Raw genomic sequence first — 72,089 nt, 5'->3', positions numbered from 1 at the left:
AAAAGGAAGAAGAAGATGACGAAAACATAATTTTAACAAATTCTGTTATGTTTGTAAAATTGAATAATTATTCTTTAATAATAAAGCACGTGGACACTTGGAGCTTTGAGTTGTGTTTCCAATAGAGGCCAGAGTCGAGCTTCTGACTCCACTAATTTTGTTCTTCGCAGCAGCTCTATATTCACGTATAGACGGTGTAGCTATCATCACACTTTCAACAATACAGTCTTCAACCTTTGGTTCCTCATCCTTCTTCACTTCCACAAACTCTGTCTCGAGCTCTATTTCAGTATGCTTCTGTTCCTTAACATCCCCCCGCAAATTGGGAAGGGTTAGAGAACCCAAACCCAATTTGGTGCAAAGGGTAAAATGTGCTAATCGAGTCAATGATTTAGTGAAGATATAAGCAATTTGAACAATACTTGGTACATAACAAACAGCTAATGATCCTGATGAAACCCTTTCTCTAACAAAATGAAAGTCCACTTCAATATGTTTGGTGCAAGCATGGAGAATTCGATTTAGAGTAAGAGAAATAGTGGACTTGTTGTCACAAAATAGAGTAGTTGGCGCAGACAAACATATGACAATGTCACGAAGAACAAAACTGATACAGGTAAGATCAGCAATAGCTTAAGCCAAAGCACGATATTCGGCTTCTGTTGAAGAACATATGCCAATGTCACGAAGAACACACTGTAGATTGTCGCTTAGCTAACCAAGAGATAAGATTTGAACCAAGAAAAGTAAAGAAGCCAATGGTTGATCTCCGGTATTAATACAACCGGCCCAATCAACATTAGAAAAACCATATAGATGCATGGGGCTGTTAGAATGGATAAAAGTTCCAAGATTCACAGTGCCCTTAATGTATCAAAGAACCCTCTTGAGCTTATGGAAATCTCCTAATGTTGGGTGCTGCATTTTCTGACATAAGAGATTTGTGGCATAAGCAATATCGGGACCAGGAATAGTAAGGTATTGAAGACCACTAACTAGACTACGATACTCAAATGGATTGGTCAGAAGAATGCTATCAAAGGGCCATGATGACTGATCTCAAAGATAGGGGAGTGGAAACAGGTTTGCAGTCTTTCATGTGAGCTCGAGTAAGTAAATCAAGAGCATACTTTGTTTGAGACAGAAACAGATATTGAGATGTCTGTTTCACTTCAATACCAAGAAAGTAATGAAGAGAGCCACTATCTTTCATGTGAAATTGAAGACTCAAAGACTGGATGAGATTGGAAAGTAACTGAGCTGAGCTACCAGTAAGTAGGATATCATCGACATAGAGCAGTAAAATGATTGTTTCTGGTCCATGATGAAATACAAATAAGGAGTGATCGGCAGCATCTTTGCAAGAGAAGCCATTTTCAAGCAGAAAATTGCTAAATTTATCAAACCAAGCTCGTGGTGCTTGGCAAAGACCGTATAAGGATTTCTTTAAGCGACACGCGTAGTGAGGTTTTTGAGAGTGTGTGAAACTTGGTGGCTGCTCCATATACACTTTGTCTCAATCAATGTGCCATGAAGAAAGGCATTTTTAACATCAAGCTGATGAATTGGCCAATGCTTTCTCATGGCTATAGAGAGAACAATGCGAATAGTAGCATATTTAATGACGGGACTGAATGTTTCGTGAAGTCAACCCCTTCTTCTTGATGAAATCCCTTAGCTACTAATCGAGCTTTGAGTCTGTCAAGACTACCATTAGATGCAAGCTTAGTTTTAAACACCCACTTACACCCTATGACATTCATGTTATTAGTCCGGGGAACTAATTCCCAAGTCCGATTCTTATATAAAGCATCCATTTCATCTAGCATTGCTTGATACCAGCCTTTATTTGCCAATGCTGATTTAACTAACTTTGGTTCAGTCGGAACTTTATATTTAGCCAAGTAGACATATTTGGGATTTGGTTTGACAATCCAGACTTTAGTCGTGTTTGCATAGAATGAGTAGGTAATGTACCTTGTGAATTGGATGAAGGACCAACATGTCACTATCCTGCAGATGTCCTATATATTCATTTGTGTGAGACTTAGCTTGTTCTTTAGGAGGGAAATCTAGAAAAGTAACCTCATTAATCCATCGTTTATACATATTAGTACCCTGATTGTACTCAGTGATCAATTGATTGGTGAAAGGAAAGACTGTTTCATCAAACACCACATGATGACTAACATAGATATGCCTATTAGTAGGCAAAAGGCAACGGTATCCTTTGTGTCTGTCATTGTATCCTAAAAATATATAGGCGAGAGATCGTGGATCAAGTTTTTGTTTTGAATATGGTCTCGAGGTAAGGGTAACAGGCACAACCAAAGACTCTCAAATGTGCATAGCTTGGCTTTTGCTGATAAAGTTTACTATAAGGTGAGAGCATATGTAACTTTGGTGTGGGAAGAAGATTGACAATGTAATTGGCTGTCATGAAAGCATCCACCCAGTACTTTAATGGAACTTTAGCATGATAAAGCATAACTAGTCCTAACTCAACCACATGGCGATGTTTCTTTTATGAAATCCCATTCTACTCCGATGTATATGGACAGGAGACTTTGTTTGATGCCACATTATTGTAGATAATTCTGAAACTTGTTGCTAGTAAATTCTCCACCTCCATCACATCGGAATACCTTGATCTTTCAATCAAATTGATTCTCTACTTGTTTTTTAAACATAACAAAGATCTCATGTAATTCATATTTCAGTTTCATTGGATACAACCAACTATTTCGAGAAAAATTGTCAACAAAGATGACATAGTACTTGAACTTCTGAAATGAATCTACTGGTGAAGGTCCCCAAACATCACAATGTATTCTTTCTAAGGGACCAGTAGCTGCATAGTCTAACAAAAGAAAAGGTAAAGTAGAACTCTTGGCAATCTGATGGCTCCTACATATGTTTTGAGTTCTTGTGTTACATTGAATTAGATGTTGATTCTGTAGGTACTTCAGTGTTTTGAAATTAGTATGTGCTAATCGCTGATGCCACACGTCTTCTCCCACAACTTTCTATATTTGGGTGAAGAAGGCTTCTGTTATTTTTGGATCAACTCGATAAAGTCCCTTGACTTTCCTTCCTAGCCTCACTGTTGTATTGGTGCAGTTGTCCTTCATAGACACCCTATATTTGTCAAAAACAAATGAACATGGATAATCATATGTTAATTTCAAGATAGAGAGTAGATTTTTCTTGATCTCAGGAACTATTAACACATCATTTAGGGATAAGGAGCTGGTTCCTGTATGTAATAAAGTATTTCCAACACACGAAATTGACAGACATGAACCATCTCCTATCAAAATAGTATCAGTTCCATTATAAGAGAAAGAGTGTCGAAGAATACCAGGATTTGCTGTAATATGGGTTGTGGCACTAGTGTCTGGATACCATTCAGTGCCCTGAGAATCCTTGATGTGCATAGCTGCTAATGCAATTGGAATTTCTTCAGCTTGGTATGAGTTATCAAAACGATACCAACATCGAAGAGCTGTATGTCCTAGTCTTTTACAGATTTGACATTCCAAAGGAGTGCCATTTGATATTTTCTCATCCTGTACACTCTTGTTAGATACTAAATTTTGGGGTGGATATGACTTGATAGCCTGATATTTTTTAGGAGGATTTACATATGGTCGAAAGCCCGTCCATAGCTAGACCAATTGTATAACTGCTTGTTATATTGATCCTCTTGATTTAGGTTCAAAGTACTCATTTTGTAATTCTGACTTCTTCTTGTTCCAGCATAACCATATCCCCGACCCATGTTGTTTGTTGCACGTCCTCTACCATAGTTGTATCCCCCACGATTATTATCTCTTTGATTTCTGAAGTTAGAATTTTGCAAACCTTTATATTTTCTTTGTCCATAGTAGGCCAAATTAGGACTATACTAACTTGAAGAATAGGTTTGTAATCCTGTTTCGAATCTTTCAAGTTGAGAGATTACCTCATCATAGTCCGGTTGAGGTTTTAGACAAGAGTACATTGTTGTTCGAAGCTTTCATATTCGATCCTAAACTCTCGAGAACACCAAACATCTTGGTTATCTCATCAACATGTTTCCCAATTGCATTGAGTTGATCACAAATGGATTTAAACTCCCTAAGATACACAGACAATGTTCAATCTCTTTTCTGGCAAGCTTGTAACTTTCCTCTTAGCTCAAACTCCTTGGCTACTGATTTTTGCGTAAAACGATTAAGGAGGGTTTGCCATACCTCATATGAAGCTTCCAGTCCGATGATCAAGCTCAAAATATTCTCAGATATAGCTCCACTTATCTAAGATGATATTAGCTGGTCTGTTTTTACCCAATATGTATGATCGGGATTTACTATTTCAGATTCTTGACCTTCAATCTCAACTTGCAACATTTGAGCTGGTGATGGTGTTTCTCCATTGATGAATCCAAACAGATCTTGACTTCGCAAGAATCTATGTAACTGTGCTTGCCAGAGCAAGAAATTATCTTCAGCTAACTTGATTGTAACAAAGTTGGATATATTGACATAAATCGAAAAAGGATATTTCTGTGTTCTTGCTGTCATTTTGTAATCACAGAAATTTCAACGATGTATTTCCAGAATCACAATCACCTGTTGATCCTCCTCAACTTAAGATCAAAGAACTTCACCTGATGAACTTTCACAACTCACGATCACCTATATTCAATCGAGAGAACTTCGGGGGTTACTTTTAGACTGCTGTGACATCATTTGGATTTTGATGAACTTTGTATTGTAGAGATGACTCGAGCTCTCGGGACAGCTCGATACCATGTGAAGAATATGAATTGAATAGAGAATGCAGAAGAAGAAGAATTGAGCAGAGAATGCAGAAGAAGAAGAAGACTGAAAGAATCGAGTAATTCTCTGTATTTCATGAACAAAACAAGCAATACATTTCTCTAAGAGCTCAATCTCATGTCTTTTCTTTTCTATCTTCATTTTATACATCATATCAAGAATAAAAGGAAGAAGAAGATGACGAAAATAGAATTTTAATAGATTCTGTTATGTTTGTAAAATCGAATAAAGCACGTGGACACTTGGAGCTCTGAGTTGTGTTTCCAATAGAGGCCAGAGTCGAGCTTCGACTCCACTAATTATGTTCTTCGCAACAGCTCCATATTCACGTATAGACAGCGTAGCTATCATCACACTTGCAACAATACAGTCTTCAACCTTTGGTTCCTCATCCTTCTTCACTTCCACAAACTCTGTCTCGAGCTCTATTTCCTTATGCAGCTCTATTTCATTATGCAACTCTGTTTCAGTATGCTTATGTTCATTAACAATGGAAATATTTTACTAATATAGACCGGGCAGGGTATAGGTAATTAAATTTGTATTATATATAAATGGGTTAAAGCGGGGTTAAATAAATCAATTTAGATCGAACCATTTTCGACTCGATCTACTCATTTGACAATCGTACCTATTGGTTATGTGTACTTGTCATGACCTCATATGAGTTATTTACTTCTTTACTTTTGGGCTTGATGTCAAGAGGTGTCGACGGTAACTTTATTGTAAATGGAGCAAGAAATAAATAATTGATTAATCCATATTATTAAATCTTTTTATTCTTTTTGTTAGACACTAGAATTTGTGGCTTAATCAAACAAGAGAGAGATTTTTTATTGTCTCTAGAACTTTCTACTAACTACAAGTTTAGTTATTGTCATTGTATACGTTTCTATTGCGTAACAATGTGAAGATTAAAAATTCTATGATGATCGAATATATGATATATTGCCATATAGAAATAAATGTGTCGAGGGAAATTCCTCGTTACCGCTCCACCCGGCCTTAAGCAGATAATTTCGTCATAAATCAATTTGTATATACTTATTTCTAGTTTATGAAGGGTCATGGCCAGCATTGTAAGGAAAAATAATTAAAATTTACTCTTAGCCATGCATTTGGCCTCTTTTAACACTTCAATTTGCAAAAATAATCGCACCATTGACTCCTGATATTCTCTGAAGTTAGTTTCCATCAGGAGGACCGTATGTTTTTGTCTTTTCATCAAAATCAGGAGGACCACATGTTAATTACATAACTATCGTATCAGTACTTATTACCCTTGTAGTAGGTTGTGTTTTTTCCCTAAGTCAATGTTAGTAGAAAATTAATTATAATGACCGCTATTATCAGCGTTGAAGAGAGCTACGAGCGGGCATGTATGACGTGCGGTGGTACATTCATGTTTATCCAATCCAAATCCCATGAAGAAATCCCTATTTCTTAAATATGGGTCTAAATACCTAGTTTCACTGATTCACTGAACCTAGTCATATCATGAATTCATTATCTTAGATTTTTTTTCTTCCTAGACAAGAAACCCCTCGATTTCCAAAAGGCAGCTTTAGATTTTCCTTCTTATATTTCCCTAAATGGCGTGAATAGCAAAGATGCCTCATCCCAATGCAGAGCCAATTTCCAATTCAAACAAAAAAGCAATCCTTTGTTCTTTTTTTCCTTGTTTGGTCAGAAATCCTTTGATCTTTGACTAAGCACTTAGATACCTTTCCCTCTTCGCCTCAACGCAACGCCCAAATAAGTGACCCGGGACACCTTATATATATATGCTCACAACCAGACTTTAGACTCGCACAACACAAACACTGAAAATAACAAACACCCAAAGCTTAGGCCATGGCATTCACCAACTTCATGGCCACCACCTCGATGGCTCTCTTCTACCTCCTCCTCCTCCTCATCCCAAGCTCGAACCGCGCGGACCTCGACTCCCATCACGATCACGAAGTCCCGAAGAGCGATGTGGACCTACCGGAGTTTCCGCTGAATTTGGAGTACTTTGAGGCAGAGCTCTTCTTGTATGCCTCGTTGGGGTATGGATTGGACAAGGTGGCCCGAACTTGACGGGAGGTCCATCCCGGTTGGAGCTAGGGCTGCCAACTTGGGTCCTCTCATCAAGGATATCATCTTGCAATTTGCTTACCAAGAAGTCGGTCATTTGAAGTGAGTTTCTTTAGAGATGTCATATGGTTTGATTTTGGAGTGCAAAATCAAACCTTTTTTGTTATTTATTTTGCGAACTTTGATAGTCATTCTCATTTGTTTTATGTTAGAGAGGAACACTGATGCTAACTCTCATTTGCCGACCTAGACTTTCCTTTGCTGATGACCAAATCACAGAGTCCTTTTTCTTTTTCTTTTTTTTTGAATCAATGTAGGGCCATCAAGAAGACAGTGAAGGGGTTTCCAAGGCCGCTGCTGAATTTGTCTGCGGATTCATTTGCCCAAGTGGTAGACAAAGCATTTGGGTATGCTTTGAAGCCTCCATTCGACCCATATGCCAATGAACTTAACTTCTTGCTTGCCTCCTATCTGGTCCCTTATGTTGGCCTCACAGCTATGTTGGAGCAAACTCCAAGCTCCAAGGCTCGTCTCCAAAAGGGTATAGCGAACAATCTCTACATGTTAATCTTCTTTGTCAAATTCTAGTGAGCTACCTATGAATCCTTGCGCCCGTCTTGTGAATGCTTTTCAGCTTGTCGCGGGCCTTCTCGGCGTCGAATCAGGTCAGGATGCAGTGATCCGAGCCCTTCTATACGAGCGGGCGCACAAGAAAGTCGAGCCATATGAGATAATCGTGGCGGAGTTCACAAATAGGTTTTCGGCGCTGAGGGACAGACTTGGGCATGACGGGCTTAAGGACGAGGGCCTCGTCGTACCCCGTCACCTAGGTGCCGAGGGGAAGATCGAGGGGAACGTGCTCGCAGGCGATGTATACTCGGTCGCGTACGACCGAACGCCGGAGGAGATACTGAGGATCGTCTATGGGAGCGGCGATGCGAGAGTCCCGGGAGGATTCTATCCCAAAGGAGGGGATGGTGGCATTGCTAGGTCTTATCTCCGGTCGGTGTAGATGATTGTGATAATCGATGAAAAATTTGTGACTTTTGATTGTTCTCCCGATCTTTCAAATGGACTTAAATGACGATCATGCCGGGAGCCTTCAGCAAATTAAAATAATGAATATTATGTTTCTAAATTCCTCCTCGCTGATTCCCTTCTCAAATCCCGTCTTACCTAGGTTGATGTGATAAGTGAGGACAACTTCGATTTTAATTTCAATGATTGCACCCAGTTCATCAATTTTGCCCTGATTAGTTGTACGAGGATCATCAGAATTTTCCAGGGATCGAAAGTAGGGATTACATGAAATGTTACCGAAAGAAAAATTATGAAAAGATATAAAAAATTTATATAGATTTCTTCATCTATCCTATACATTATATTTAGGAGAATTACCAAAAAAGTCATAAACTTACTGCAATTATGTCAATTGAGTCTTAAACTTTTTTTTTTTTGCTAATTTAGTCCTAAACATTTTACAATCATGCCAATTCAGTCCATTCAGCCAAAATTGGCCGGCCGATGCCGACGTGGACACCGGCCGGGGACAGCTGGTCATCGAACGCCGATGTGACAATTTTTAATTTTTTAATTTTTATTTCGAATTTTTAAACTTTTTTGAATTTTTGTATTTTTTTTCTCACTTTCTCCTTCCTCTGGCCGGTTGGTGCCAGCTGGAGGCAAGGGTCAACGAGGTCAACCTCGCGGCCACCGGCGAGGCTCGCCCCCGCTGGCCACTAGCGAAGGTGAGCCTCACCCAACAACAATGAGGCCACCATCGCCACATCTAGCATGGTCGAGCCTTGCTATCCCTAGGCGAGGAGCCTCGCCAACTACTAGCAAGGTTGACCCTTGCCTTGGTTGGGCAAGTCTCCGCCGTGATCTAGCGAGGCTCGGCCTTGCCCGGCGAAGGCGAGGTTTGGCCTCGCCCGGCCCAAGGATAGGGTCGACCTCACCCATCCAAGGCGAGAGTCGACCTCGTTGGTGGCCGTGAGGCTCGCTTGATGTGGCGACACGGCCTTGTTGTCGCCGGGCGAGGCTCGCCTTCACCGTGGCCGACGGGGGGCAAGCTCACCGGTGGGCCGGTGGGGCCACGGCCTTGCTAGTGGTTGGTGAGGCTGACCTCGCTGGCAGGAGGAAGGAGAATGTGGAAAAAATAAATAAATAAAAAGTTCAAAAAAATATTAAAAATTCGAAAAAAAAAATATTAAAAAAAAATTGCCACATCAGCGTTCACCGGCTAGCCGTGCTCAACTGCATTCCACGTCGCGTCGGCCGGCCAATTTTGATCGATGGACTAAATTGGCACAATTATAAACGGTTTAGGACTAAATTGGCCAAAAAAAAAGTTTATGACTGAATTGGCACAATTACAATAGGTTTATGATTTTTTTGATAATTCTCCCATTATATATAGCACCAGGATATTGTCACAATTTGACCCTGATAGAGGTGGGGATGGATGTGTCAAGTCCTAATGGACTCAGGGCCAACACAAGGAACTAGGTCAGGACCTTATCTCTTGGGAGGTCTCTCATCATCTACATCACCGTCCCCGTAATCCTCCTCCTCCACATCTCTAATCGCCCTCTTCCTCTTTGTGGGCGGATCCTCAGCCTTCCCACGGCCATCTTCATCTACCTCCCCCTCTCTGCCACTCCATCTTCTTCATCATCCACCTCATCATCTGCCTCAATGTTTTCTTCCAGCTCCAACCCATTCTCATGTTGCTCCAGGTAATCGCTGTTGTCTTCATGCTCGTCCTCGGCGCAATTGAGAGGCCAAACCACATACCTGTGCTCCACTATCCTCCCTGCAGTTCCATTCCCAACATTATTAAGATATCTTTAGGACTTACAAAGATGCCGTTCAATGAGATCACAGGCCAAAGAAACAGGAGCTTTCAGATTGATCTTGAGACAAGAAAACATAACTGGATCAGGTGATATAGAATCAACAACAAAAGTAACTGTGTCGGGGTTCTTTTAGGGGCCCCTTTACTCTAAATGCCTAAAGCAATAATCTCCTTAAGTGGGTTCATAGTTAAAAATAAAGATAGGGAAAATGACATAAATAATCATTGAAGTTTAACTCGATTTGACATTCATTTCTTAACCTGTATAAGTCGAGTCATTTTATGGGTTATTTGTTATTGTGATTTTCTTAATTCGCTATCATATACTAACTTTCTTATTTTTTACTGTGAATCAATACAGAAATTGAACATTATATGCAATTCTTTAAGATCTTATAATTGAAACAATAATTTTATCCAAATAACATATACACATAAAGAATTTAAAGCGAGTTAGATGGATATGGAATTCCTTTGGTTAGATTAAATATGGAAATGTTTTACTAATATAGACCGAGTAGGGTATAGGTAATTAAATTTATATTATATATAAATGGGTTAAAACGGGTTAAATAAATCAATTTAGATCGAATCCTTTTCGACTCGATCTACTCATTTGACAATCGTACCTATCGGTTATGTGTACATGTCATGACCTCATATGAGTTATTTACTTCTTTATTTTTGGCCTTGATGTCAAGAGGGGTCGACGGTAACTTTATTGTAAATGGAGAAATAAATAAATAATTGATAAGAAGGAAAAGAGATTAAACACTAACAAGAGAAGAGCCACTTCAAGTAGAAAAATGGAAAAAAAGTCACAAAAAACCCCAGCACATTTATCCTAACTTTTTTTAGTGACATAAAAGACTCAAACTTGTACTTATGTAACACATTTACCCACCATTAAGATTCCATTAGATGAATTTTCAGCCATAATAACATTGTCTTAACTTTGCTTAAGTCACGTGGGTGCCGTGTCAACACTATCTATTTTGGGATTTCAAGTATCCATATAGACAGATTTTACGATTCTCATTGACTAAACTTTGATGAACAGTAAATGTGTCGTACGGATACACTTTTGAGATTTTTAGTGTCACACAAAAATGTTCAGGGTAAATTTGTCATAGTTGGCATAATTTAGGGGTTTTTGTTAGCTTTTACACTAGAAAAAATAAATGGACGAAAGGTCTAAAATATGTGAACATAGCGTAATCGAGTATTAAAATAAAACTTTCAAAAAGTGCTATTAAATCTAAAAACTTGTCCTATGGTGCATCGAGTACTTTGATAATTCCTTCCAATTTGAGTGACGTGAAATGTTGATGAAGATTCATAATAGTACAAACTTGACGAGTTTTAGAATTTGATTGTACTTTTGAAAAATATTTTATAACTTCTAATGCACTCATTTCAAAAGAAAAATTGATATGTGGAGAAAACATGATGAAAAGTGGTTTGTTTTTTTGGTTTGGCCCTATGTTATGTCTATTTTACAAGCCATTGTAAAATGCGCATGGTAACTCTGCTTCCTCACTCAAGTTTTCAAGGCTACCCTTGAGAAGGTGGGAAATTAAACTCCTCACCTCTCCCTTCCCAAGTGGGAAGAGTGGCCATTAGGGCAACTCTAGTAGCTAAGGAAATGCAGTTATATAGAATTTAATATATATATATATATGGATGGATGGACTTTTCTAGGTCCGGTTTTATAAATTTATTTTAATAAATGTTTTTACTCTTTGTTAGACACTGGAATTTGTGGCTTAATCATATAAGAGAGAGGCTTCTCTCTGTCTCCGGAACTTTATGCTAACTACGAGTTTAGTTATTGTCATTGTTTAAGTTACCTGTATGAAGATTAAAAAATTCTAAGATGGTCAAAGATATGATATATTGCCAAACAGAAATAAAATGTACAAAGGGAAATTCCTCGTTGCCGACTCCATTTGGCCTCAAGAAGATAATTTCGTCATAAATCAATTTGTATATAATTATTTCTAATTTATGAAGGGTCATGGCCTGCATTGCAAGAACAAAATATTTTAAAATTTACTCGTAGCCATGCATTTGGCATCTTTTAACGCTTCAATTATTAAATTCAAGCCCACCCATGACTCATGATACTCTATGAAGATAATTTGCATCATAAGGACCATATGTTAATCCCATAATTGTCCTATCATTAGTTATTACCCTCGTAGTAGGTTGTGTTTTCTTTTTCTAAGTCAATGTTAGTGGAAGATTGTATAATGACTGCAATTATTCATGTTAATTAGAGTTTCGAACGGGCATACATGACATGCCGGTGTTACATACATGTTTGCCCAATCCAAATATCATGAGGAAATCTCTATTTCCTAAATGAGTGACTAAGAGACGAGTTCGGCCGAGTCACCAAACCGAATGAATTCATAATTCTTGGATTTTTCTTGCCAAAAAGAAATAACCCTCGATAGAAAACCTTAGGATTTATTTCGCCCTTCTTATTATGGGCCGAAAAGAAATTATCCTAAATAGCAAAAAGCCACATCTCCATGCCGAGACGATTTCCAATTCAAACCAAAAACAAGGAAAAAGCAGGACAACTTCCTAAATTCCCTCCCATAACCCCAACTGTTCATGTGATCTCCCACGTAGCAATCCTTTGTTCTTTGACTAGGCACTTATCCACCTTTTCCTCCCCTTAAACGCAACGACACACATGCATGACCCGGCACACTTTATATATATGCACACTACCCAATTTGAGACTCGCACAACACAAACACAGAACAGACATCCAAAGCTTAGGTCATGGCATTCACCAACTTTATCGCCACCGCCTCCATGGCTCTCTTCTTCCTCCTCCTCCTCCTCCTCGTCCCGAGCTCAAACTGCATGGACCTCGAGTCCCATTATCGTCACAAAGTCCCGAGAAGCGATGTGGATCTACTGGAGTTTCCCCTGAATCTGGAGTACTTTGAGGCAGAGCTCTTCCTGTATGCCTCATTGGGGTATGGATTGGACAAGGTGGCCCCAAACTTGACCATGGGAGGTCCGTCCCCAATTGGAGCAAGGGCTGCCAACTTGGGTCCTCTCATCAAGGATATCATCTTGCAATTTGCTCTCCAAGAAGTTGGTCACTTAAAGTGAGTCCTTTCATCAGAGAAATCATGCCCATATCTTTCTTTTCCGTTAATTATTTTCCCTTACTTTGATGCTCATTCTCTTTTTTTCTTTTTTTTCTTTTTAAATGTTAGAGACGAACTTTGGTGCTAATTCTCATTGGCCAACCTAGATTTTGGGGATTCTTTTATGCCTAAGGCTAATTGTTCTCCACACATTTAACACATCTAGAACAAGTTCCTATCATCATGGGGAAATTTTTAGTTGCTGATGACCAAATCACACTGTTCATTTTTTATTTAAATCAATGCAGGGCCATCAAGACGACAGTGAAGGGGTTTCCAAGGCCACTGCTGAATTTGTCTGCGGCTTCATTTGCCAAAGTGATGGACAACGCATTTGGGCATGCTTTAAAGCCTCCATTTGATCCATATGCCAATGAAATTAACTTCTTGCTTGCCTCCTACTTGGTCCCTTATGTTGGCCTCACAGGCTACGTTGGAGCAAACCCCAAGCTTCAGGGCTCTGTCTCCAAAAGGGTACAGCAAACAATCTCTACAAGTTATCTACTTTATAAAAATTTTAATGAGCAACCTATGAATCCTTGCGCCCGTCTTGTGAATGCTTTTCAGCTTGTCGCGGGCCTACTCGGCGTGGAATCGGGTCAGGATGCAGTGATCCGAGCCCTTCTATATGAGCGGGCTGCCTGGGAAGTCAAGCCATACGGGATAAACGTGGCGGAGTTCTCGGACCGGATGTCGGAGCTGAGAAACAAGCTGGGGCACGACGGGCTTAAGGATGAGGGCCTCGTCGTGCCCCTCCACCTAGGCGCCGAGGGGAAGATCAAGGGGAACGTGCTTGCGGGTGACAAGTACTCGATCTCGTACGACCGGACGCCGGAGGAGATACTGAGGATCGTGTATGGGAGCAGCGACGAGAGCGTTCGGGAGGATTCTATCCCAAGGAGGGAATGGTCACATTGCAAGGTCTCATCTACGGTCGATGTAGAAGATTGTGACGATAAATGAAAATTCTGTGATTTTTGATTAGTCTACCTGATCTTCAAGTAGAGTTTTGCACGGATCATGCCGTGAGCCTTCAGCAAATTAAAGTAATGAAATCCATGTTTCTACTTTCCTCCTTAGTTAATTCCCCTTCTCAAATCCCGCCTTACGTAGGTTAATGCGATAATTAGGGACAGTCCGATTTTGAATTTCAATTATCGTATCTAATTCGTAAATTTCGACCCGTTATTTGTACGTGCATCATCAGAATTTGCATAGCATCGACATGAGAGTTGTGTGAAATATTGCTCATCGAAATTACAATAACATCTTTTACGTTATACTTGTATTACACATTTGTGCGTCCACGTATAAAACAAGCACAGCTCGAAAAAATCATGATGAAGAAAGATACGCGATTGAAGAATGATATTACGTCAATATTGCTGCGGGATATAAACATTATGTGATAAGATTCATCATAACCAGTTTATCCTCGGTGTCTGAACATGGAGTCATGTTCGGGAATAATAAAGAACTGATACAAAGCCTGTCAACTGTAGTGCCATCCAAAAGTTAAAATGCGAGCATGAGGATGCTAACAAGAGCTCCTACGACAGCAGTTGATTATTATTACAATCTCCAGGGGACAGTGGCGCCGCGACTGGTCTAGGATGAGCAAGAGGTGTCAAGCTTTTATTAAACTGTTCAAGGATCTTATTAAACATTAAAAAAAAAATAAGGGATCACACATATCATTGCCTCCCGAAAAATGTACATTAAATTTATGCACTAATCTTAGTATCTAGTAAGCAATGTACGTGCAATATACCTACAATCTTAAAAGATACGGATAATTAATAGAATTATCAATACATCTTTACCATAGAAAATTATTGTTGAGAAATTCATAATTATCTCTAACGTCCCGTCAACATGTGGCAACAATGGAATGTAACAACATTCAATTCCATTCCACTTACAAAAGAACTCAGACAGAGTAAAAAAACCCTATCAACTATAGAGCCATCCAAAAGACAAAATCCGAGCATGAGATGTTAACAAGAGCTGCTACCAACAGCGGTTGATTATTATTACAATTTCCGCCGGATGGTAGCGCCTCAATGGGTCTTGGCGGAGCGAGAGGTGTCAAACTCCACACGTGTTATTTGTAAATTGTATGCGCCTAGTTGGAATTCACAGGATTAACATAGTGAATATAAGAAAATGGGCAAGTCTTCATAGAGAAATTAAGCGAATGATGTTAAATCATCAAAATTGAGGGACTAAAATGAAAATTAGACAGAAAAAAGTGGGGAAATCTTTAGTTTTCCCCGCGATAGCTACTCGCTCAATGACAGGCTGATTCATGCTCTAGGGGTGCTCGAGAGTCTCGATCATGATTGTCCGAGTCCTGTCGTTGAAGGCGAAGAGACGAGTGTTGTCGACCACCGCGAGAGTCGGGTACACCCTAGATGTGGTGCACATCTTGCCTCCGACCCCGAAGCTCAACACCACGGAATGATCGATCTAGCCAATTCATATCCAACGTCACAATTTCACATACAATCCCTCCAACTGGAACAAGAAATGAGTTAAAAAAAATTGATGATGGATCATATCACAAGTTTGCAGATTTTTTAATTTAGAGATGAGCTGCATTTAACCCTCCCAAAAAAAGGGAATTAATCCAAGAAGCCTATTACGAACAAGAGAAATCACTCGAATTAAATTGCTCGGCCCTGTCCAGGCTCGAGAATTAGAATATTACGTCCCCATCAGCCTGCGAACGTTCATAATGACAGGACTGAACTTGTAGGAGCTTCCCGTTAGACGCAAATTGCGTAACCCCAAAATCTCCATAACTAGAACAAGAACATGCATAATTGAGTAGAAAGATTAACGCACCTGTTTTGGGATCCATTGTTCTTGAAGCGGAAGCGGAAACACAATGTTCTTCGCGCAAGTCTTTCTCCTCTATTGCCCTCCATATCACTGGCTCAATGAGGCGGCCCCCCTCACGTGTAGCGTTAGATAAACGCCCCTTAGGTGAGGATACGGGTGAGAATTAGGGTTAGATGAGAGACTTGAGCACTATTTATAGAGTTTCCAGTCAGTCCCTCTCATTACGGGCCAAGCTCAACTCAGCCCACACTAACCAACCCATATTAAACTAATTAAGAAACATTCTATCTCACCTTAGACTAAACCCCGTAAAACGATAAACGTTAAACGATAAATTACAATATCAATTAATATAGTCCACAATTAGAAAAACTCTTACATTCTCCCACTTGGACCATATTAATTGAAATCATATTGTACGTGTGCACATTGGTCTAGAGATAATTCTTAATTGTTAATCGTATCCCATAAAGTCTTAAACACCGAATCATGGCAATAACTACATGTATATACACATTGGTCTAGAGATAATTCTTAATAATCGATCATATCTCATAAAGTCTTAAACACCGAATCATGGCGATAACTGCATGTATACACACAGAGCCTTCCATAGTCACGAATGTTCTCAACTTTATTGATATGGATTCAATATGGTAGTGTGGCAAATGGATAACATCTCTCATAGAGAGACCCCATATGGTAGTGTGGCAAATGGATAACATCTCTTACATTCTCCCACTTGGACCATATTAATTGAAATCGTACTGTATGTGCGCACATTGGTCCAAAGATAATTCTTAATAGTCAATCCTATCCCATAAAGTCTTAAACACCGAATCATGGCGATAACTGCATATATACACACAGAGCCTTCCATGGTCACGAATGTTCTCAACTTTATTGATATGGATTCAATATGGTAGTGTGGCAAATGGATAACATCTCTCATAGAGAGACCCCATTTGTTAGTCATCATTCTCTTAACTTTAGGCGTCACAAAAACTTGTGCCACTAGAGAATACTTTATGGTTCCAATGAACACACATATGTCTTGTCCTTATGGTTAACTTTTCTTTATGTATCACAAGACATATGCACAAGGCTAATAACCGGATGCCCGAATGCCCCGAGCCTTTACTCAAGTTTTAAGCAATACCTTTGAGACTTTCAACAATATATATATATATATATATTCAACATAATAACAATCCATTCAAAAATATTTTATTGAATGCAAAAGTTGACATATATATATATATATATATATATATATATATATATATATATATATATCAAAGTGTTACTAAATTGTAATAAAATAGATGTAAACTTTATTCAAGGAAAAATCAAACGTAGCTCCCACTAAATAACAGCATCCTAAGATGCTCCTAGGCCCATACTAATAACATGTCGATCAAAAACACACGGGCATTGGCCTTTAGTTAGTGGATCTGCAATCATATCATCTGTAGGAATATAATTTACTGCAACGTCACCATTCTACACTGATTCCTTTATAGTTAAAAACTTAACCTCTATGTGTTTAGACCCCTTGAGACTTCTATTGTTATTAATAAACAACACTGCAGAATTATTGTCACAATATAGCTGTATGGGTCTATCCACAAAATCAAAAACTGATAACTCCCTAATGAGGTTACGGAGCCAAATAGCTTGAGTAGCAGTTGAAAAACATGCTACAAACTCCGCTTGCATGGTAGAAGAAGATATGGATTTCTATTTTTCGCTCTTCCATGATACTGCACCTCTTGCCAACATAAATATGTATCCTGTCATTGACTTCTTATCATCTTGACAACCAGCAAAATCTGCATCTGAATAGCCTGCTAGTTGCAAGTCTGGAACATGTCTATACATCAGCATATAATCTTCTTGTTCTCTTTAAGTACCTTAAAACCTTCTTGGCAGCAACCCAGTAATCGTGTCCTGGATTTAACTGATATCTGTCTAGAAGCCCTATTGCAAAAGCAATATCCGGCCTAGTGCAAACTTGAGCATACATGATACTACCAAGCACACTAGCATAAGGTACATCATTCATTTGAGTTTTCTCAAAATCTGAATTAGGGCATTGTGAAAGACTCAATTTATCACCCTTAACAACATGAGCAATTCCTGGTTTGCAATCTTACATATTGAATCTTTCTAAAACTCGATCAATATATGCCCTCTGAGACAAACCCAATGAACGACATGAGCGATTCCTATGGATCTCAATGCCAAGAACAAAAGACGCCTCACCAAGGTCTTTCATATCAAAAAATTTCGATAACATCCGCTTTGTCTCATGTAGTAAACCAATGTCACTACTAGCAAGCAAAATATCATCTACATAAAGTATGAGAAAAATATATTTCCTCCCACTGACCTTGGTGTATATACATTGATCTACTTTGTTCTCAATAAATCCAAATGAAGTAACAACACTATGAAACTTGAAATACCACTGTCTAGAAGCTTGCTTAAGGTCATAAATAGATTTTTTCAATCTACAAACAAGCTTACTTGAGTCATCTGCTACAAAACCTTCAGGCTGCACCATATAAACCTCCTCATCAAGGTTTCCATTTAGAAAAGCAGTTTTAACATCCATCTTGTGTAACTCCATATCGTAATAAGCTACTAATGCTAAGATCACTCTAAAAGAATCTTTAGAAGAAACTGGAGAAAATGTTGCTTCATAATCTATTCCTTCTCTTTGAGTGAAACCCTTAGCTACCAGTCTGGCTTTAAAATTTTCAATATTTCCTTTGGAATCCATTTTAGTCTTGAATACCCATTTGCAACCAGTAGGTTTACAACCTTCAGGCAATTCAACAAGCTCCCAAACACCATTATGTTTCATAGATTGCATCTCATCTTTCATCGCATCTAACCACAAATCGATTGAGGATATGAGATGGCATCGAGTATAAGTCACGGGATCAACAACACAGCCTATATCATAATCATGCTCTCCCAGGTAGACTAGATAGTCTGGTTGTATAGCTAAACGTCTTTCTCTAGTTGATCTTCTGAGTGGAGCTACTTCAACCTCATTCTGAATTTGAGGGTCTTGAGGAATTTCATCAGGAACAGTCTCAACAAGCTCATGTGCCACAACAGGCTCAGTTTGTGGCGCAAGAGGCTCCATAATTGTTTGCACAGGATGTGACAGGGATCCAGTAATCCCCACCATATCATCTTCGATAGTATGTGAGCAACTACCCTTTTCAGTTACATCAAATTCTAGAAATTTTGCAGTCTAAGATTCCACAATTCTTGTACCTCCATTAGGGTTATAAAACCGATACCCCTTTAAATGATCTGAGTAAGACACGAAATAACACCGAGTAGTTTTGGAATCCAGCTTACTCAATGTTGGATTATATAACTTCACTTCTGCTGGACATTCCCAAACTTTAAAATGATTCAAGCTGGGTTTACGTCCAGTCCACAACTCAAAAGGAGTCAATGAAACCCCTTTAGTAGGAACACGATTTAGAATATAAAGAGTTGTTTTCAAAACTTCTCCCCCCACAAAAAATTAGGTAAATTGGTCCTACTAATCACACTTCTCATCATGTCCATAAGAGTACGATTCCGCCTTTCAGCTACACCATTTTGTTCAGGACTTCCGGGCATAGTAAACTGACCTATTATCCCAGAATCCTCTAAGTATTTAGCAAACCGCCCTTTAAGTTGGCCAACCCCGTGCCTACCAAAATACTCACCACCACGATCAGATCTGACAATCTTAATAACTTTTCCCAACTGTTTCTCCACTTCAGTCCGAAAAATCTTGAATTTATCAAGAGACTTGGACTTTTCTTTAATCAAGTATAAGTATCCATATCGGGAATAGTCGTCAATGAATGTGATGAAATAAAAATTTCTGCACAAAGTAGCCGTGTATGGTCCACTAGTATCAATGTGAATAACCTCCAACAAGTATGAACTTCGTATAGCAGATTTCTTCTTTATCTTAGTCATCTTACCTCTGCAACAGTCTACACAAGTCTCTTGATCATCTTTAAGAGTAGGCAAGATATCAGCCTTTATAAGCCTTTCTACTCTATCTTTAGAGATGTGACCAAGACGTTTATGCCACAATGCATAAGATTGTTCCTTAGGTAGAGGTCTTTTGGAAACAACCTTTTTCAGCGGAATAAGCAACGTATATGTCGTTGGGAGATAAGTTCAATCGATATAATCCATCGGATAAATTGCAACACCTAATCTTATTCGAATCATAAAACATGGAAATAGTATTACTCTTTATTTCAAAAGAGTATCCACACATGTCCAAACAAGACACATAAACTAAATTCCACCTAAAAGAATGTATGTAAAAAGTGTTTCTTAACACCATCCGAAAACCAGAATCTAAAATCAAAATAACATCTCCCACGAACTCAACATCAACCCCAACGCTATTTCCAATAGTGAGCTTTGATTCATCCTGATTTGGCGTCCTTCGGTTTATGAACCCCTAAATGGTAAATGCAACATGATTAGTTGCACCACTATCTAGCCACCGGGAATTGGTCGGAACTTCGGATAAATTGGATTCATAAACAAATGCCAAAGAATCATTACCTTTAGGCTCTCTCTTATTTCTCTTAGACAACCAAGCCTTAAACTTGCTGCAACGTTTCTTCACGTGTCCTCTTTCCCTACAAAAGTAGCAAAGAACACCATCCTTCTTGGTGAATGCTTTTTTAGGACCCAGAGTGTTAGAATGACCTGCACCTTCAGAATTTCCATTGTTGTTGGAAGGACCAGCAATTTCTAAATTGCCTTTGTGGGTATAGTTCTTCAACTTCTTACCCTTGTCACTAGCAGAACTAGAAGCATAAAGAGCAATATGTTCTTTATCTTTCTTCAATTTCTCTTCCTCTGCCACCAATCTTGCAATCAGGTCACTAATAGACCAGGTTTCATCTTGGGAACTAAAATTGATCTTGATAATTCCAAAATCAGGAGGAAGAGTATTTAGAGCTTGATAGATAATGCAAGCAGTAGGAATTTCAACATTGAGAGCCTGAAACTTTGTCTGTAAATCAACCATCCTCAGAACGTAATCTCTAACTCCACCAGAACCATCATACGTCATAGTAAAAAGTGTTTGCATGTGTGTTCCTATCTCAGCATTAGGTGAGACACTGTTTCTAGTCATCAAAGCTTCCATCATCTAGCTAGCATTGCAGTCTGCAAGCAAACCACTTTTCAAGTGTTCCTGAATGGAACGCTTCATAGACAGTAAGCAAATTCTATTGCTCTTTTCCCATGCAGCAAAATTTTCTTTTTGAGCTTCTGTACTCTCGATAGTCAAATCTGCTAGCCGATCAGTAGTAAGAGCTATATGAACATCTGCCATCTCCATAGCAAACAGAAAATCCTCTCTCCATCTCTTAAAATTCAAACCAGCAAAAACCTCAATGGTGACGGAGTTACCATTTACAGATAAGGTGATTGAAAACAAGTAGTATATATATAATTAGCATCATGTAAGCATTGTGTAACATGAAGTACAAGTACACATCCAGAGAGTTACATGCAAAATCACATAATCACCTTTGGGCATAATATATGACATGCAATTGTACACTCCCCACATGATAAGGGTTATGAGAATATATTCCAATCTTCATGAATTCATCACCTTTGGGCATATGAACCATTAGGATCGGTCATTCCTCCACCACACTATCATGTATCCCTCCATGAACTAATACACAATCACCTCTTTTGGAAGTATAACTATGCATTAAACCAGGAGACATCCCAATCAATATACGAGATCGAAATTTCTCAAACCCAATCAAGTGTGCCACTTTGGCGGTCACAACTCAATTGAATCCTTGAAATTCTCTCATACCAAGGATATAATATTTACATCTCACACACACCATATACATGTGATTTAACTTTAGTGATAGAGGCATCATATCACTCAAATCACATGTTATGCTAATTACACTGCCTTATTCATTAATAAAATACAATAAAGTTTAATTCTTTTTATTAATGAATCACACTTTTATAATGTTTATGTGATAACATATCAGTAACCCAACACATGTATTTCCAAAAATACAGAGAATACAAGAAAAATACGCAAAAATACACTAAAAATTCACGTATTTAGGGCTTTGAATGTATTTTCACATCCATAAAATCATCAAACATGTCAAATAAATTCACCACAAGATAGAGGACGGCCATACGAATCCAGCGCCGCCAGCCACGCACCGAACGGAGGCTCCACGCGCCCACACGTGCCGCATGAGTGTGCGGCGCATGGAGCTCACACGCGCGAGCATTTGACGCCCAGGCGGCGCGTGGCCGCGCGTGGGGGCGCATGCAGCCTCCTCCAGTGACGCATCGCCGACCTTTATGCTCGTCTCGTCAAGCCCAATCCAAATATATAATTTAATTTAATTTTTATTAAACGAAAAATCTCGAAAATCTCAAATTAGGGCAAGATCCACACTAATTAGGGCTAATCCATACAAATTAGGGCAAAATCAATTGCGTTCGTGTTCTAAGGTTATGGAGGCTCTGATACCACATGTTATATGCAAATTGCGTAACTCCAAGATCTCCATAACTAGAATAAGAACATGCATAATTGAGTAAAAGATTAATGCACCTGTTTTGGGATCCATTGTTCTTGAAGCGGAAGCGGAAACACAATGTTCCACGCGCAAGTCATTCTCCTCTATTGTCCTCCGTATCACTAGCTCAATGAGGTGGCCCCCTCACATGTAGCGTTAGGTAAACGCCTCTTAGGTGAGGATATAGGTGAGAATTAGGGTTAGATGAGAGACTTGAGCACTATTTATAGAGTTTCCAGCCAATCCCTCTCATTACGGGCCAGGCTCAACTCAGTCCACACTAGCCAACAGAGTGGAAGGGAACGGCCCTTGGGCGAGGAGGGGCCAAAGTGGCGTGGGAAGATGTGTGTCAACCGAAAGTTGAAGGTGGCCTCGGCATTCGGAATCTAAAAGATTGCAATAGAGCTTCTATGCTCAAATTCATATGGATCCTCAGACAAAGAATCGATGTGGTGCCGGGGTGGATTCACTCTGTTTTCTTGTCTAAGAAGAACTGGATTATTTCTCAACCTAGGACTTATTCTTGGGCATGGAAGAAAATACTCCAGCTTAGAAATTACTTCCGAACTTCGTTCATGTGGAAAATTGGAAATGGGTTGTCGGTGTCTTTATGGCATGATTACTGGCTTCCATGTGGCCCTCCTGATGGCTTTGTTCCTCCCTCTTTCAGGGACAGTATGCGACTCCCAGATTATGCGGTGGCTGTTGATTTATACACTCCTTTGGGCCATTCGTTCAGGGAGTTGTTGATTAGATGGGGCGTCTCTCTACCGTTGCGGGCGTCGGACAATGATAGGTTTATTTGGTGTGGTGATCCTTCGGGCTCCTTCTCGGTTGCATCTGCATGGAACGCCTTAAGAGCAAAGAAAGATCGGGTGGAGTGGGCTTCTCTTATCTGGGATAATGATGTAGCCCCTCGTTACCAATTTATTCTTTGGCTTATATCTCGAAACCGGCTTCCCACGCAGGTGATGCTTTTAAACTATGGCCGCATTGATTTTAATGTGTGCGCCTTTTGTAGTGAAGTCCCAGACTCAATCGATCATCTATTCTTCCGGTGCCGCATTCGGCTTCGCTGGCCTTCTTCTAGGCCGCCAGGTTTAATTTGCCGTGGAGGAATAGATGTTGGAAAGAAGTTCTCACCTGGGCCAAGAGATTCCTTACTGGGAAGGACTTCTACCACAGGATAGCTCGATTCTCCTTCGGTGCTTTGTGTCATCTCATCTGGAATAAGAGGAATGTGATCATCTTTAGGGGTGAATCCTTGGAGGTTTCGGCCCTTAAAAATCATCTCATCAAGGTGGTAAGAGACAAAGCCCTCACATTCACGGATGTTCGCCCTTCTCCGAGGATTAGAAGACTGCAGAGGGGGTGGGGTTTCGATCCGCTCATCTTCTCTACCGTAGCTGAACCTCTTTAGTTGCTTCTGTTGTTCTTAGGCTTCTCCGTTCTTTTCCTTCGATAGAAGGGTCTGAGGTTCGGTCCGCCTAGTTGCCTTCGGGTTGGGTTGGTTATTGTTCTCTTTGAGTTCGTTCTTTTGCCTTTTGGCCTTTTGTCGGATCCCATTCACTCTTAAGTCTTTGAGAGTGTATGTTTTGGATCCAATCTTTGTATATTTGTCCTAGCTCTATATATCTTACCTTTACCAAAAAAAAAAAAAAAAACCTTCTATCTCACCTTAGATCAAAATCCGTAAAACGGTAAATGTTAAACGGTAAATTACAATATCAATTAATATAGTCCACAATTAGAAAAACTCTTACACTTCCCTCACTGAAGCATGTGTTAATATGTAGAAATCTTCAAATTCCTAATTTGTCCTAAGTAAACGAATCAACATAGGAAACAAGCACGTAGACGCGGTCAGGAAAGAATCATCAATCAAATTTGGGTGCACAGGACTAAGAGCAAATATGCGAACCTGAGCAGTTGTCATTCCCTTAATCTTGATTGTGAATGCCGTTACATTCTATTGCTTTGATGTAGGCGATTCCAAGGAAAATATGGCCTGATAGCAATAGGAAACAACTGTTGCAATGGCCTGTCAAAGAGCAAATGTCAGGATTTTTAACGGAAGGACTACAATGAGTGGATTTGAAAAGCTTGAGGATTAGATGGAACAAAAATAAAATAAAATAAAACAGTTCAAGGATCATATTAAACATTAAAAAATAATTAAGAGACCACACATGTCATTGTCTCCTAAAAAATGTATGTGAAATTTACGCACTAATCTTATTATTTAGTAAGCAACATACGTGCAATTTACAAGCAAGGTACATGCAACATACGTGGAATGTACTTATAATAAATTTACAATCTTGAAAGATATGAATAATCAAAATAATTATTAAAATATCTTTACCATAAAAAATTTCTAGAGAAAACCCTAATTATCTCTAACAGTCCCTCAACAAGTGGCAAAAATTGAGGCAATTCAATCTAATTGGTCCAGCTCAATTCAATCATTTGATTTTACTTATGTAGAGGCAAAATATGATTAATGTAGCTTGGAATGGTGGCAAAATTCAATTAGGTAAAAATTAGGAAGAAAGGAAAAATGGGAACGTGATGGATTCAAGTTAACAGTTGGATAAGAACTTTTCACATCCTATAAGATTATATCACATCAATGTGTACATTAAATTTATGGAGTAATCGTAGTGTCTAGAAAGCAATCTCATTCAAAGAGATGTATGCAACAATAGTCAGATGAGTAAATTATTATTTGGTCCTGCCGGATCATTACACTAGAGGTGGAGATTCGGAGCAGACCGTATGAAAGTTCAACAAACAAACAAAAATAAGTCGCGTTTAGTTGAAGCAAGTTGATGCATGATCAAAAATTCAAAATCGGAACCCTTGGAACATGGATCATAGCATCAGGCAGATAAACCGAGAAATGGGGTTCTCATCAACGACCCCTTTTTCACAATAACAGGTACGAGAATTACTTCATAAATTCATCCATGAAAAGTGTCAAAGGGTCCTAAACCTTTTGTTTTTATGCCAATTTAGTTCTAAACATTTTATCGATGCCAATTCAATCCTAAACCTTTTGACCTTGTAACAATTTAGTCTAAAACATTGTATTTGTGCCGATCTAATCCTAAAACTTTTGATTTTGTGCTAATTTAGTCATAAATCTTTGACTTAGTGCCAATTCAGCCCTTTTAACTAATTTTGGCTAGATATTACTAACGTGAACACCGGTTAGCTAACGTGGACAACTTAAAATAATATTTCAATATTTTTTCTAATTATTTATTGATTTATTTCTTTTCTTTTCTTTTCTTTCCCTCCTCTTTCCTCTAGCCAATCACTAGCTGGGTGACTAGCTAGAGCTAAGGGCCACAAGGTCAAGGTCGACCTTTCTAGCCTTTGGCAAGCCTCGCCGACTACTTGTGAGGCTCAAGCCCTCACCACCAGCGGTGAGGGTGGCATGGCATTGGGCGGGCGAGGCAACGCGAGGCCCAACCTTGCCAAGTCCAGTGAGGCTCGAACCTCCCCGAATCTGGCAAGATCGAGCCCTGCCCATGGCCAGCAAGACTTGACCCTTACCAAATCCAATGAAGGCAAGCCTTGCCTGCCTAGCGCGAGGCCGCCCTCATCGCTGCTAGCGAGAGCTCAAGCTTCACCAGTGGCCAATCGACCTTGCCAGCCCTTGCCTCTAGCCGATCGCCCAATCGCCTTGCCTGCCTAGCGCGAGGCCGCCCTCATCGCTGCTAGCGAGAGCTCAAGCTTCACCAGTGGCCAATCGACCTTGCCAGCCCTTGCCTCTAGCCGATCGCCCAATCGGTGATTAGCTAAAGGAAGGAGGAGGGGAAGGAGAGAGAGAGAGAGAGAGAGAGAGGGAGGGAAGAAAAGGAAAGGGGAAGAGAAAAGAGAAAAAGGAAAAAAAGGAAATAAATTAATTAATAAATAATTTGAAAAATTATTAAAATGCTATTAAAAGTTGTCCACGTTAGCGTTGGCCATACCATATCAGTTGAGCGGCATCTACATTAGTAATATTCGATCAAATTAACCGTAATGCCTAAATTAACCCTAGATCAAGAGGTTTAAGACTAAATCGACACCAAATAAAAAGTTTTAGGACTAAATTGACATCAAATCAAAAAAATTAAGATTAAATTGGTATCACAAAAAAGTTTAGGACTAAATTGACATCAATAAAAGGTTTAAGACTTTTTTTTTTTTTCTTTTCCCAAATTCATCCTTATTAACTAACTTTTGTGCTAAAATCTATCAGAGACCCAACAAGATGCACGCGGCACTCTCCATCCTTGCCGCAGTAAAAGGTTATCTTCGAAATCTCGAGGTGAGGACACCTGGAGTGCCATAACTTGGCACGCCGGGACACTTAAGTGCCATAACTTTAAAATGGTATACTTAAGTGCCATCATCGGAGTAAAAATGGGACACTTAAGTGCCACTCCGCGAAAATCCGGCCAAATGGCTGACGTGGCAATTTTCCGGTGAGTTTAGTCCAAAACGGCGTCGTTTTGCACGCCGACGTGGTAGAAAACGCAAAAACGACGCCGTTTCGTGCCTACGTGTAAATAATAATATAAAAATTAATTAAATTATAAAGTATTCAAAAATTTAAAAAAAATTTAAAAAATTAAGAAAAATTTAAAATTTTTAAAAATTAAGAAAATTAAAAATTAAAAAAAAAAAAAAGGGTGGGGAGGTCGAACGGGCGGCCGAGGGCGAGCCTCGCCGCCGCCGCCTCCCCGCCGCGCCGCCCCCGCTCGTCGCCGGAAGGGCCTGGCGACGGAGGGGGGAGGGTCGGCAGTGGTCGCCGGCCCCCGGCCGACCGACGGCGAGGGCTGCGAGCCTCGCCGACCGTGGCGAGGGCCGTGACCTCGCCCTAGATCTGGCGAGGGCTCGCGGCCCTCGCCGACCCCCCACTCCATCGCCGGCCCTTCCCGGCGGCGGCGGGAGGTGGTGAGGGCTCGCGAGCCTCGCCGGATCAGGCGAGGGCCGCGACCCGCCCTAGATCCGGGCGAGGGCTCGCGGCTCCTCGCCGACCCTCCCCACTCCATCGCCGCCCTTCCGGCGGCGGCGGGGAGGTGGTGAGGGCTCGCGAGCCTCGCCGGATCTAGGCGAGGCCGCGACCCTCGCCTCGCCCTAGATCCGGGCGCGGCCGCGACCTCGCCTGCATCCGGCGAGGGGTCGCGGGCCCGCGCGCCTCCCCGCCGCCGTTGGGAAGGGCCGCGACGGAGGGGGAGGGTCGGCCGGGATCGCGGCCCGGCCAAAGGGGCCGGCCGATCGGCGGCGAGGGCCGCGAGCCTCGCCTGGGGATCCGGGGCGAGGGTCGCGCCCTCGCCGCGATTTGCGGCGAGGGTCGCGGCCCCGCCGCGATTTGGCGAGGGCTCGCAGCCCTCTGCCGTTGGTCGGCCGAGGGCCGGCAACCCCGACCGACCCTCCCCCCTCCGTCGCCGGCCCTTCCCGGCGACGGCGGGAGGCGGCGGCGAGGGCTCACCTCGCCCGCCCCGTTCGACCTCCCCCACTTTTTTTTTTTTTTTTAAATTCTTAAATTTTAAATTTTTTAAATTTTCTTATTTTTTTTAAATTTTTAAAATTTTTTAAAATTAAAATTTTTAAAATTTTCTTTTTTTAAAAATTTGTTTGTTAATTTTTATGCTGATTTGGAGCTCCAAAATGAGCCACGTAGGCAAAAAATAATAATAAAATATTGCCACGTAGGATTTCCGGCAAGGGTCGCCGGAGGTGGCACTTAAGTGTCCCACTGAAAAAAAGTGGCACTTAAGTGTACCGTTTGGAAGTTATATGGCACTTAAGTGTCCCGGCGTGCCAAGTTATGGCACTTGTGCTGTTCTTCTGCCTCGAAATCTCCCCCAACAACTTTTCGAAGTGGAGGCTGTATCTTCCTTATGTCTCACGGCAGTTTTCATGGGACCGGCGGCATCTATCAGAGACCCATCCACTTCTGATGAACAAAACATGAATCTCATGACAATTCCTCTGGACAATTTCCTGATGTTTATGTCCACAAGCCAACGCAAGGAGGATAACGCTAAGCCAGGCGCAAGAAAACCGCTAAGTGTTTAGGTCATATTTCATAGATATCACATTGTGTCTTTTCTCTTCTTCCGTGCAGCATTTCGTGGATTCAAGCTAACTAAATATATGTACAATGACATTTTTGCCGATATTTTTCTTTAATCATTAGCTTCTGATCACTTCCAATATCAATTGATCGATTGATGTCCTTTTTTTCTTTTGGCCTTTGCCAGCGTTTGACGGACATGACATCACGTGAACTCCAAGAAGCAACAAAGGAAGAAAGTCGTTAGCAATATTAGAATATTTATTTGATTCTACATATTTTTTAAGATTATGCATATATCTCATTTGATGGTGTATATCATTTATAAATTATGTTTGGTAACACTTTTATCTTATTACCTTAAATATAATCATTCAAGATATATATTAATGAGTAATACATTAGCCTATTTATTAATTTTATTAGATAACTATATTAAAATAATATTTCAAGCAAGATATGCATAAGTAGAGGGAGATATACATGTAGTATATGTGCAGTCTTAAAAAATATGGGTAATCAATATGCAAAATCACAAGCTGCATAAACCAACTCCACCAGAACAAAGGCAAATGAAGCCACCAGAAAAAAACGATTTCAAAGAACAAGAGACCACTATCCATGCTCGAATCGATTCTTCTTATACTCTGTACCTTGCGATGATGGAGGCTAGGGTTTTAACATAAGCATTGATCAACTTTCGTCGGAGGGCACGTGGTCAGTGGGGAACTCCATTACAATGAACCAGTGCTCGTTGTTGCAGCTGTCGAGGAGGATTGTCTCCTTGGGTGGGAGGTTGCTCCACTTGGGCGACGGATCCTTCAAGGGCGAGTGGCGAGGCCCGAGATGTGACATCTAGAAATTCTTGCATTAATTATTGATATACAAGAAATGTATACGATAAATTCTAATCGGATTTTCACATGGCAGTAGAGGAACGCCAGAATTGTCTCCACACCTGTAGTTTTCCATGATTGATTCCGTTAGGATCGAATTACTAAACATTTGCTCTTATGTCAATTATTTAGAGTGACGATAAAGCAAGTATTGTCATAGTAGTTGTTAAAGGAGACTAATACGCTCTGAAATTACTATCGGATGAGCAGTAGGTTGGAAATTTACTAAGTTAAATCTCTCTTAGCATCTGACAATTCTTGTTGAACATTTTAGAGCATTCAAAATGTTTTATTTTCTTGACTTTTCATCGTTTAGAATGGACATTGTTTCCATGTTTGTGCATTAATTCACTAGATATGTTGGCAATTTATCAAAATATCTACTTTGCAACCATATGCTTTACCCATTTGTGACATGACCACACCGCCTATATTTTTCACATGTTTTTAACTTAATGCTGTCATTACTTTTAACCCATGATTAGTTGTTCTTGTCTTTTCGTATCTCATGAAAGCTTCTAAATACACACATTTTGGAGTAAAGTGGAACTTGGGTTTTTCTGGATATTAGACTTGTACGGAGGTGAGGGATGGTCGGCTTGCTTACAGTGTTTTGAACTTTGAGCTTTTCTGAAACGCTGCAGGAGAGGGACAGCACCAAAACCCTCTGGAGTAACAGCAACCGGAACGTTTTTTCATCTCTGTCTGGCCGTGCTCCACTCTTGCAAGTCGAATTTCCGACATATTTTCCAAAATTGACACTTAGAGCATTTGACAACGGATGACGTGGAGGTGAAGACGGCAGCAGTGGACAAGGCGGAGGCGGAGGCGGAAGCGGAGGCCAGCTAGAGCAAAGTTAAATCGTGAAGTCAGGAGGGAGAGAGACTATGAAGAGAGAGGGGACAGGTGGGCCAACGAGGACACGTGTTGCTTAGTCAATGGACTATTGCGACATTAGAATTACACCCAATATTTTCTCGTAAGGTTCAGAAAATGAGGAGTTTTTTTTTTTTTTTTTTTTTTAATTTGCTTTCATTTAAGTACAGCTTTGTTTTTCATTTTTTCCTTTGAGAGGCAATGGCTCTGAGTAATCCTTAACTCTCTTCTAATATTCAATATGATCCTTGCATGGGTTTTTTTATTTATTTATTGTTCTATCTAATCCTTAAGCTTTTTAAAATTCACTCAATGAAATCCTTTTTGTTGAAAATCCTAACACTTTATCCTCTGACACTCGCGCATAATAAAAAATGTCTTTATGCAAACCTTATCAACTATAGTACCATCCTAAGACAAAATCCGCCATGAGGATGCTAACAACAGTTACTATGGCAATGGTTGATTATCACAATCTCCAACGGACAAAGACACCTCAATTGGTCCCGAATGAGCAAAGAGGTGTCATCTCCAAACGTGTTATTCACAAACCGTATGCTCAATTGGAATTCAGAGGTTAAGAACGGTGAATATGAGAAAACAAGCAGGTCCTCATAGAGAAATTGAGCGAATGAGGTGAATTATCCAACTTGAGGGACTAAAATGAAAATTAGACAGGAAGAAGAGGGTGAATCTATAGTTTTCCCTGCAATAGCCATTCGCACAATCAAGAGGAATCATCGTGGGGCCAAAGAAAAGACATCTCAGAAATATACAACTAACTCTCGCCCTCATCAGAACAAACGGCAAATCACACATGGTCAACAAAGCACCAAGAAAAGAGAAGTTGCAATTCCACCATACTTGCAAAAATGGAAATCTTCAACACGTTGTCATCTACAATTGAATTTGACAAAGATCTAAACCATCTTCTTTCCCACAATCCCCGACATAACCTATGCAAACAGAAAAGATAAAAAAAATAGTTTTCTTAACCTACCCTAAACATTATATATAGCACCAGCATAATGTCACAATCCAACCCCACAGAGAGAGGGGGAACAGATGTATCAAATCCTAATGGACTCAAGACCATCACAAGGAAACTGGGCCGGGGCCTTATCTCTCAGTGAGGCCTCTCATCATCTACATCACTGTCCTCAGAATCCTCCTCATCCTCCTCTTCTCTATCTGCCCTCTTCCTCTTCGTGGGCGGATCCTCAACCTTCCCACCGCCATCTTCATCTATCTCCATTGCTTCCACTCCATCTTCTTCATCCTCCACCTCATCATCTTCCTCGATGTCTTCTTCTTGCTCCAATCTGTTCTCATGTTGCTCCATGAAGTCGCTGTGGTCTTCTCCCTCATCCTCGGCGCGACTAAGGGGCCGAACCATATACTGTGCTCCGCTATCCTCCTGCAGTTCCATTCACGATATTCTTAGGATATCTTTAGAACATGTAAAGATGCAGTTCAAGAAGATCACAAGCCAAAGAAGCAGGAGCTTTCAGGAAGATCATCAAACAAAACAACATAATCGGATCAGGTGACAGAATCGAGAACCAAAGCCACTTGAGTTTGGGTTCTTTTGGGGGTCCCTTCACTCTAAATGCCTAAAGCAAAGGACCTGGATAAGTACGTTCATAATAAAAATTAAAAATACAAACTTTAACAGAAAAAGAAAGGGACTATCCATGCTCTGGGCAGAAACGTAAATTCAGGCCTGGATCTCTAAGCAGCAACTATAGAGGGCCTATCAGATCAACACGTGTCCATGTAACATTTAGCCTGATGTGATAACATGTAATAACAAGTTAACACCTATCTTGAAGCAAAGCAGACAGCATAGTTTCAATGGTACAGCAACAGAAAAACAAGACCAATGAGAAGATGCACCCAACTTGACCAATGTAAAAATTCAACAATCAAATCCACAACATCTGGCTTAAGAACTCATCTTAGCAATGACGACACACATGTGACAACGCATCCAGTTCACCCGTGTCAATAGTGAGCACTCCTCACTGTGACACTCGACAACTGACATCAAAATGGATGGAACAAAGAAGAGAATAATGAATTCGGATTCTTTCATCAAACAAAAAGGAACCCCAAAAAAGAGGAGGCGAGAAACTGAAGACATGTACCTCGTTTCCACTCAACGACGCAAACAAACGAGGGACCGAGGAAAACACCCAGAAAGAAGCATATCAAGAAAGCACCAGAAACACGCACGAGGCATCAAGAACTCAAGAGCCGATCCAGGATCATCGCCGTGTAGATATGGAGAAAAAACCCAGTTGGCTCAATCAGAAGGAAAACCCAAGTCCAAGATCGTTCAATTTGAGGTAACAGAAAACCCTTTTCTAGATCAGAAAACCAACATGACAGTTTCAATCTCAATCCCTTCAATCGCAGTTTTTTAGGTTTCAGGAAGCACCCGGATCTTGAGCAGCAAGCATCGCTAGATCTAACTTTGGGCCTTTCAAAAATCAGCACGAATCTTGAACGGACAAAGGGTTTCAACTATGATTTAGATTTCCTGTCGTTGCTTACCTCCTCTTCGGCCTCTTCATCGTCGCTCTCATCCTCGTCGTCGCCGCCGTCGTCGTCATCGTGGCCCTGGCCGCCGCGGACGCCTTCGCCTTCGCCTTCCTCGTCGACATCGTCGTCGTCGTCCACGGAATAAACCGGCGGAGGTCCTCGAGACGACTGCAGAACCTCCTGTACATCGCCGTCCTCGTCCTCGTCATCATCGTCCTCGCTCGCTGTCGTCGTCACTGTCGCCGTCATCGCCGTCGCCGCCGTCGCCGTCGTCGCCATCGCCGCCGTCGCCGTCGCCGCCGTCATCGTCGTCGTCTTCTTCACCATTCTCTTCCTCCTGACTCTGTACTCCATCCTCCTCATCATCATCGTCATCCTCCTTCAACACGATAACCTCGTTATCCTCACGAACCTCAACCATTGGCTCGTCGGACCTCATGTCCACCATCTCCTGCAACACGATAAACAGGTCCCCACACGAGAATATGTCCCTATATAATAGCCAAAAAAAGGTAGCCACGTTAATAATTTACCTTCCTTCCCTTACAATATTAATAAAAAATAGAGGCTCCCACACTGAGAATATGCTCCTACACGGTGACCTCTCCTTTCCTTCCCTCCCCTTAAAATATAAATAAAAAACAGAGGTCCCCACAATAAGTATAGGTCCCTACAACAAGCACAGCAATTTTGTCCACTATTTTTGCCGAACTAAACCTGTGACGTGAGAATGTACATCCACTTAATCAAATCTATTTTTCCTGTGAAAACGCATATAGAATTTCATTAAGGCAAGCTTGATGTAAAATTATAGGGTGAAAGTTCTGTTTCTCATCCAATCAAAAGGAGAAATCATACCCTAATCTATAATGTTTGGCCATTAATATATTGTGTCAAGAGGTCATTACCACATCCAAGCCCTAAATTTATCCATTACACAGTAGACTAATACTACATGTCAAAAGAGCTAATTATTTATAAACTTTAAAAGGAGGTACTTATATGTGGTTTCAAATTTGTCCCTTGCAGGTAAATGAACTTATATAAAGTATCAAAACAAATTTTGCACTCCTTAATGTTCTCTGCATATATGTCGACTATTTGATTAGAAACAACAATCAGGAAAGAAGACTAAAAGAGCAAAAAGATCAGAATCAAAGGAACAAAAGCAGGAACAAAAGCAGATTGATAGCAAAGTTGCATGCTCTTTGCAGAGCACTTAAGGGCCATTATTCCAGCCACCTGATTCAATAACTTTTGACTCAAACACACTAGTTCCTAGTTCCACATTAGTCAATATTTCGTCTCACTCGAGCCTCAACTGCAGAAATCATCGATTGAGGCGAGCACATCAATTGAGGCGAGCATCTCCACACAAGGGAGTAGCCAAACAAAGCGCGCGCATTTCAACAGCATTTCCATCGGAGCCTTAATAAAATAATCGAGCCCTAATAAAATAATTGAGCGAGCCCTAATTTCATCACAAGGGAGGGGGAGAAGGGGCCCAACCTGGAGGAGCGATGATGGTGAGCGGGGATGACAACCAACGATGCTGAGTGGCGACGACAACCAACAACAGCAACCGATGACCACTTATGGGCATGAACGGCGACGAAGAGAAGGGCGGCGACGACTGAGATCTAATGTGAATGCAAATGGGAAGGAACGACGACGGCCAGGTGTGCTTAAGCCAAAATGAGCTAAATGACGTCGTTTGACACCAACGAAAAACGACGTCGTTTAGGTCAGCTCACTCAGTGTGGATGGATGACGTCGTTTTGTCGTCCACGTGGGTTTTTTTCTTTAAACGTTTGCCACCTCAGTAAAAGAAGTCACCGGAAAATGCCACGTATGCAATTTGGTCGGATTGGCACTCAAGTGATCCATTTTGCTCCGATTTTGGCACTTAAGTATACATTTCCTAACTTTTGGCACTTAAGTGTCCCTTTGTGCCAACTTTTAACACTCCAGGGGTCCGCGTCTCGGTCCTAAACATTTTGCATTTATGCTAATTTAGTTCTAAATATTTTAGTGGTGCCAATTCAATCCTAAACCTTTTGATTTTGTATCAATTTAGTCTAAAACATTGTATTTTGTCAATTTAATCCTAAAACTTTTGATTTTGTGTTAATTTATTTCTAAATCTTTGATTTAGTGTCAATTCAGTCATTCCAATTAATTTTACTAGATATTACTGATGTGAATGCTAGTTAGCCTGACATGTACAACTTAGAATTATATTTTAATATTTTTTCTAATTATTTATTAATTTATTTCTTTTCTTTTCTTTTTTTTTCTTTTTTTTTCCCTTCCTCTCCTCTTTCCTCTAACCAATCGCTAGCTGGGTGACTAGCTAGAGCTGAGGGCCGCAAGGTTGAGGTCAACATTTCTAGCCTCTAGCAAGCCTCACCGGCCACTGGCGAGGCTCGAGCCCTCACCACCAGCGGTGAGGGTGGCCTAGCGTTGGGCGGGCGAGGCAACACGAGGCCCAACCTCGCCAAGTCCGGCAAAGCTAGACCTCCCTAAATCTAACAAGATCAAGCCTCGCCCATGGTTGGCGAGGCTTGACCCTCATTAGATCTAGCGAAGGCGAGCCTTGCCTACCTAGCGTGAGGCCGCCCTCACCGCTACTAGTGAGAGCTCAAGCTTCGCCAGTGGCCGGTCGACCTTGCCAGCCCTTGCCTTTAGTCGATCGCCCAATCGATGATTAGCTAAAGGAAGGAAGAGGGAAGGAAAAAAAATAGAAAGAAAATTAATTAATTAATAAATAATTTGAAAATTATTAAAATACTATTAAAAGTTATCTATGTTAGCGTCGGCTATACCACATCAGTTCACCAACGTCCACATTAGCAATATCCAACCAAAATTAGCCGTAATGCCTAAATTGGCACTAGATCAAGAGGTTTAAGACTAAATCGACATCAAATAAAAAGTTATATGACTAAATTGACATCAAATCAAAAGATTTAAGATTAAATTGGCATCACTAAAAAGTTTAGGACTAAATTGACATCAATAAAATGTTTAAGACTTTTTTTACTCTTCTCCCACATTCATCCTTATTAACTAACTTTTGTGCTAAGATCAATCAGAGACCCAACAAGATGCACGCGGCACTCTCCATCCTTGCCGCAGTAAAAGGTTATCTTCGAAATCGACCTCAACATTTCGTGGCGGCCAGCTTGTGCATGTGAACTTTTCGAGTGTCTCACTGCAGTTTTCATGGGACCGGCAGTCCCATCCACCTCTGATGAACAAAACGTGAATCTCATGACAATTCCTCTGGACAATTTCCTGATGTTTTTGTCCACAAGCCAACGCAAGGAGGATAACGCTAAGCCAGGCGCAAAAAAACCGCTAGGTGTTTAGGTCATATTTCATAGATATTACATTGTGTCTTTTCTCTTCTTCCGTGCAGCATTTCGGGGACTCAAGCTAACTAAATATATGTACAATGACATTATTTCCGATATTTTTTTTTAATCATTAGCTTTTGATCACTTCCAATATCAATTGATCGATTCATATCCTTTTTTTTCTTTTGGGCTTTGCCAGTGTTTGACGGACATGACATCGTGTGAACTCCAAGAAGCAACAATTTAAGAAAGTTGTTAGCAATATTAGAATATTTATTTGATTCTACATATTTTTTAAGATTATGCATATATCTCATTGGATGGTGTATATCATTTATTGATTATGTTTGGTATTACTTTTATCTTATTACCTTAAATATTATCATTCAAAATATATATTAATAAATAATTCATTAGCCTATTTATAGATTTTATTAGATAACTATATTATGTTAATATTTCAAGCAAGATATGCGTAAGTAGAGGGAGATATACGTGTAATATATGTATAATTAATAATCAATATGCATGATCACAAACTGAATAAACCAACTCCACCAGAACAAAGGCAAATAAAGCCACCAGAAAAAATCAATTTGAGACCTCACTACCCATGAGTTCAAAGAACAAGAGACCACTATCCATGCTCGAATCGATTCTTCTTCTACTCTGTACCTTGCGATGATGGAGGCTAGGATTTTGACGTAAGCAGTGATCAACTTTTGTCGGAGGGCTCATGGTCGGTGGGGAACTTTATAACAATGAACCAGTGCTTGTAGTCGCAGCCGTCGAGGAGGATTGTCTTCTTGGGTGGGAGGTTGCTCCACTTGGGCGACGGATCCTTCAAGGGCGAGTGGCGAGGCCCGAGATGTGACATCTAGAAATTCTTGCATTAATTATTGATATACAAGAAATGTATACGATAAATTCTAATCGGATTTTCACATGGCAGTAGAGGACGCCAGAATTGTCTCCACACCTGTAGTTTTCCATGATTGATTCCGTTAGGATCGAATTACTAAACATTTGCTCTTATGTCAATTATTTAGAGTGACGATAAAGCATGTATTGTCATAGTAGTTGTTAAAGGAGACTAATACGCTCTGAAATTACTATCGGATGAGCAGTAGGTTGGAAATTTACTAAGTTAAATCTCTCTTAGCATCTGATAATTCTTGTTGAACATTTTAGAGCATTCAAAATGTTTTATTTTCTTGACTTTTCATCGTTTAGAATGGACATTGTTTCCATGTTTGTGCATTAATTCACTAGATATGTTAGCAATTTATCAAAATATCTACTTTGCAACCATATGCTTTACCCATTTGCAACATGACCACACCGCCTATGTTTTTCACATGTTTTTAACTTAATGTTGTCATTACTTTTAACCCATGATTAGTTGTTCTTGTCTTTTCGTATCTCATGAAAGCTCCTAAATACACACATTTTGGAGTAAAGTGGAACTTGGGTTTTTCTGGATATTAGACTTGTACGGAGGTGAGGGATGGTCGGCTTGCTTACAGTGTTTTGAACTTTGACCTTTTCTGAAACGCTGCAGGAGAGGGACAGCACCAAAAACCCTCTGGAGTAACAGCAACCGGAACGTTTTTTCATCTCTGTCTGGCCGTGCTCCACTCTTGCAAGTCGAATTTCCGACATATTTTCCAAAATTGACACTTAGAGCATTTGACAACGGATGACGTGGAGGTGAAGACGGCAGCAGTGGACAAGGCGGAGGCGGAGGCCAGCGAGAGCAAAGTTAAATCGTGAAGTCAGGAGGGAGAGAGACTATGAAGAGAGAGGGGACAGGTGGGCCAACGAGGACACGTGTTGCTTAGTCAATGGACTATTGCGACATTAGAATTACACCCAATATTTTCTCGTAAGGTTCAGAAAAATGAGGAGTTTTTTTTTTTTTTAATTTGCTTTCATTTAAGTACAGCTTTGTTTTTCATTTTTTCCTTTGAGAGGCAATGGCTCTGAGTAATCCTTAACTCTCTTCTAATATTCAATATGATCCTTGCATGGGTTTCCCTGCAATAGCCATTCGCGCAGTCAAGAGGAATCATCGTGGGGCCAAAGAAAAGACATCTCAGAAATATACAACTCTTGGACCTGAGCAGGTCCTTAAATTGCTCTCCCCTGAATAGACCATCCCGGTGGGACTCCTCCTCACAAGCCATTGACAGGCAAGTGAGGAGAGAGTAGTATGGGATGAAGGTCCCGTCGGTATCTCGCCAAGCCCGAAAGGGTTAGGGATCCACATTGATCCGTGAAGTTCTTTTCCTAAAGATCTTGGGTGAATTGATAAAAATGATAAGGCCTGAAAAGTGGCACGCTGCTCAGGATGGCCGACTTGAGGTACTAAAATGAAAATTAGACAGGAAGAAGAGGGTGAGTCTGTAGTTTTCCCTGCAATAGCCATTTGCACAATCAAGAGGAATCATCGTGGGGCCAAAGAAAAGACATCTCAGAAATATACAACTCTCACCCTCAGAACAAACGGCAAATCACACATGGTCAACAAAGCACCAAGAAAAGAGAAGTTGCAATTCCACCATACTTGCAAAAATGGAAATCTTCAACACGTTGTCATCTACAATCGAATTTGACAAAGATCTAAACCATCTTCTTTCCCACAATCCCCGACATAACCTATGCAAACAGAAACGATAAAAAAATAGTTTTCTTAACCTACCCTAAACATTATATATAGCACCAGCATAATGTCACAATCCAACCCCCCCGAGAGAGGGGGAACAGATGTATCAAATCCTAATGGACTCAAGACCATCACAAGGAAACTGGGCCGGGGCCTTATCTCTTGCGAGGCCTCTCATCATCTACATCACTGTCCTCAGAATCCTCCTCATCCTCCTCTTCTCTATCTGCCCTCTTCCTCTTCGTGGGCGGATCCTCAACCTTCCCACCGCCATCTTCATCTATCTCCATTGCTTCCACTCCATCTTCATCCTCCACCTCATCATCTTCCTCGATGTCTTCTTCTTGCTCCAATCTGTTCTCATGTTGCTCCATGAAGTCGCTGTTGTCTTCTTCCTCATCCTCGGCGCGACTAAGGGGCCGAACCATATACTGTGCTCCGCTATCCTCCTGCAGTTCCATTCACGATATTCTTAGGATATCTTAAGAACATGTAAAGATGCAGTTCAAGAAGATCACAAGCCAAAGAAGCAGGAGCTTTCAGGAAGATCATGAAACAAAACAACATAATCGGATCAGGTGACAGAATCGAGAACCAAAGCCATTTGAGTTTGGGTTCTTTTGGGGGTCCCTTCACTCTATATGCCTAAAGCAAAAGGACCTGGATAAGTACGTTCATAATAAAAATTAAAAATACAAACTTTAACAGAAAAAGAAAGGGACTATCCATTCTCTGGGCAGAAACGTAAATTCAGGCCTGGATCTCTAAGCAGCAACTATAGAGGGCCTATCAGATCAACATGTGTCCATGTAACATTTAGCCTGATGTGATAACATGTAATAACAAGTTAACACCTATCTTGAAGCAAAGGAGACAGCATAGTTTCAATGGTACAGCAACAGAAAAACAAGACCAATGAGAAGATGCACCCAACTTGACCAATGTAAAAATCAACAATCAAATCCACAACATCTGGCTTAAGAACTCATCTTAGCAATGACAACACACATGTGACAACGCATCCAGTTCACCCGTGTCAATAGTGAGCACTCCTTACTATAACACTCGACAACTGACATCAAAATGGATGGAACAAAGAAGAGAATAATGAATTCGGATTCTTTCATCATACAAAAAGGAACCCCAAAAAAGAGGAAGTGAGAAACTGAAGACATGTACCTCGTTTCCACTCAACGACACAAACAAACGAGAGACCGACGAATTCGACAAACACCCAGAAAGAAGCATATCAAGAAAACACCAGCAACACGGACGAGGCATCAAGAACTCAAGAGCCGATCCAGGATCATCGCCGTGTAGATATGGAGAAAAAACCCAGTTGGCTCAATCAGAAGGAAAACCCAAGTCCAAGATCGTTCAATTTGAGGTAACAGAAAACCCTTTTCTAGATCAGAAAACCAACATGACAGTTTCAATCTCAATCCCTTCAATCGCAGTTTTTAGGTTTCAGGAAGCACCCGGATCTTGAGCAGCAAGCATCGCTAGATCTAACTTTGGGCCTTTCAAAAATCAGCACGAATCTTGAACGGACAAAGGGTTTCAGCTATGATTTAGATTTCCTGTCGTTTCTTACCTCCTCTTCGGCCTCATCATCGTCGCTCTCATCCTCGTCGTCGCCGCCGCCGTCGTCGTCGTTGCCCTGGCCGCCGCGGACGCCTTCGCCTTCGCCTTCCTCGTCGACATCGTCGTTCTCGTCGTCGTCATCCACGGAATAAACCGGCGGAGGTCCTCGAGACGACTGCAGAACCTCCTGAACATCGCCGTCCTCGTCCTCGTCATCATCGTCGTCGCTGCTGTCGTCGTCGCCGTCGTCGTCCTCGCCGTCGTCTTCCTCACCATTCTCTTCCTCCTGACTCTGTACTCCATCCTCCTCCTCCTCATCATCGTCATCCTCGTCGTCCTCCTTCAACACGATTACCTCGTTATCCTCCCGAACCTCAACCATCGGCTCGTCGGACCTCATGTCCACGATCTCCTGCACCTCGTCGTCCTCGTCATCGTCGTCCTCGTCGTCCTCGTCATCGTCGTCCTCATCGTCGTCCTCTTCCTCGCCGTCGTCCTCGTCGTCCACGCCGTCGCGCCGCCCGTCTTCTGCGGCGTTCGCTTCCTCCTGACTCTGCACGCCGTCTTCCTCCTCTTCCTCGTCGTCCTCCTCGTCGTCCTCGTCGATGGCGGCGGGGACGCCGTCCTCCCTCGCAGCCCTAACTGTCTCGTCCTCCTCGAACTCGATCTCCTCCTCATCGTCGGAATTCATCGTCGCAAATCGCGACCTCGCGCTCGCCGGGACCAGATTCCGATGATTTCTCGGCTCGATTCGAACAAAAACGAACGGAAAAATCTTCGAGAAAATGGAAAAAAGGGAGAAAATTTTTTTTGTGTGAAGAGCTTCTTCGATTGATCTGGAGCAGGGTAGCTCCTGCAACGCGGATCTGAGCCGTTGGATACGGGTTGGTCCGGATCGGTGACGTGGCGATGGATCGGACGGTGTGGGTTTGGGGATTTGTTTTTCCTTTGGGCACTTGGGCGCTCGCGCTCTCTCCGTTTTCACTTTTTAGTAGACGCGTCTCTCGGTTTGCCTCTTCGCGTCACGTGCTCGTCACGTGCCGATCCGGTGGCCCCACTCGTCTTGCCGGGGCGCCGTCTAGGGTTTCCATGTGCCGTTGGATCGTGGGCTGTGGCTCACCCAGGCCAGGCCGTTGGTCGGCCCAAAGGACGGTGACCCGGCCCAAGAGCTTCCTTTGGTTTTGGGTTTTTGGCCCATTCCAATCGTGACCTAGTTTCGTCAAGGCATGCTATCCCCATCAATCTCAACCATCGATTCGACGACCCACATCAACGTACGGCTGCGATCACGCAGTTCCCAGTATTGGCGTGCCTAGTCCGTGGAAGAGACTCGCCTTCCCGCCGAGTCAACGATATTTATGGGCAAACTTGGGTGCCGATCGCAAGTTCGCAATTCAATCACTTGGGTGTGCTCAATCCTACCATCACCAAGCGCATGGTACACATTGTTATGGAGATATGTACATCTTGGGGGTGCACAGGGGCCTTGGTTAAAGGAGACAACTCATGACTACATTTGATTTTCCTAATTGTGGGTCCAACGTCTCTCGACCGGTCCGATCTAGTCTCGAACAAAGTCTCGAACAATGAGGGATTTAGTTCCAAAGCCTAGCTCAGCCAGGCTCGCCTGATATGAATTTCTTCCTATGCTTTGCTTATGACCTGGTCTGCCTTATAATTTCCTTTTAGAGCTCTCCAGTTCTATGCTTGTGCCTGTCCGACATTTCAATTGAAAATCAACATTGGATCCTGCCTATCTGAAAAACGCAAATCAAAGCATGCGCACGTTTTATATCCCCAGCACATTACGAAAAAAGTACTTTTATAAAAGTGTGAGAATGAGATTTAGTGAAATAGGACTGAAAAAAAAATAAATAAATAAATAAAAACTCTTTGGTGCGCGTCTCCCCTAAAAGGAAAGCGGCCTTTCCTGAAAAGGCAGCATGCACTCACCATCCCCTTCGGATTTGTCCGCCACTCAGGGCCCGTCGCGTGGGCTTTCCAGAGAAATCGACGTACGTACACAGCCCCCTCGTCCAGAACGCACGACGTGAAGACTCCAGAGACCGACCGAGGGTCGAAAACGACGTCGTATTTGGATTCCAAATGTAACTTCTCCCGTCAAGATAGGAGAGCCCAGCTACACGACAAAAAAGCCTCCCCGTCCCCTTCTGTCAACACCAGCGTTGCTGTCATCCTAATAATCCCACGCCTTTCATCCTTTCTTTTCATTAAACGAATTACGTGTGCTAGCAAACTCAAAGATGATTAACCTAACGTTAACGACTTCTCTTTCGATTTTTTAAAAAATTTGTGATTGGCTTGCGTTGAGAAGTCAGAAGGAAGGGATCCAATGATTGAATTTCGCAAGGAACTGGGTTTGCAACCCCAAAAGAAAATCAATACCGAAATTAGCACGACTCGGTTGGAATTCGACTCATTTGGAACTTAATCATGATACCCATTTCTAGACCTTCTTATCCAAGTGCCGAGTAACTTGCTTGGATAGCTTTTGGGAAGCACTTGCACCACAAAATTGCTAATACACAATGCGTGATTTTTCTCTTAATTGGATTAGATAATACCGTAAATCCATACCTAACCAATTTTATCTCGCACGCATCATGCACCTAATTTTCCTAACAAATGTGCCTAGATCGATGTTATTACACTTTTCTTCTCAAAAAGAGATGACGTGATTATCCAAGAAATAATAATAATAATTTCTCTATGACAACTCTTTGGAATCAACATTGGCTCCAACGTTCAGTCAAATAAAACCATCCCCAATTGACCAAGCTACCTCAAATTCCACCCACCACGCGCATTTTCTGGCGATCAACATTCATTTTGGCAGCTAATAAATGAATTAATTCCTAATTTGCACGTAATTTTCAATTTAGCCCCACCTAAATTGTTTGGTCAAAATTACCCCCCGGGCCCCAAGCACGTGTTACAGATGGGATAGAGATATTTATTTGTTTCTAGTTTCCTCCCCAAGTATTTCCGAAAGTCATTTATTGCTCATTCCGCGATGAGTTCGCAATCATTCAATTTCCTCCCCCAGCTACCTTCTCACCGAACACTCCGGAGAGAGAGAGAAAGAGAAGATCAGATGCCGGCGTCGATCTTCCGGTGGTCGGCGGCGGCCTTCCGGTGGCCGGGATTCGGCTTCTCTCTGCCGACGTCGATCTTCCGGTGGCCGGGGTTCGACTTCTCCTACCTCACGGCGCGGGGGTTCCGGCTGTTCGACTTCGTCGTGGACGACGTGCTGTTTACGGTCATCACGGTGCTGGAGTCCCTGGTCCTGGCCGCGATGCTCTGCTTCTTCTTCGTCTTCTGCGGGTGCACTCTCTGATCAATCTCCAGCTCCCCCGCTTCCTCCTCCGTGAGAATTTTTTTGCTCGCCGTGCGTGTGTATATGTATATATGCTGTGTAGTTATATAATGAAATTTTCATGAACGTTCACTGGTGATTCTAAAATTTTTCATGGGGAATTCAGTTCGTTTACCATCGAATTGGCCGTGTGATTGGTTGAGATTGCGCGAGCCCTTCGTGCTCGTAATTCCGGTCGTCGGTGTCGGTTAGGTGTTCGATTGAATTCCTGAACGAGGAAATTCATCGATGGAATCCGTTTGTGCGGTTCACGGTTTCTGTGATTACGGCGGCGGCGCTCGAATTGGTTTTCATTTCGAATTCGATCGATCGGAAAATCGAAAGGTTTCAGCCAATTGATGCGGAATTCCAGTCTTCTGCTTGGCAAAGATAACGTCTTCCCAATTAGCTTAAAGATTTGTATCGTCGCATGCCGATATGGGGCAGAAGACGATGACGAGCTGGCATTGTTCGATTTCCGTCGAACCGGTGCCGTCGGCGGTCCGGCGATGCTCGTGCTCTGTACAGCAGCTACGCCTCCGCGAGTGGTCACACTGTTTCGACAGCGATAAGGTTGTTGTCTGAAGAGGAGGGCAAGGCTTTGTTGCTTTGCTTGTTTAGTGCTACATAAGATTGAGCCGCGTCACCTCTTAGGACCAGGTCACGTGCAAATTTCTGCCATCTGAAAATGAAATAAAATTGTCCCAAAAAATCATAAATTTATCGGACACTAATTTAATTTCCAACTTTCTAATTTATCCAATTTAGTTTTGAAGTTATACATAATTTTTCAATGTAGTGATTCCGCCTAACTTTGGGTAGAAATTGTTGATGTGTCAGGTAGATCGGCCTCAATTATCTTATGTGGCAAGATTATCGTTGACATGAATGATTTTAATAAATTTTCTATTTTTTTCTATTTTTTCTTGTTTTACTTATTTTCCTTTGTCGGTCGATGGGGCCTCAGTGGCTCTGTCATGTGACCATTGACCAACAGTGGGAAATAGGAAAAAGTAAGGAACTAGAAAGAAGAAAGAAGATAAAAGGAAAAAAAAATATATATATATTGTGAAAAAAAATTCATTTTTGTGATATTAAATCAACAAATTGTTAAAAAATTAAATTGGCTAAATTAAAAATGTTAATGTTCTAATCAATTACATAGGACACTTTGCCAAATGAGGTGTGGTAATATTTCAACACCCTCTCCCGTACAAATTAGGTTAAGAGCAATACATGGAATTTGACTAAAGAGAGTGGATGCACATATGCAAAAGGAGTCGTGCTAGTTTCGATACCATGTTAGAAAATCTAATCCAAAAACTTAAACCGATTGATGGAGAGAGAACCATTTGAAATATACATCAGTAAGGATAATCCAATAATAAACTCTTAGAGCCCTTCGTTATCTCTACCAATGACGATGACATGATAATTATGACATTAATCTCAAACCGAAGTTGTCATTGCTATTCAAGGTTTACAATGGTCTTGGTTGGCCTGCTGCCATCTTGCTCTAGTGATTTCAATGTGGATAGTGTTTGAAATGTAGGAGAACTATTAAAAATTTGTAAACATATTATATTTATACCAATTTGGTTCTAAATTTTTAATTGGATCAAATTAGCCATAAACATTTTCGCATTTGTATCAATTGAGTTATCCAATCAATTTAGATTGAAATTTATTGAAGTGGACATCACAATCCTATATGACACGGTTGGTCCCGACGCGACCATATTTTTTAATATTTTGGAAGGTTTATTTTTTTAATTATTATTTTCCTTCTCTTTCCTTTTGGGCTTTAGCTAGTACTTGACATGGCTAACGAGGAATGAAGGATTTTTTTTTTTTTTTGGTGCGTTTTCCTTGGGAATGCTCTTAGACATTTGAGGAATTAAAGGGTGGGTTGGCGCAAATTGATCTTCGTTCAATCCTGAGGTGTGGAGACCAGAGATTTTTTTTCATAATTTCGTTTATTTTTGTTTTGAGTGAAAGTTGAAAAATACCTTTTGAGGGATTGACCCTTGAATTTGCCCCGCGTGCAGGAAAGTAATTTCCATCTTTCAGCACAAGGACTTCCTTGCTCGATTTTATTTTATCACAAAAATCAACGGCCACAAAATAACAAAACTTGTTAATATCTTGATTACATAGCCCTCCATTTTAAGTAATTTTTTTTAAAAAAAAAATAGTCTTTAAAGGATGCTTTGGTAAGGCCTGACAAGGGGGTGAGACCACCTTCGCTAGATCTAGCGAGGGTGAGCCTTGCTTGCCTTAAGAAATGGCTCGATAAACCCTACCAGCGGCCAATGAGGGTCGTCAAGTCCTTGCGAGCCCTTCCAGTGATTGGTGAGGTCATTGAGCCCTCGTCCTCACCGACCCTTCCTAGGCGACTAACAAGGGTCGCCGAGCCCTCATTGGCCTTTACTAGCGATCGCCGATCGATGCGGGAAAAGAAAAAAGAAGAAAAGAGAAAAAAAGAAAAGAAAATTTGGACAACAACGCTTTTGACTGGTCGGAGAAATTATCCAGCTGGCGACCAATGGAGCCCCTAATTGAAACAATCAATGCCACTTCAAGTTCTTATTTAAAACAACCAAAGTCATTTCGCGTCTTTATTTGAAATAAACCTCACTTTGGGTCATTATTTGAAAAAAATGAGGGCACTTCAGGTCTTTTATTGAAATTTACCCTTTAATCGGTGAAAAAAAGTTTCAACTGAATCTGCACATTTGCAAGATGTTTAAAATTGTTTTGGTAATTCTCCTTTTTTCTATTATACATAAATTTTTGCTCTAACTGTCATTTTCAACATTTGAAATCTGACTTTTATTTTATCTTATATTAAGGACTTTGAGACTTTACTACTTCTCAAAGAAGGACCTTTTCATTTACGATGAAGCCATTAGTATTTTTTTTTTTTCATAATTTCGTTTATTTTTGTTTTGAGTGAAAGTTGAAAAGAGTTTTTGAGGACTAACATTTCATATTATGAGATGCCTCTATTACCGGTCACGAGTGGTACTTTCTATGGCTTACCGTATGATGTTGAGGTTGAGTGCTCGGAGCATTCCTGTGTGGGTGTTCGTGGTCTGGTGTTCATCCATGTTCAAGTTTTGTTATGTATGACGTGGGTCTACCTAATGGCCATGTAGTCCAAGAGTTCCTATCCATGCATGTCTGCCGCGACGGGGTTATGATGGGGATGCTGCCGCCGCCACCAGCCGATGCACCAGGCTAGGTGTGATTGCGCATGTGACTGGTAGAGGATGACACTTTTTGGATAGCCAACACTGGATGATGGATCGATGTACATGACTGATGTGGAGTCGGGTACTTTTGGTTATAGCCAAGCTTAGTAAAGCATTGGCCTTTTGATGTACCGACTCGTGATGTCCATCAAAGTTATGTAAATAAAAGTGGTCGGCTCTAACATATATATGAAAAATGTGTAGTTGGTGTGCATTGCATTGTATTATTTAGTTTGAGTATAGGTTAGGGAGATGTTGAATATGCTGTCGTTATATGAACTACGCTGAGATCGATTAAGATAACATAAACCTTAGGACATATGGACCCACTATAAATCAATGGTATCGAGTGACATGTTATTAGGGCAAGTGAAAGATAAGCGAACTGTGGCGACCCTAACGGATCGGGGGCCGCTTCGAGGGTGCCACACATGTAAGCCAATTTTGTTAACTTTAACTAACGGAAGGATAATTAGTCAATTTTCAAATTGTCAGAAATTAGATTGCACATTTATCGATAATTTAGAGATCAAATTGAACAAATTCAAAGTCTAGGGACGAGATTGCAGATTAAGTGAAAGTTTAGGGACTGTTTGTGACATTTGGCCCTTTTTAAAAGAAAAGAAAGAAAGCTTTTGGGTCGACGTAACCGCCAGCCTCTCGTCATCGCTCTTTCTCTCATTGCCATCGTCGCTCTTTCTCTCGCTAGCCTCTCACTCCGCCGCTTTTCTCTGTCGATTTCCTCTTTCTCTCTGCTAGCCCCGCCGCACTTTCTAGATTTGTTTCCTCTGCAATGGCTGCTCAAGCTATCCCGACTAACTCATTTTTTGGTGGAAGCTTTTATTTTACATTCAACCATTATAGAGCGAGCACAGGCCTATTCTTCGGACCCCAATCCTCCATCAATTTCAATGGCGAGCACGTGATCGGAGGAGGGGATGTGATTTCATCCATGTTGATTGAGTTGGCGCATTCCCAATTCCATCTTATGGATGTCACCTCATTCACGGAACCCATAACGGGGTTGCACATTGCCAGCTTCATAGGAAGTTATATACTCATTGAGCAACTTCGCCCAGATTTTTTCCTCTCTATTTTAGAATTAGAATAAGCAACAATCAATCTATGTGATCTGACTCAAATCGTTTTCTTAGATCTTTATTTTAGAAGCAATAGATACACCGGTGAGGATACGGATCAACTACTCTCTCTTCAGCACTATTCTCAATCCGGTGGTGCCACCGACGGACGCGGATGTCCCCGCAGGTGCGATCGTACCGGTGGATGCTGTCCTGTTGAATGGTGCATGACCACCGGTGGGGGCTGTCCTGCTGAATGGCGCCGTCACACCTTAACGGATCACGCTTATAGACCGCATATTATATTAGAATCTATTAGCCGGTGAGATTTCTTTTGTATCACAAAGCTTAGTGATACAATTTTACTCATTAAAGTTAATAAATAAAATTTCATTTTTTTTAAACTTCCAAATATTCTCAATAAACTAAAACAACATTTGAATTGATTAAATTTAATAAGATAATCATACGAAATGAAAAAAAAAAAAAATAACAAATGGGTTAGTGCTAATTAAACCGTGGGCGCACAAGCGTGCCAAGCGAGTGCAAAGTGTTTTTAGAATAAGCAACTTTTGCACCTATGAGCTTTCCGTTGGTGTGACGGTAGGTGCGAAGATAGTAGGTGCAATAATTGAGTCAATAAAATATTAGATGAAAAACTTATATCCAATCAAAATTTGGTCAAATTTGTCTAAAAACACATGACTACGATTTGTTTTTAAATTTTCCCAATTTGATGAATTCAAAACTATTCCGACTAGATGAATAAATGGTCTGAATGCTTAATAAATGTTGAAAAATATATGCAAGTCGGACTATAATAGGCAATCACCAATCCCGACCATGAAGTAATCATATTGTCCAAGGAAACTAAAAAAATAATGTTTAAGCTTACTTATCTTACTTCTTCGGAATGCCAAAAGAAAATTAATCAATTTTTCTTTCTTAATATACTATATTACATACCCCGTCGCCCATGGATTTGATTCTTTCGATCGATACAAGGATTCGTATTGAAAATAATTAGAAATCTAGGAATTCAAAGCGTATTATAATTAGAAAGTCTAGGGATGAGATTGCAGATTAAGTGGAAGTTTATGGACTGTTTGTGACATTTGGCCCTTTTTAAAAGAAAAGAAAGAAAGCTTTTCGGGTCGACGTAAGGCCGTCGTCGCTCTTTCTCTCTGCTAGCCTCTCGCTCCGCCGCTTTTCTTTGTCAGTTTCCCCCGCCGCTCTTTCTCAGTTTGTTTCCTCTGCAATGGCTGCTTAACTATCCCGACTGACTCATTTTTTGGTTGAAGTTTTTATTTTACATTCAACCATTATAGAGCGAGCACAAGCCTCTTCTTCGAACCCCAATCCTCCATCAATTTCAATGGGGAGCACGTGATCGGAGGGGATGCGATTTCAGCCATGCTGATTGGGTTGGGGCATTCCCAATTCCATCTTATGGATGTCACCTCATTCATGGAACCCATAACGGGGTTGCACATTGCCAGCTTCATAGGAAGTTATCTACTCGCTGAGCAACCGAGGATGTTCACCCAGTTTTTTCCTCTCATTTTTAGAATTAGAATAAGCAACAATCAATTAATCTAATCTGACTCAAATCATTTTCTTAGATCTTTATTTTAGAAACAACACACACACCAGTTAGGATATGGATCAACTACTCACTCTTCGGCACTATTCCGGATCCGGTGGTGCCACCGGCGGATGCGGATGTGCCAGTGGGTGCGATCGTACCGGTGGATGTTGTCCTGCTGAATGGCGCGTGACCACCGGCGGAGGCTGTCCTGTTGAATGGCGCCGTCACATCTTAACGGATCACGCTTATAGACCGCATATTATATTAGAATCTATTAGCCGGTGAGATTTATTTTTATCACAAAGTTTAATGATATAGTTTTACTCATTAAACTTAATAAATAAAATTTCATTTTTTTAAACTTCCAAATATTCTCAATAAACTAAAACAACATTTGAATTGATTAAATTTAATATAATAACCCTCCGAAAGAAAAAAAAATGAAAAACAAAGGGGTTAGTGCTAATTAAACCACGGGCACGCAAGCGTGCAAAGTGCATGCAAAGTGTTTTTAGATATGCAAGTTTTGCCCCTACGAGCTTTCCGTTGGTGCGACAGTAGGTGCGAAGATAGTAGGTGCGATAATTGAGTCAATAAAATATTAGATGAAAAACTTATATCTAACCAAAATTTGGTCAAATTTGTCTAAAGAACACATAACTACGATTTGTTTTTAAATTTTCCCAATTTGATGAATTCAAAACTATTCCGATTAGATGAATAAATGGTCTGAATGCTTAATAAATGTTGAAAAAAATATGTGCAAGTCGGACTATAATAGGCAATCACCAATCCTTACCATGAAGTAATCATATTGTCCAAGGAAACTAAAAAAAAATGTTTAAGCTTACTTATCTTACTTCTTCGGAATGCCAAAAGAAAATTAATCGATTTTTCTTTCTTAATATATTATATTCCATACCCCGTCGCCTATGGATTTGATTCTTTTGATCGATACAAGGATTCGTATTGAAAATAATTAGAAATCTAGGAATTCGAATCATATTATAATTAGAAAGTCTAGGGACGAGATTGCATATTAAGTGGAAGTTTAGGGACTGTTTGTGACATTTGGCCCTTTTTAAAAGAAAAGAAAGAAAGCTTTTCGGGTCGACGTAACCGTCAGCCCCTCGTCGTCGCTTTTTCTCTCATTGCCGTCGTCGCTCTTTCTCTCTACTAGCCTCTCGCTCCGCCGCTTTTCTTTGTCAGTTTCCCCCGCCGCTCTTTCTCATTTTGTTTCCTTTGCAATGGCTGCTCAAGCTATCCCGACTGACTCATTTTTTGGTTGAAGCTTTTATTTTACATTCAACCATTATAGAGCGAGCACAGGCCTCTTCTTTGGACCCCAATCCTCCATCAATTTCAATGGGGAGCACGTGATCGGAGGGGATGTGATTTCAGCCATGCCGATTGGGTTGGGTATTCCCAATTCCATCTTATGGATGTCACCTCATTCACAGAGCCCATAACGGGGTTGCACATTGCCAGCTTCATAGGAAGTTATATACTCGTTGAGCAACCGAGGATGTTCACCCAGGTTTTTCTCTCTATTTTAGAATTAGAATAAGCAACAATCAGTCTATGTGAACTGACTCAAATCGTTTTCTTAGATCTTTATTTTAGAAGTAAGAGACACGCCGGTGAGGATACGGATCAACTACTCACTCTTCAGCGCTATTCCGGATCCGTTGGTGCCACCGGCGGATGCGGATGTGCCGGCGGGTGCGATCGTACCGGTGGATGCTGTCCTACTGAATGGTGCGTGACCACCGGCAGAGGCTGTCCTGTTGAATGGCGCCGTCACACCTTAACGGATCACGCTTATAGACCGCATATTATATTAGAATCTATTAGCCGGTGAGATTTATTTTTTATCACAAAGTTTAATGATACAGTTTTACTCATTAAACTTAATAAATAAAATTTCATTTTTTTTAAACTTCCAAATATTCTCAATAAACTAAAACAACATTTGAATTGATTAAATTTAATAAGATAACCGTACAAAAGAAAAAAATAAAATAACAAAGGGGTTAGTGCTAATTGAACCGCGGGCGCGCAAGCGTGCCAAGCGCGTGCAAAGCGCATGCAACGTATTTTTAGAATAAGCAACTTTTGCACCTACGAGCTTTCCGTTGGTGTGATGGTAGGTGCGAAGATAGTAGGTGCGATAATTGAGTCAATAAAATATTAGATGAAAAACTTATATCCAATCAAAATTTGGTCAAATTTGTCTAAAGAACACATGACAACGATTTGTTTTTAAATTTTCCCAATTTAATTAATTCAAAACTATTCCGACTAGATGAATAAATGGTCTGGATGCTTAATAAATGTTGAAAAAAATATATGCTAGTTAAACTATAATAGGCAATCACCAATCCTGACCATGAAGTAATCATATTGTCCAAGGAAACTAAAAAAAAATAATGTTTAAGCTTACTTATCTTACTTCTTCGGAATGCCAAAAGAAAATTAATCCATTTTTCTTTCTCAATATACTATATTCCATACCTCGTCACCTATGGATTTGATTCTTTCGATCGATACAAGGATTCGTATTGAAAATAATTAGAAATCTAGGAATTCAAAGCGTATTATAATTAGAAAGTCTAGGGACGAGATTGCAAATTAAGTGGAAGTTTACGGACTGTTTATGACATTTGGCCCTTTTTAAAAGAAAATAAACAAAGCTATTCAGGTCGACGTAACCGCCACCCTCTCGTCGTCGCTCTTTCTCTCTGTCGTCATCGATCTTTCTCTCTGCTAGCCTCTCGCTCCGCCGCTTTTTTTTGTCAGTTTCCCCCGCCGCTCTTTGTCGATTTGTTTCCTCTGCAATGGCTGCTCAAGCTATCCCGACTGACTCATTTTTTGGTTAAAGCTTTTATTTTACATTCAACCATTATAGAGCGAGCACAGTCCTCTTCTTCGGACCCCAATCCTCCATCAATTTCAATGGGGAGCACGTGATCGGAGGGGATGCGATTTCAGCCATGCTGATTGGGTTGGGCATTCCCAATTCCATCTTATGGATGTCACTGTTATAGATAAAGCCAAATATTTGTTTTTAGGGGCTTTTTTGTCTTTTCTATTAGATTTCCTTTTAGGTTAAAAGTGGTAGCTATATATTAGCGATGGAAAAACCCTAGCCGTTAAGACGCTGAAAAAGGAAATAGAGCGGCAAGAAAAATAGAGAAGAAAAAAGTGAGATTTTCTTGATGAGAGTTCTCAATCTCTTTGTGCCCTGATCTTGAGAGAAGATCGTCATTGTATTCTAACTTTTTCGAAGTCTAGTGGATTCGTAGAGTGCCTCTGCGCGGAGACGTAGCCCAAGTTTGGGTGAACTTCGATAACAAATTTTCTGGCGTGTTCATCTGATTCTGCTCTTTTATTACTATATTATGTCTGGTGAATTGTTTGCGAGCACTATTTTTCTGGAATCGACGTGCGATTTCGTAACAGTCACCTCATTCACGGAACCCATAACGGGGTTGCACATTGCCAGCTTCATAGGAAGTTATATACTCGTTGAGCAACCGAGGATGTTCACCCAGGTTTTTCCTCTCTATTTTAGAATTAGAATAAGCAACAATCAATATATGTGAACTGACTCAAATCGTTTTCTTAGATCTTTATTTTAGAAGCAACACACACGCCGGTTAGGATACGGATCAACTACTCACTCTTCAGCACTATTCCGAATCCGGTGGTGCCACCGGCGGACGCGGATGTGCCGACGGGTGCGATCGTACCGGTGGATGCTGTCCTGCTGAATGGCGCGTGACCATCGGCGGAGGCTGTCCTGCTGAATGGCGCCGTCACACCTTAACGGATCACGCTTATAGACCGCATATTATATTAGAATCTATTAGCCAGTGAGATTTATTTTGTATCACAAAGTTTAATGATACAGTTTTACTCATTAAACTTAATAAATAAAATTTCATTTTTTTTAAACTTCCAAATATTCTCAACAAACTAAAACAACATTTGAATTGATTAAATTTAATAAGATAATCATACGAAAGAAAAAATAAAATAACAAAGGGGTTAGTGCTAATTGAACCGCGGGCGCGCAAGCGTGCCAAGCGCATGCAAAGCGCGTGCAAAGTGTTTTTAGAATAAGCAACTTTTGCACCTATGAGCTTTCCGTTGGTGCGACGGTAGGTGCGAAGATAGTAGGTGCGATAATTGAGTCAATAAAATATTAGATGAAAAACTTATATCCAATCAAAATTTGGTCAAATTTGTCTAAAAAACACATGACTACGATTTGTTTTTAAATTTCCCAATTTGATGAATTCAAAACTATTCCGACTAGATGAATAAATGGTCTGAATGCTTAATAAATGTTGAAAAAAATATGTGCAAGTCGGACTATAATAGGCAATCACCAATCCTCACCATGAAGTAATCATATTGTCCAAGGAAACTAAAAAAAAAAAAAAAAAATGTTTAAGCTTACTTATCTTACTTCTTGAATGCAAAAGAAAATTAATCGATTTTCTTTCTTAATATAATATATTCCATAACCCGTCGCCTATGGATTTGATTCTTTTGATCGATACAAGGATTCGTATTGAAAATAATTAGAAATCTAGGAATTCGAATCATATTATAATTAGAAAGTCTAGGGACGAGATTACAGATTAAGTGGAAGTTTAGGGACTGTTTGTGACATTTGGCCCCTTTTAAAAGAAAAGAAAGAAAGCTTTTCGGGTCGACGTAACTGCCAACCTCTCGTCGTCGCTCTTTCTCTCTGCTAGCCTCTCGCTCTGCCGCTTTGCTTTGTCAATTTCCCACGCCGCTCTTTCTCGGTTTGTTTCCTCTGCAATGGCTGCTCAAGCTATCCCGACTGACTTATTTTTGGTTGAAGCTTTTATTTTACATTCAACCATTATAGAGCGAGCACATACCCTTCTTCGACCCCAATCCTCCATCAATTTCAATGGGGAGCACGTGATCGGAGGGGATGCGATTTCAGCCATATTTATTGGATTGGGCATTCCCAATTCCATCTTATGGATGTCACCTCATTCATGGAACCCATAACGGGGTTGCACATTGCCAGCTTCATAGGAAGTTATATACTCGTTGAGCAACCGAGGATGTTCACCCAAGTTTTTTCCTCTCTATTTTAGAATTAGAATAAGCAACAATTAATCTATGTGAACTGACTCAAATCGTTTTCTTAGATCTTTATTTTAGAAGCAACAGACACACCGATGAGGATACGGATCAACTACTCACTCTTCAGCACTATTCCGGATCCGGTGGTGCCACCGGCGGACGCGGATGTGCCAGCGGGTGCAATCGTACCGGTGGATGATGTCCTGCTGAATGCGCGTGACCACCAGCGGAGGTTGTCCTGCTGAATGGTGCCGTCACACCTTAACAGATCACGCTTATAGACCGCATATTATATTAGAATCTATTAGCCGGTGAGATTTATTTTGTATCACAAAGTTTAATGATACAGTTTTACTCATTAAACTTAATAAATAAAATTTCTCTTTCTTTTAAACTTCCAAATATTCTCAATAAACTAAAACAACATTTAAATTGATTAAATTTAATAAGATAACCGTACGACAGAAAAAATAAAATAACAAAGGGGTTAGTGCTAATTAAATCGCGGGTGCGCAAAGTGTTTTTAGAATAAGCAACTTTTGCACCTATAAGCTTTCCGTTGGTGCGACGGTAGGTGCAAAGATAGTAGGTGCGATAATTGAGTCAATAAAATATTAGATGAAAAACTTATATCCAATCAAAATTTGGTCAAATTTGTCTAAAGAACACATGACAACGATTTGTTTTTAATTTTCCCAGTTTGATGAATTTAAAACTATTCCGACTAGATGAATAAATGGTCTGAATATTTAAAAATGTTAAAAAAAATATATGCATGAATATTATCAAAATGCAATGGATTTATGTAATCACTTAATGTTTAAGCTTACTTATCTTACTATAGCAGGGAAGAGCTAAGATGCTCCAATAATACCAATTCGGATATATATATATATATATATATATATATATATATATATATATATATGCAAGTCGGACTATAATAGGCAATCACCAATCCTGACCATGAAGTAATCATATTGTCCAAGGAAACTAAAAAAAAAATAATGTTTAAACTTACTTATCTTACTTCTTCAAAATGCTAAAAGAAAATTAATCGATTTTTCTTTTTTAATATACTATATTCCATACCCCATCACCTATGGATTTGATTCTTTCGATCGATACAAGGATTCGTTTTGAAAATAATTATAAATCTAAGAATTCGAAGCGTATTATTAAGAATTGCCTTTCGATTGTTTTAGATTGATTCGTATTAAGAATTGCCGTCGCTCTTTCTCTCTCAGCTACCTTTGCAAACCCTAAATGGTTGCTAAAGCTCTCTAGTTGGTACAAGAGCAATCGATTTTGGCTGCCACATTTTTTGGTGGGCGGTTTTATCATACCCTCAAGTTCAATAGAGTGGGTATGAGCATCTTCTATGGACCTGAATCCTCCCTCAATTTCGATGGTACGCATGTCAATGAAGAGAATGCAATTTCAATGATGTTCAATGGGTTGGTGATGAATGTGACCTCACTTGTTGAACCCACCATGGGTTACCACATTGCTCTTGAGGAGTTCTACATTGGCAAGCCAACAGAGAATGTTTAACCAGGTTTCTCTCCCTCTGTATTTTAGAATAAGCAACAATCTATGTCTTAGATGAGACTGACTCAAGTCGTTTTGTTGAAATGACCTTAGATGTTTATTTTAGAGGAAACGAGAGAGACGCTGATAGGGTTACAGATTATCTTCTATACAATTCCGGATTCACTCGTGCCACTGTCATGCCATTGGCGGATGCGGTTGTGCCATCGGCGGATGCGATCCTGGTGGTCACACCTTAATGGCTTCCAATGCCTCAGGTGTCCAATGACCCAACCGCACACCTAATACTAGACAAGCCCGACGACCGATGGTACACCCAATGCCATAGGATGCCGCACAATTGGAGAACTAGATAATCCAATGCCATATCCAGTGGGAAAATTGATATCTTTTACGTTGCTATTTCCATCGACTCTATTTTGTACCTAAACATGACTCGATATTTAAAATCGAGGAAAATTCCAAAAAGGGACCCGAAATGCCATCTTTTTCTCAAATAAAGACCCGAAGTAAATTTTGTTTCAAATAAGGACCTGAAATAACTTTAGTTATTTCAAATAAGGGTCTAAAGTGGTTTTGATTATTTCAAATAAGGACCTGACCTTGCCAATCGCCAGCAGGCTAAATTTTCTGACCGGTTAAGGGTATTTTCGTCATTTGGCACTTCCTCCCCTTTTTTCTTCCTTCTTTTCTTACCTTTTTTTCTTTCTGGTTCTTCTTCTTTCTCTTTGCCGATGGTCGGCTGGCGACCAACGATGCCCACAAAGGGCTAGGTGAGGGTCGCCCTCGTCGATGAGGGCCACCCATGCCTGCCACAAGCGAGGGGCCTCGCCTGGGCTTGGCGACCCTCGCCCAGGGGCCATCCCCAAGATCGACCTTTGCCGGCCCCTAGTAAAGGTCTATGAGACCACCCTCACCAAATTTGGCAAGGGTTGATCTCACTGCGGCCGGTTGACCCTTACTAGCGGCCGATGAGGTCACCCAGCCTCTCTAGCCATGGGCAAGGCCATCCTCGCCAGATCTAGCAAGGGTTGATCTCGCTTAGGGCCAGCATGGGTTGACCTCGCAGATGGCGCCCAGGTGAGGCCGTCCCTCACCTGTGGCTTGCTTGGGCAACCCTCGCCCAACCCTTTGTGGGCCGGCCACTAGCGAAGAGGAAGAAGATGAACAAAATAAAAAATAAAAAAATGACAAATGACAAAAATACCATTGACCATCAAAAAGTTAAGTCCTTCTTTGCATTCGAGCTTCATGAGAGAACAATCATTGAAAAAGTCTCGAAAAGTAGCTAACTTGTAGCATTCAACCATACGTCTGACTACATTTTCCCAATGATACAGAATTTCATTAGAATCACCCATATGAATCTAAGGAAGTTGGTTGGAATGACTTGGGCTCTGTTCGTTTTACGAAAAACAACTTCCAAGAAAACGTTCTCTGAATTTTTAGGCGTTCGTTTCACGGATAATACACTGATCGGTGAAAACATTTTCCATCAGTGGAAAAAAGGTCTTTTAAAATAGAGGAAAATGTTTTTCACTTTTCAAGATGAGGAAAATAATTTCCTCACTCACTTTCTCTTATCTCAATCCATGTTAACATTTCCATTTTTCTTTTTTTTTTTTCCATTTAAAAAAATCGAATTTTTAATTCTTTTTTTTTCTCTCTCTCTCTTCTTTTTTTTTTTTTTAACTTCTGTCTTGGTCAATCTCCAGCCATGACAACAGCTAGCAACCGGCCATAAGCGAGCCTCGAGCTCACCGGCCTCAAGCAAGCTAGAGGCTTGCTGACATCTAGTGATATCGCCGCTCACCGGATCGGTGAGCTCGAGGCTCACTCGATCGATGGTGAGCTAGGGCTCAAGCTCGCTGCTCACTAGATTAGTGAGTGGTGAGCTCGGGCCTCGCTAGATCAGCCGGTGGTGAGCTCAAGCTCGCCTTCGACTAGTCACCATGTTTGGTAAGTGCATGGGGAAATGATTTTCCTCACCAAAGAGATAAAAATTGTATCCGCTTCATTTTTAGGCTTCAGCAAAACAATGAAAAAATAATTATATTTTTCTAGAAAATGGCTTCTTAAAAAATATTTTCCGAAACACCACATTTTACGAGAATTTGAAAAAAAAAATAGAAAACCATTTTTCAAGAAAATGATGATATTCAAGTATTCGGCCAAAACACTGAAAATAAGTAAAAAATATTTTTCCTTGTTTAGTATCTGATTTGATTTTCTACAAAAATTACCAAAAAAATTGAATGTTAATTATTTTTATTTTTAATTATTTTATATTATTTAATTTGAATTTTTATTATTTTTAATTTTCTTTAGATTTTCTATTTTCTTTCTCTCTTTTTCTCCTTTTTCTTTTCCTTCCTCTTCCTTCCTTTTTTCCCCTCCTTCCTCTATCGCCACATGCCTCGGCGATGGCCAAGCGCTCAACAACCAACCAAGACGTGGATCGACAAGCTCGAGCCTCGCCAACTTTGGCCTTAGGGAGCTCGAGCTTGTCAAACTAGGCTCGCCCACCTCACCATAGATCGATGAGCTCAAGCCTAGCCGATATCTAGCGAGCTCAAGCCTCGTTGGCTTGTGGCGAGGCTCGAGCTAACCAAGGAAGAAGAAAAGAAAATAATTAAAAACTCTATTTAAAAAATAAATAAATAAATAAAAGAAAATTGTGTTTGGTGAAAGAAAATGATGTCAACTAAATGATAGAAAATGTTTTTTACATTTTGAAAAATGAAAAATATTTTCCCTACTTTTGAAGGTTTTTTTCAATAATGAAAAACGTTTTCCTTAACTAATTCATTTTTGTGAAACGAATATTGAAAAATCCAAAAACGTTTTTGAAAGTTTTTTTTTCCACAAAACGAATGGAACTTTACTCTCTTTATATTTTCCTGGAGCCTTTCTTGATATATAGTTGATGCATGGACGAAGGTAATTCTCATTTGTTTTTTACTATCATTTTCTGTGCATAATACTAGGACGCAAACATCTTTGGAACATGAAATACACATAAACAATACTTGTCACCCTTTTCCCCTCAGAAAGTTATTATACATCATTAAGGATGATCCGACAATGACTTCTCACAACCCCATCGCCATTGCCAACCCTACGACTGCGACGGCATGATGATTATGACGTCAGTCTTCAAGCCAAAGCTTGTGATTGCTATTCGAGATTGACAGTGGTCCCGGCCTCCAGCTATCTTGCTCTAGTGAGTTCAGTGTGAGTAGAGCTAGGTTGGAATGCTCTTAGACAGTAGAGGAACAAAAATGGGCTGGGGCCAGCTGATCTGGTTCAATCCTGAGGTGGAGAATAGGGATCATATGTGTTAATTTGAATGATATGAATATCAGTAACTTCCTTATTCGAATCTTACAAACGAAAGCTCCTTTGTAAAGAACTAATCTGTCTTAATATCACATAGTAGAGAGGAAAAGATTAGGGTAGATTACTCACTACAAAACCCCATTCATGACAATTAGGAATGCTTATCCACTACAAAGCATGTAATCTCTTATTCCCTCTCCCCCCCCAAAACCCCCCCCAAAAAAAAAAAAAAAAAACAAAGACAGTCTCTTTTCAATTAACTTACCCCCAAAAAGAAAACACAAGATGCAATCTACAATTTTTAACTTTCTGCTTTCACTTTCACTTTCATATGGGACATTTGAAATCTGGCTTTTATTTAATGTTAAAGACTTCTGAGTAATCCTCCTCAATGGTTCTATTTTTCCATATTTTCATTTAGTTTTGCGTCGAGTGAATGGTAAAAGGACTTTTTGAGGAAATGACCCCTAAATCGCCCGCTGTGCGGCAACCTAATTTCCAAAACATCCGCGAATAATAAAACTCATTAATATCTTTGATAATCTCCCTCCATTTTTAAGGTAAGTGTCATGTGTCTAAAAGATCAAGTATCTTCAACCAAAAGAAAAAAAAAATGGAAATTGTCAAACCCTTATGCTTTCCTTCCATTGCGGGAAGCAATCAACCTCGATTTAAAGGATCTATTAGCACACATTTCTACGCCAAAAGTATTCCGTTTCTTACAATCCTCTTCCAAAACCTCATCGGCATAATCGTCTCCTTCAATAACAGACTCCAGCAATATGAAGACTCCAATGCTCTTCACACTTGTCTCGTTCACTCAACTTCTTCTCATCACCATCCTCCCACCCGCATCCGCCGACCTCGTTGACGACACCTGCAAGAAGACGACGAACGTCGACTTCTGCGTCACGATTCTCAGGTCTGACCCCCGGAGGCTCAAAGTCGCCGATAAACGACTCGAACGAGTATGAGCGCAACGCTGCCACGGTGGCTTCCTCCATTGCCAGTTCATTGCTATGAGCACTGATGATAAGAGGGATGATTTGTTCGATTAATAACGGTGGTAGAAATTCGGTAGGACACTAGAAATGTCAAGAATGTTGCCACTCGTATCATTTTTGAAAGCGTACCCAAATTATTCCGTCTTTTTTTCTTTCCTTTTTTGGTTTTTCCTTCTTGTTCAGCGTTCGAGAGCTTCAGCGAGGTGGAATCTCACTCAAAGATTCCTCCACCACTGTCGATTTAACTCATCATCACTTCTAGAAGATTCTAATCACCAAACCAGAGGCTTTTGATCAGATTCATTTACAAGGGAATACTTTTGCTTGCTTATTTCTTAAGTTGGGGTTTTGGTCAGTTTGGTCAAATTAGGGTTTTAAATTGGGGAAAATCATGTTAAACGATATCATTCAACAGGTTATAACGAGCCGTGTCAATCCAAAGAATAATATATTGCCACGAGATTCAACCACCTAAATAGAAATTGACACTTAAGTAATCTTTATTTAAATATTTAAGTGATCCAAAAAAAAAAAAACTTGCATTTTAAATGTCTTTTTACTGATGAAATTGTACTGATTGTATATGGTACTTGAACTATAGACATTCTAAAGTCGATCAATATGATAGAGAAAAGGCAGCCATCGTTGCTTTCCTCCTCAATTAAACATTCTTACTCTCCTAATCAAATATATGACTAGCTATTTGAAGTTAATAACTTAAACTTAGATTCTTAACAGTAACTTTTCCTCAATTGAGGATTAAATTTTTCCACTTATCTATTGGAGATTAAAGCAAATGTCTTAAGTACACAATTCCACAATCAAGCGCCTCTCCACTAATCAACAGACATTTGAGTGGATATATTACAGAAGTTTAGACCGCTCAAACAAACTATTTTGTCTCATGATCAGGACACGTGGAGAAACAAGCAAATTGGGGTTGGACTATCGCAAAGTATTGGAGAGATCGAGCTCGAGTATAGCTAAACCGGGACGAAGTTGCGGAGATATTCACTAAATCGTTATCACAAGTCAAATCTGAGACGCTGTAGGGGAGCGGCGGTAAATTAGGGCCTGCATGGTTGCAATTTGTTTTGTTCCCAGGAACAGAAATTTCTCATTCTTTTGTTCACAGGGAACAAAAAGGAACAAACGCGTTTGTGTGCGTTTGTTCCTTTTTTGTTCTTTTGTTCCAGGGAACACAAAGAAAAGAAACAAGAAACAAAAAAACTTGTTTCTTGTTTCGAAACACAAATCGAAACAAAAGGAACAAAATTGTGTTCCTTTTTATTTCTTCGATCGTGCTCGAACAGGGCTTCCTCACCCCCCGCGACGAGCTTCCTCCTGCGACCTGCAACAAGCGACGAGCGACGGGCGAAGAGCTTCTCCTCCGGCGACTGCGACTGCGCGAGCTTCTCCTCCTCCGACCTGCGACGGCGTCTCTGCGACGCAGCGTCTCCTCCGCGACGAGCGCCTCCTCCGCGAGCGAGAGAATTCCATCGTCTTCTCGGCGCCTGTCTCGCAACCCGCTGCTCCTTCACCAGTAAACGTCGTCACTTTGCTCCTCCTTCATCGATTGTCTTCACTTCGGCGAGAGCTCGAGTGTTAGGGCTCGCTCGAGGCGGCGCTTGCCCAGATCTGCGAGCCGCTTGCTCGGCGACTCTCGCAGATCGGGCGAGCGTTGCTCCCCAGATCTGCGACAGCGGCTCGTCGCTCGCTCGAGATCTGGGCGAGCGGAGCAGAGCGAGCTTTGCTGCTCGGGCTCGGCTCGAGCGAGCGAGCGACAGCGTCGCTGCTGCTCGGGCTCGGCTCAGCGACGCGAGCAGCGAGCCCTGCTGCTCGGGCTCGGCTCGAGCGAGCAGAGCGCGAGCGTCGCTGCTGCTCGGGCTCGGCTCGAGCGAGCGAGCGAGCGGCGTCGCCGCTGCTCGGGCGTCATGGTGATCCATTCATGCACGACCAACCGTTGAACTTCTTTGGGGTTCTCTTAGGTCAAGATAGTAATTGGAAGTGTCATTTTGCGACAATTGAACACACTCTGCAGTCATGTTTGGGATATAGCATATGGTTCCATGTCCAAGTTGTTGAACTTGGGTACAATGAGCCGGCTTTGAAGGAGAATGAGTATTGGACAAAGTTCTATGTAATGCCATGTTGAATGATGTGGAACCTTTGTGGATGCGTCTAGAAAATTGTCATGGTTGATGGCCCGAGTGCCTTACGGGAAAAAATGGGATGACTAAGGAATCCATAGATATCTTGACAAGCAATTCAATTCGACACCGCACCGACATAATTTATGGTTTTGATCAGTAATTTGCACACTTTGTTTTTCAGTTTTAGGCATTCTGAATTATTTCCTATTTGTTTAATCCTTGCATTGTTTTATGCTATCGTCATCTGCCTTCAAGCACTTGCTTTCTAGAATTCTTTAGGAGCTCTGAATAACTTTACATGTAGGTCTACACACTTTGTCATGTTTCTTGTTTACTTGCATCGACGGAATCCTTTAACAAACATTCTCCATGGATAGTTGATTCAGATGTATGATCAGTGCAACTTCAGTCATATCTCGTGAAGATGCAAGTTCTGTCTAATGTTGATGGCGAGTTGTTAACTCATATTATTATTGTTCAGAATCCTTTGAAAGACTGCTGCGAGACTCTCGAGATGTTTCGGTCTATGCGTTCTCCCTTGAGCAACTCTGTTTGATACCCGTGAACTTCCCTTGTAAGATGTGTTCAGCTAATATTCATATACACCATCTGGATGTTGTCGATAAACTTGAAATTTGGGAGAGAAAGTGCCATTAAGATGTTAGGGTTGTCTAAAATCTTGATATCGGAGCTTAGAGGTTCTTTTGTAAACTTAACATATGGATATAGGGATTAAATGTGGCTTTTGGTTCTTCACATTTTAGAAATTGCATTCTCCTTTACCATATGGATAGCTAGGCTGCTTATAGATTGCTTAAAATAGGAAATGATGTGGCTTATTTCATGATGCTTAGGCACACGATCTCACATCATGCATCTGATTTCATTCCAAAGATACTAATGGAAAATATACACTTCGTCCTCCATCATGAAATTCCAATAAGTCTTCTTCACAAAGAGTTTAATAAAGTTGATGACCGAGTGATCGACCATGTTTATATTGTGAGGACTCCAATACCATGATTGAGATCCCATGCTATATAATACATAAATCGGCATGTGTCCTGTTGATGATAACATAACTTGTGTACAAGGTCTCACCCATATCAAGGAAAGTGAACTACGGCAAGAGATGGATGTTAAAGTAATAATTATAGCTCATATCTCTTGAGTCGGGCCAGATTGGTTTGCTCAACTTTAATGGGTATTTGTAATTTTATTTTTTTCCATTTTGGCTCCCAGATTGTTTTGTCAAAAGTTCAAACAGGAATCCTTCCTTTTTATTAGTAGTTTTCTAATCAAGTTTGTGCATCCAATTGTTGCATTGACGGTGTCGGCCTTGGACAATAACATTGACGGGGAATGTTAGCGATCACCGGTAGCTGGCTAATTTTGCATTCAATGTTGGTAACGACAATTATATCTTTGCTAATATGCTCATGGTGGTACATCTTCCTTTACTCTTACCCTAAGGTATGGCCATAGCCCCATCACACATCCTGCATTAAGGGAAGGGGATAGATTGGTTCGCAAGATTTGCTTTTCTGTTTCGGGCATACACGGACATGATCGCTGAGAGAAGAAAGAGGGTAAGAAGTGGCATCGAAGATATATTTGGTTCGACAAAGGCTGACGGTATAGACCAAACGTCCAACTGATCATTAGCTGAAGCAGGAAGAAGAAGGATGAAGGGTGCAAAGTGCCGGTATCTTGCGGACTGATGAGGAATTTTGAATGTCAAAAGCATCTCATGGAATGAAAAGATCTGTATTTAACGTGAGCAGAAAACGTTCTTCAGTTTATAGTCGGTAGTATTGTATAATTGTGTTGCAATGAAGAAAATACATTTTATGTCTCGAGAAAATGTTGAAGAATGTCTGAGTTGGAAGACAGCGTGAAATGCAAGAACTGCAAGATTCTTGAGTATGCACTTATAACTATGTTCAGAATGTTTGACTTTACTCACCATGAACAAAATTAAATTGATGAACATTTTATGATAATGAGAATTCAAAGTCAAGTTTACACTTTATTTAAAAAAAAAAAAACAAACTGGAAAATTTTGGTACGAACTTAAAATATTTATTCCGTTCAAAGCAAATATGATCAAGTTTAGAATGTTTGTTTTCACTTAATATGAACAAAATTAAATTGATAAGCATTTCATGAGAATGATAATTCAATACTAAGTTCACATTTTATTAAAAAAAAAACAATTGGAAAAAAATTGGAACAGAAATTTTGTACATAACCAAACGTGTTTCTGTTCTTTTTCTATTCCAGAAACAGAATTTTTTTACAGTTACCAAACGTGTTTTGTTCTTTTTCTATTCCAGAAACAGAAATTTTATACGATTACCAAACGCATTTTTTTGTTCAGAAATTGTTCCCAGGAACAGAAATACTTTTTTTCTATTTCTGTTTCTGGAACAATTTTAAACAAACGCAAACAAACGCAAATTAATGATCGATTTTAGAGAGCTTTCTTGTCCGATCTTGAGAAATCAAGGGCAGTCTAGGTTCTTGTCTGCTTAGTGGACGTGGCCGACAAGAAAAAAACCCATGATTGAGAAAAATCTTCTGACATAAAAGCGAAGTCTATCGATAGGTTTGTAATCCTCGCATAATGTATACGGACCAATCAACTCGACCACAAAATTCCCATGGCCTACTTTTCCTCGTATAAACCAGCTATTATAATTGAATAAACTCCTTTCAATTTGTCCCTTTGCCGAGAAATATCGTACTGACATACACACACCTTCACATCGAGATCCATACCACATACCATCACCAAAATTTAATAGAATATAAGAATCAAATATTATGGCTAGTGGAGAGGATAAGATTTAAGATTATGGTTTTCAATATTTACTATAAAACCTCATTTATGAGAAGTGTGAATGCTTACAAAGCATGTAATCTCTTCTTTTTCTCCTCCAAAAAAAGAAAATACAGTCTCTTGTCAATGATCGAACCATTTTTTATTTTTAATTTTGAACATTTGAAGCTTGACTTTTATTTTATTTTTTTGAGCCTTTTGTTCATTTTAAGGAAAATGACATTTTGCTTTTTCTATTTTGTTAATCTAATTTAAATAAAATTTGAAATTAGAATTTTGACTAAAATGGCATCATTTTAATTTCACACTTCATGATTTAGTTAAACCTATGTCAATTACAAGAGAGAAAATAATAAAAAGCCATGTGGACATTTTTTATGAGTCAAATTGAACAAAAATAAAGGAGGGAATTGAATGTACTAGGGAAAATTGTCCAAAAAGTCTTAAATATATGATAGTTTAGTCTTAAAACTTTCAATTTTGTCAATTAAATGTAAATATTTTCACTTTTGACTAATTAAGTCTATCGACTGATTTTGATTGGAAATTGTACTACTAGCATTAACATGCACTTTTTAAAAATATATATATTTTAATAATTTTTGAATTGTTATCTTTTTTTTTTTCTTTTAACTTTTCTTATTCTTCTTCTTCTTTTTTAAGGGTTTTGGAGAGAAGGTCGCCGAGGGTGGGCTGGCAAGGGGTGAGGGTGATCAATGGACCCCCGCCTGCCCTAGGCGAGTGTGTCAAGGCCCTCGTCGGCTAAAGCGGGGGTGCAAGCCCTCACCGACCTAGTCAAGGGCACAACCTCACTCGGGGACAACAAGGGTTGCTAAGCCCTCGCCTAGCCAGGTCTAGCGAGGGCATCATAGTATGATGCCCTCGCCTCTTCTGGGTGAGGGCTCGTGCACCTTGATGCCCTCCCCCATGGCCATCGAGGGTTGGTCGGCCCTCACCTATGGCTAGCAAGGGTTGGCGCTGATGGTTGCTAGCCACCCTCGCCAGCCCTTTCTCCAAAACCCTAAAAAAATAAAGAAAAATATAAAAAATTCAAAAAATTCAAAAAATTATTAAAAAGTTCAACATTATCTATTTCCAGTCGAAATTGATCAAATGAACTCAATTAACAAAATGTGAAAAAAAAAATTTGGACTCAATTGGCAAAATTAAAATATTTAAGACATAATTATAGGTTTAGGGCTTTTTGGACAATTTTACCAATTGCATTAACTTGGCAAGTTCTAGAATTTAATTACACTTTAAAAAAAAATTATGACTCAATTGCACTTCTACAATAGCTTTTAGGATTTTAGATGTACTCATCCTTCTGCATAATTTCATCTATTTTTGTGTTGATCGAAAGTTAAAATGACTTCTTGAGGGCTTCACCTTATATTTGCCCAATGTGTGGCAAAGTAATTTCCATCTTTCAACACCACGATTACTTTCCTCAATATTTTTTTGGATTTTGCTAGTATAACAGTTTTGGGTTATTGTGAAAATAACAATTTATTATAAACTACAAATTCTTGAAAGAGTGAGCCCCATAATAATTTTATAATTATGTATTACATGATTTTTTTATCAGTTATTCTCATAATAAATTAAAAAATTGTCACATAATCATTTCTCATTTTTCTTTTCTCAATGATGATTTGTTAATCCATATTCTGCCGAGTGGGATTCGATAGTCATTTGTTCCTATTTTTAGTAAGCACCCGAACCTTGAATTATCGTATGAATTCCCTCGGGCACGATGCCTAATATTTATGACGCTCCACAAGAGGAATCAATCATTACCTCTGGCTCTTTATAAAGGGCGAAGTAGCCCGCATTTCTACACCATAAGAATTCCATTCCTTACGATCCTCTTCCACAACCTCATCGGCATCATCATCTCCTTCAGAAACAAACTCAAGTAACATGGAGACTCCAGGGGTCTTCAAACTTCTCTCGTTCTCTCTAATTCTTCTCATCGCCTTCCTCCCGCTCGCATCCGCCCCCACCGACCTCGTGAACTACACATGCAAGAAGACGCCATACACCGTCTTCTGCGCCGCAGCTCTCAGTTTGGACCCCCGGAGCTCCACCGCAGACACCAAAACCCTAGGCCTAATCATGGTCGACAAGGTCGAGGCGCATGCCAAGTCGACTTTGACCAAAATCAAGTACTTGCGCGGCAAAGCCGCCCACCCGAGGACGAAGCAGGCATTGACCTCTTGCGAGCAGTCGTACGGATTCATCGTAAGCGCGATGGTGCCCCCTAGCAAGGAAAGTTTGACGAAAGGTGACTACAAGTTCGCCGTGGAGTACATGAATGCCGCAGTAAACGACGTGCAGGAGTGCGAAGCGGGCTTCAGCGGCTCAAAGTCACCAATATCGGACTCGAACGATTATGAGCACAAAGCTGCCGCGGTGGCTTCCGCCATTGCCGGTTTGTTGCTGTGAGTAGTGACGATCAGAGAGATGAATGGTCAAATTAGTGAGGGCTGTAAAAAAAAAATGGATAGCTAGGAAGCAATATGAAAACTGAACCGTAATGTTTCTTAATGAATGTGCAGGGTTTGTTTAATGAAATTCTGATAATAGTTTCAAATACTAAAGCGTACTCACTTTAAAGTAGATCGATATGATATTTTTCCTCCTCAAGTAAACATTTTTACACTCTTGATCATACATATGACCGGCTGTTGGAAGTTTATTAAGTTAAATTTAGATTCTTATCAGTCATTTTTCCTTAATTGAGGATTATAATTTTCCACTCGTTTATCGGATACCTAATAAATTTATTAATGTATATGTTTCCATGATCAAGTGCCTCCCCACTACCTCACAGATATACGAGAGGACAAACCACAGTAACCCGGGCCTTTCAGAAAAGTATTTCGTGGATGGGATGTATCATATAATCTTGACACGGGGAGAAACAAGCAAATCGGAGATAAAGAGTGTTCATAGGGTTGGTTTGAATACATGTCAATTAGACAATATAACTGACCAGTTTACCAGGCGTCGGTCATGTTACAATGGATATTTTCAGCTTTCAGTGCGCACTTTATCACCTTGATAGCGAATAATTTGGTAGACTTGGAATAGACCAAATCGAAAGTTTCGAACGGATCATGTTAGCCTCAAGTTGTCGAGCTGTGGGAATGAAGACGTGAATTTTCGAGCAAGCTCTAATCAGTTCGTTTCGTTAAATGTAAATAAAGTACTTTATCCCCTCGATGGCGGCATAAACTCGCAAAAGATCGGATACGCCTCATCAACCAAAAAGTATACATGCCTTTGCCAATTATTAATAAAGACAAAGTTGTTGAGCAATCACCTCCATGAAATTAGAGGATGTGGAACTTTATCCTGTCATTGGCAGTTATATTCTTAGATAATTCCCTCTGATCAGGCCAGAGTCTTTTCAAATTGTATCAATGCTTGTGGCTCATGCTGAGTGCAATCTGAGCTACCCAACTCGACCGTGATCATATCTTTGGCGCTTATACCGAAACCCCCACAAAGAAAAATCTACGATTGGGCCACGGTAAGTAGAGAGCATAAATAAGACACTGTTCTTCTGATTATTCTGCAAAAGAATCATTAATGTGATCAAAGAGCATTAGAAATCATGTCTAGTGGAGTCATCTTTAGAATTTTATATATGGAATGCACTTTAAACCTTGCTTCTAAATTTAAATGGCGCAATTCGATTTGCTTAATCTTTCCTACCAAGTGTAACCGAGTTTTGAACTATTCGCTTGGTACGATTAAGATTTTTCATGTACACAATTACGGTTGCTGCTTTGGGTAATTTCAATATTAGTGACCGGAAAAACTTGATTGTGCTTTTTAAAAATGTAATTTGCACTTGATTGTGTCAATTGAAAAACACAAAGAACTCGAATATATTACATTACATAAGATTTAGGACTTTTAGCAAACTTTTCCCTATTATGCCTCTAGCTAAACTTTTTCATAACCAGACATTCTCCTTTTGAGTAGGATTATGTTCTCTCCATTAATTTCTTTTTCTTTTTTTTTTATGTGGAAGGATTCTTGTGTACTTCCTCACTTTAGTGTATACAAACTTGTTTGTTGATGTTTCTACCAAATGCATGCAATTTTTTAGAACTTGATTCTTTCATTGGATGGCCTAAATTGCCAACTTTGTGAATAAGGTATCCTCTGTTTTTTCAGAAACTAAAATGGTTCTGATACCTGAATGCAAATTGATTTTTTTACATTAATCCATACCTCCTTTGTGAAAAATCAAAACTTGAAACTTATTTGGCACACTTTGCTTTAGTTGTACAAATTTATTCATAGTTGTTTGATCTTGTTTGCTATTTTTTAATGAATTTTTCATATTCATACCCGAACAGGGTCAAGACGTAAGAAAAATCATTGAAGGATTTAGTAACAAGAACTAAAGTTTGTGTGCACAGTAAAAAAAGAAAAGAAAAAGAAACGGAAGTAAATCTTGTGTTGTGAATTCCTTGTGCAAAGAAGCACTTTCACTTTCTGCAAAGCATGTAATCTCTTATTCCCTCTCCCCCCCCACAAAAAAAAAAAAAAAAAGAAATTCCCCACCCCGCCCCCAAAAAAAAAAAACAAAGACAGTCTCTTGTCAATTAACTTACCCCCAAAAAGAAAACACAAGATGCAACCTACAATTTTTGACTTTCTGCTTTCACTTTCATATGGGACATTTGAAATCTGACTTTTATTTAATGTTAAAGACTTCTGAGTAATCCTCCTCAGTCAATGGCTCTATTTGCCCATATTTTCATTAGTTTTGCGTCGAGTGAATGCCGAAAGGACTTTTTGAGGAAATGACCCCTAAATCGCCCGATGTGCGGCAACCGCGAATAACAAAACTCATTAATATCTTTGATATTATTTCCCTCCATTTTTAAGGTAAGTGTCATGTGTCTAAAAGGTATAGTATCTTCGACCAAAAGAAAAAAATGGAAAAATTGTCAAACCCTTATGATTTTCTTCCATTGCGGGAAGCAATCAACCTCGATTTAGAGGATCAACCAGCACACATTTCTACGCCAAAAGTAATCCTTTTCTTACAATCCTCTTCCAAAACCTCATCGGCATAATCGTCTCCTTCAATAACAGACTCCAGCAATATGAAGACTCCAATGCTCTTCACACTTGTCTCGTTCACTCAACTTCTTCTCATCACCATCCTCCCACTCGCATCCGCCGACCTCATCGACGACACCTGCAAGAAGATGCCGGACGTCGACTCCTGCATCGCGATCCTCAGGTCTGACCCCCGGAGCTCCACCGCGGACACCCCGACCCTAGGCCTAATCTCTGTCGACACGGCCGACTCAAACGCCGAGGTGACTCTGGACGAGATCAAGGACTTGCTCGGCAAATCCCCCGACTCAAAGACGAAGCAGGCGCTGACCTCTTGCGAGGCGTCGTACGGAAATATCAGAAGTTCGTTGGTGCCGCCAAGCAGGGAAAGTTTCACGAAAGGTGACTACAAGTTCGCCGTGCAGTACATGAATGACGCAGCGAACACGGCGGCGGTGTGCGAAGCAGGCTTCGGAGGCCCAAAGTCGCCGATATACGACGCGAACATGTTTGAGCGCAACGCAGGCTTGTTGGCTTCCGCCATTGCCAGTTCATTGCTGTGAGCACTGATGATAAGAGAGATGATTTGTTCGATTAATAACGGTGGTAGAATACATGTATAGCTCGGAAGCAAAATGAAAATAAAACCACAATGTTTCTTAACGAAAGTGCAGTGCTCGTATGATGAAATTCGGTAGGACACTAGAAGCGTCAAGAATTATGTACGGCAAATGATCAATCACTTTGGCAATTTTTGAAAGCGTACCCAAATTATTCCGTCTTTTTTTTTCCCCTTCTTGTTCAGCATTCGAGAGCTTCAACGAGGTGGAATCTCCACTCAAAGATTCCTCCACCATTGTCGATTTAACTCATCATCACTTCTAGGAGATTCTAATCACCAAACCAGAGGTTTTTTATCAGATTCATTTACAAGGGAATACTTCTGCTTGCTTATTTCTTAAGTTGGGGTTTGGTCAGTTTGGTCAAATTAGGGTTCTAAATTGGGGAAAATCATGCTAAACGATATCGTTCAGATATAGATGCTAAGTCAAGTTATAACAAGCCATGTCGATCCAAAGAATAATATATTACCACGAGATCCAACCACCTAAATCGAAATTGACACTTAAGTGATTTTTTAAAAATATTTAAGTAATACGAAAAAAAAAACTTTTGCCATTTTAAATGTCTTTTTTACCGATGAAATTGTATTAATTGTATACAATACTTGAACCATAGCCATTCTAAAGCCGATCAATATGATAGAGAAAAGGCAGCCATCGTTG

At 40.4% G+C, this 72,089-nt stretch overlaps 6 protein-coding genes and 1 long non-coding RNA gene across 7 annotated transcripts; 6 read left to right on the top strand and 1 right to left on the bottom strand.

Moving 5' to 3' along the window:
- The first annotated feature begins 6,677 nt into the window (after nucleotides 1-6,677).
- Nucleotides 6,678-7,914, top strand: LOC104417560 (desiccation-related protein PCC13-62). Its single transcript, XM_039300170.1, is given in 4 exon segments — nucleotides 6,678-6,892; nucleotides 6,894-7,004; nucleotides 7,220-7,427; nucleotides 7,537-7,914. Coding segments are annotated over 4 exon segments (912 nt in total).
- A 4,641-nt stretch (nucleotides 7,915-12,555) lies between these two features.
- LOC104417559 (desiccation-related protein PCC13-62) lies at nucleotides 12,556-13,875 on the top strand. The gene is given in 4 exon segments (XM_010028816.2): nucleotides 12,556-12,890; nucleotides 13,181-13,406; nucleotides 13,500-13,810; nucleotides 13,812-13,875. Coding segments are annotated over 4 exon segments (936 nt in total).
- Nucleotides 13,876-22,974: 9,099 nt separating this feature from the next.
- Nucleotides 22,975-23,589, top strand: LOC120287379. The gene has a single exon (XM_039300169.1). It carries the CDS (start codon nucleotides 22,975-22,977, stop codon nucleotides 23,587-23,589), a length of 615 nt encoding a protein of 204 aa, XP_039156103.1.
- Nucleotides 23,590-38,646: 15,057 nt separating this feature from the next.
- On the bottom strand, nucleotides 38,647-41,369 carry LOC104415253 (acidic leucine-rich nuclear phosphoprotein 32-related protein-like). Its single transcript, XM_010026512.3, has 2 exons — nucleotides 40,410-41,369; nucleotides 38,647-39,264 (listed from the first exon to the last, which is right to left on the bottom strand). The coding sequence occupies exons 1-2, from the start codon at nucleotides 41,088-41,090 to the stop codon at nucleotides 38,971-38,973; spliced, it is 975 nt and encodes a 324-aa protein (XP_010024814.2). The 5' UTR covers nucleotides 41,091-41,369; the 3' UTR covers nucleotides 38,647-38,970.
- On the top strand, nucleotides 39,888-40,399 carry LOC104415252. The gene is made up of 2 exons (XR_720343.2): nucleotides 39,888-40,202; nucleotides 40,280-40,399. It is a non-coding gene; the product is annotated as an uncharacterized LOC104415252 (long non-coding RNA).
- Nucleotides 41,370-67,638: 26,269 nt separating the features above from the next.
- LOC108954469 (cell wall / vacuolar inhibitor of fructosidase 1) lies at nucleotides 67,639-68,287 on the top strand. Its single transcript, XM_018860476.2, has 2 exons — nucleotides 67,639-68,149; nucleotides 68,277-68,287. Exons 1-2 carry the CDS (start codon nucleotides 67,639-67,641, stop codon nucleotides 68,285-68,287), a joined length of 522 nt encoding a protein of 173 aa, XP_018716021.2.
- Nucleotides 68,288-70,847: 2,560 nt separating this feature from the next.
- On the top strand, nucleotides 70,848-71,366 carry LOC104431147 (cell wall / vacuolar inhibitor of fructosidase 1-like). Its single transcript, XM_010043824.2, has one exon. It carries the CDS (start codon nucleotides 70,848-70,850, stop codon nucleotides 71,364-71,366), a length of 519 nt encoding a protein of 172 aa, XP_010042126.2.
- Nucleotides 71,367-72,089: the final 723 nt, after the last annotated feature.

The sequence above is a fragment of the Eucalyptus grandis genome, chromosome 8, assembly GCF_016545825.1.
Source record: "Eucalyptus grandis isolate ANBG69807.140 chromosome 8, ASM1654582v1, whole genome shotgun sequence".
Taxonomy (NCBI): Eukaryota; Viridiplantae; Streptophyta; class Magnoliopsida; order Myrtales; family Myrtaceae; genus Eucalyptus; species Eucalyptus grandis.
Note: the sequence above shows the minus strand (reverse complement) of the source record. Positions and strands in the feature narration are given on the sequence as shown.

Bases quoted from the DNA above. Each gene is read 5' to 3' on its own strand.
- LOC120287379 (XM_039300169.1), top strand. From the start codon at position 22,975: ATGTGGAAAATTGGAAATGGGTTGTCGGTGTCTTTATGGCATGATTAC.
- LOC104415253 (XM_010026512.3), bottom strand. From the start codon at position 41,090: ATGAATTCCGACGATGAGGAGGAGATCGAGTTCGAGGAGGACGAGACA. The intron at 39,265-40,409 runs GTAAGAAACGAC...ATGGAACTGCAG, and splicing joins ATGATGAGGCCGAAGAGGAG to GAGGATAGCGGAGCACAGTA.
- LOC108954469 (XM_018860476.2), top strand. From the start codon at position 67,639: ATGGAGACTCCAGGGGTCTTCAAACTTCTCTCGTTCTCTCTAATTCTT.
- LOC104431147 (XM_010043824.2), top strand. From the start codon at position 70,848: ATGAAGACTCCAATGCTCTTCACACTTGTCTCGTTCACTCAACTTCTT.